Here is a 70718-nt window from a genome sequence, read left to right on the forward strand (position 1 = left end):
AAGCCTTGTTCACATGAGAATCAATCTGGTGCCAGCGTTTGATGTGAGCTGCGCATAAAAGGGACGAGACAAAGAGCGACAGCGGGAAGAAATGGAAATATGGGGAGAGATTAATGGGACGGGTAGATAAAACGCGTGGAGGTATGAGGAGGTGCCAGAGGGCCACACATGTCTCGCTCGGGCGGCACGAGGGATTGGCAGCCGATTTGGCAAAGGCAAAGCCAAGGGTGAAACACCGACACCACAAAGCACAAAACAAACAAAAACAAAAACAAAATATTACAACTGCCCGATTGGCAGAAGCGCATGAGTGGGAGGGACAGAATAAAGGACAGACGTCTGTCTGTCAGAGGGCTCATGGTGAAACCTCTGCACACGCGGTGTTTCCCTTTGAGTCAACATGAATCAGCATCTGCACGTTGCAGTGCATCACCAGAGTGGGTAAAAAAAGGACGATCTCCCAGTGTCTTAAACCCAGGTCAAAGTACAACCTGATTAAACTAAACAAGCTGGCCATGTTTGCTTCCATGAAACCCAGCTCGCAATAAAGGAATGGATGCGATTGTTTCAGATGCTCTCTAAACTCGGGGGAAAAAAGATTATTCAAAAAACAGAGAAGAAAATTATTCTGAAAAAAACAAATCACTCAGAAAATCAGAAGAAAATTATCTCGGAAAAAAAAAAACAACCATAAAAATAAATTACCCCGAAAAACAAAGCTTTTTTTTCTCCAAGTGAATGCAATAAGCTTCCGTAGAATGTAAACTCACAAAAAACAAACAATTCCGAAATTATTTTTACTCTTCACCAATGAGTCCAGCAGCTTTGGACTGTTAACTATTCCGAACCCATATTGCATTAAACATCCTATTTTGCCATCTTTTTGCAGCCTTCCACTAAAAATACCATATTTGTATAATCTTTTTTATTTCTCTTACAACTGATGGTTTCTTCCACATTTGTAAAGGAAACAATCAACGTGGACTTGCGGCTGAGCGTGCACGTGGCTCCAATTGTTCAAACTCATCTCGGAGGGATGTCGCCATGCCCTGTGTGACATCACAAAGGGCTGATTTCCAGAACTTGGGAGCGCACACACTTTCAGAGAAAGCAGGACAAGCCAAAGAAGTCGAGGGCGGATTTTTGTCAGTTGTGTGGAGTTCGCTGGCAGGCCTGAGACGTATCGTTTGGGAAAAACGTGTGTAAATGTGGATTTTGCATAACACGTGGTGTTTAATGATGTCGGCACAATGTGTCAAGGAGAAAAGTGGTCACCAATAAATCAGAGGTCCCTCTTTAAACCCCCCAATAGTCCGACAAGGTTGTGGCTGAGAACTCCCTCCTTTACGCTCCATCAGCCGGTCGTCATGCTCCTCATGGAACAGTGTCGGAATGTTGTTTTATTTGTACTGAGTTGAAGAGCGAAGCCGCAGCTCTGTTATCACGTGCGGCAGCGGGGACAATGGGAGGCGGAGACAGCAGCTTTTGGCCCTTTTCTCGTTTTTATCCCAGTCAAAACGGGCCCTGACATTGTTGTCCTTTCTGCTAATTAAGCTGTTAGGCAGAGGGGCTGGTCTGACAGGACCCCGCCTGGCGGGGGGGGGGCACCGAGTCAATGAGCCGAGGCTGAGCAGGAGACATCTATGGGCCGAACTCCAGCCATTGTTTCCCCCCACCGCCACTCTTTTCAGGCCCGGCCGCCTCTGTCTCAGTGACCTGTGCGGTGAGAAAGAATGCCACTCGGGAGAAAACGGAGGGGGCCACAAAGAGCGGCACCCCCCCGGCCCCCGCCGAACCCCCCGACCAATGAGGATTTCACGCCACTGCATGGGCCGAGTACGGACGCTGCCAAGATTCCACGGATAGCTCTGACTCCGTGTGATCGTCGCACTCCAAAAAACGTTTTAATGCTGTTTACAGGTGCGAATAAAGAGCCAAAATCAACAGCATGGACTCCTGAATTCTAACACTGGAGAACCAGAACACTCACGGAGGGCCAACAGGTGAACGAGGTGCGAAGCAGAATGTCGAGGACGACGGTTTTTTCCAGCAAAGCCCGCATCAGTTCAATATTTCGACAGTATTTTATAAAATGCTGCCGACGACGAGGCTTTAATCAACTGTGGCAGAGTTTGTCCTGCAGCAGTTGTTCCTGCCACCTGTTTGTGCCACCGAGTGCCGCAGATGGACCAGGTGAGACTGAGGCGTCATCGGGCAACATCCCCAAACAGAGGATTCAAACACGACAACCTCCCCTTGGCGGATCGTGGTCTTTTTGTTTGTCTGTTTGTTTGTTTTTCGCAGATCACAGCACCGCGCCCGTTTGATGGTCGTACAGTCGAGCTGCTCTTTGTGCTCACTGGGACTCGGAGGCAGATCCTTCATCCTCATCCTCATCCTCATCCTCATCTTCATCCTCATCTTCATCCCTGGTCTCAAGCACAAGTTTGTTACGGCTTAGTTGTCGCAAAAAAACTCTCTTTTTTTCCATCAAAATGTGTGCGTGTGTGCGTGTGTTCTGGGTGACTTTAAACGAAGCGGTTTTGTGTCACCGCCACCTGCTGGCGCCAGTCTGGGCTCCTCCAGCAAACGGCCATGTGTCGTCGTAACGTCGACTCTATTTCCCCCCCCTCAAAGCGCCGCGCGGCACTCTTGCCCCGCGCGACAAAGCGGCGCCAATTACGCAGCCGTCTGTGTGTTTGTCCGCGGCTTCAAATGGGGCCGCTGCTTTCTCGGGGCGGCCATATTGGCGAGGTCGGGCGCCGCGTCTGAAACGGCAGCTTTATGACACAGCCGCCCGTCCCTCTCTTTAGATGAACGCCCAAGGAGAGAGGGGAAGGGGGAGGGGGGGAAAGGGGGGAGGTGGGGGGGGGTGGGGAAATAAAAAATGACAACTTTGTTCTTTACAACAGTTTGGCCGAGCGGCGGCCTGGCTGTGTTTCAGGCAGCGTCCTGCAGGAGCAGCAGGGAGCAGAAGACAAACAGGCAATTCGTGACTCATTAAACGGCGGCGGTGGCGGCGGCCAGCGCGGCGGAGGGGGTGGAGGTGGGGGGTGGGGCAGGGGCGCGAGGACCCGCGGTTCCAACCGGGGCGATAAACCCCCCCCACACCCCCCCACCCCACCCCAACCCCCGCCCCGCACCAGCTGGAGCGGGCATCTGTCGGCCGCACGCCGCAGCACGCCGCGCCGCCGATTAGCAGCAACAAGCCGCGGCCTCGGCCGTCTTCACATCCCTGCACTTACATAACCAGGCCTGATTGGCTCACGGGGGACCGGGCGGGTTCCTCCCGCTGGAGCGGGGCCAGTCAGCGGGGGGGCGGGGCCCCGAGATAGACGACCCTCTCTGCAACGCCGCGTTGACATTTTTAGAGTGAGAAAAAAGACACAATAGGCCACGGTGGTCGTGGTTTTCTTGGATATTTAAAACATACAAACAGATACTGCAGCTTGGGTGACATGGTGGTGCACAGCAAGAAGGTTGCAGGTTCAATTCCCGGGGTCTCATGGGGCCGATCTGTGTGGAGTTTGCATGTTCTCCCTGTGTCTGCGTGGGTTCTCGCCGGGTTCTCCAGCTTCCTCCCACAATCCGTGGTACAGGACCGAGTCCAACCAGAGTAAAGTCAGTATTTGTGATAGGGAGTCCATGTTTTTGCAGGTACTTGTATGAATTTCTTCCTCTGCAAACCACCTTTTCCCCCAAAGCAGTAGCTGCTTGAAACCTGAAAGAAAGCACAACTGTTTTTGTTTGAAATTCAATATCCAACATGCATTGTTTTCTGATTGACCTCACTTTAAATGATCTTTTTTATTTATTTGTTGTTGATGTTGCTGTGCTTTTGCAAAGTTTTGCTAATTAACTAAGTTAACTTCTTACTGTTATCACTATTTTATTGCCTTTAGAAGAAGAAGTAAACTTTCTTTGGCGTGGAAGAAAAATCAATGATAAAGCACCCATATGGCAGCAAAGGGCCATTGACAAGCGGATAAAAAAGATATTTAAGCGTTTGCTGGCAGTTGGCAAGATGTTTGGGCCTGATTGATGGACGCAAGAATCAGATCAGATAAAGTGTGGGCCGAAAAAAAACAAAAAACTTTATTCTTCACTTCAGCTCGGCTGCAAATCAAAGTAACAGCGCTGATTGTTTCCTCAGCTCTGCGCGTTTTCACCCTTGCAATTAGAAGACAGGCACATTTAGTATGTCCATCACTTTTAATGTGATGTGACATCACACGTGAGCACTTTTGTGTGTGTGTGTGTTTTTTTTTTTTTACCCCCCTGTGTACTTGTGCAGTACAACCGCTAATGGACTCACTGTTTATTCCTCCATCTGTGGCGGCTCGTCGATAACTCATCGGCCCCCGAGCATCCGGCGCAAAAGACAATCAAAGCGCTTTGAAAAAAGCTCCACGTCAGCGCAACTTTGCAGCAAGGAGAAAAAAGTTTGCTCTCGACAGGATTTAACGAGCGGGCTAACGGCCCAATAAAAGAATGGCGTGAAGATAAAGGCATGAAATATAGATAAGCTCAGGAACGCCGCCTTTAGTGCTCGCCGGGTCTCCATCGGCACAGCAGCTTTAACTCCGCCCTCCCCGTCCACCGCCCCGTCCTCCGCCCGGTGCTGCTGGTGCTGCGTTTAACAAGGAGATGAAGCTGGTGTTTCAGTCGGAGCCAGGTATTAGGAAAAAAAAGCGGTGGGGGGAGGGGGGGGGGGGGCGTTGATGTGAAAGCTGGTGTTACTGCGGTAGTTGGAAGCACTTTGCAGGACTGAGGGACTGCAGCAGCGGGACAGAAGGGGCCTCTTGGCCTCCTCGCCGCTGAGAGCCGGCGGCCGTAATTCTGACTTTAGTCGCTTTTTACGGCTCCCCGCCGTCAATTTCCTGGAATATGAAAACATCAGCATATGGCCGCTGACAGCACGGAGGCCAGAGGAGGAGTCAATTCCCCCACAAGTAACATCGGGACAGGGGTGACATTCGGTTCCGAACGGCACCCCCGGCTCCGAGGAGGAGGAGGAGGAAGAGGAGGTGGAGGAGGAAGAGGGGGAGGAGGACGAGGTAAAGGAAGAGCAAGAGGAGATGGAGGAGGAGGAGGAGTAAGAGGGGGAGGAGGAGGAGGTGGAGGAGGAAGAGGTGGAGGAAAGGTGGGAAGAGGAGGAGGTGAAGGAAGAGCAGGAGGAGGACGAGGAGAAAGAGGAAGAGAGGGAGGATGAGGAGGAATAAGAGGAAGAGAAAGAGGGGGAGAGGATAAAGGAGGAGGAGTAAGAGGACTAGGAGGTGGAGGAGGAGGAGGAGTAGGAAGAGGCGAGGAGGAGGGGGAGGAAGGGATGAGAAGGAGAAGGTGGAGGAGGACGAGGAGGAGGAGCAGGAAGAGGCTGAAACGGAGACAAAGCTGCGAGAGGGGGACAGACAGATGGCGGCGAGGACGGATGTTCGGAGGGACTCGGAACAACCGTAGCCCCCCACCCCCATCCCTCTCATCCCCCTCCCCCCACCCCCACCTCTCTGCGACCGGCGGCCGGTTCGCGGGACTTCGTGCGGCGACCAGGAGCTGAAAATCTGTCCATCAGCTGCCAAACGCTGCAGCTCGCCTCCGTCCCTCCGAGCGCTCTTAAAAACCTGCTGTTCGGCCGCCGTGAATTACGCCATTTTATGTCCACGGTTTAAAATGGGCACTTTCTGGGCACGCCGGCGTGGCTCGAGCGCCACCCCCCACCCCCCATCAAACCGCCCCCCCCCCCCTCCCCCTGGATGCTGCGATGCGGCAGATGGGAGGCAATATGGCCCACCTCTGCCCGGACAGATGTGGCCCGCCGCAGCGTTAGCCTAGCGGCTAAAGCGCTAACCGGGCTAAGGGCGGCGGAGACGCGTCTTCATCTCATCGGCAGCTTCTTCTTCTTTTCTTTTCCCCCCTCTGACTGACAGACAAGGAATCCCACCTCCCTCGGTGACGACTGTCAATCATTTGCTCTGTGGACTGGAGCCGCTGAGGCCTGTCCCAACATGGGCCTGTCATGGCCCGCTGCACAGGGGGACATTCCCACCACTCGGGGGGCAGCAGCCAGCCTGCTCGGGGTGGGGAGGGAGGCGGGGGGGAGACTGGGGCTTGGAGAGGAAGAGTGGAGGGCGAGAAAAAAAAGGGGGGGGGGGGGAAAGGTGAACAAACAGAGAAGGATGAAAAGATGAATGTACCCGTGAAAAAAAGCTGTAGAATCCACCTTTGCCTACCTAGCAGGCCGAAACGTCTTTAATATTAAAGTGTCACAAGCAACCTTTTTTTCTTATGGGAAATAAAGAAAAACCCCACTCGCTGCAACAGATATCAAGAGTTGGATTAATTGATAAATCAAATAATCGAAAGGAAACAAATGGCCAATTATAACACCTCTTTATGTTTCAGATCATGAGCCTTATTTCAATAAGGCTGAAAGGACTCAAATTCAATTCGATTCAATTCAGAGGACTTTTGGAGTTCTAGAAATCTAGTTGAATCTAGCTCTATAATCCTTACCCCGTGATCTGTTCTAGTTACTACGGAGTTACTACTGGGCTTAGCATCACGTTATAATGTGAAAATTATTACGAAAAACGTGATAGTTTCATGTTATGACGTGATATTGAGCCATGTTTTTTTTTTCGAGGGTGGCAGCAATGCGCTTTCGTGGTAAACGGAGAGCTAAATATGTAGTTTATTTAGAGGTCTGGAAAGTTTTCTGGTCAGGTAATCGTGTGTATTGCTCACCCACAATGCCACACCATCCTGTTTTTGAAAACAGGAGCCTAGGATATCTATGAAAAAAAAAGTCCTTGATATCATGATCTGCCCTTAAATGTGCCTGACATACGTTCAGTAGCACTGCGCATTGTGAGACAAAAAGAAGTTTGATAGATTTCCCAGATCCAGACTTGTGAAAACAAGTAAGAGGTGGAGCCATTTTTGATAGAAACGCGTTTCCCTCCTGCCAGGATCGCAATGGAAGGCGGGGGGGATGGGGGGGATGGGGGGTGGAAGGTTTCAGCGCAGAACGTTCCTGCAGATAATATTTACCATTAGCTAAACAATAATAACACACTGAAGCTCAATTAAACAATCGCAGAATAATTTCACAGTAGAGCAGACAACAGTTAATTAGCTAACTTTCCAGGGTGAGAAATCAAGGAAAGGATTGGATTTTTTTTTTTCCCTGCTTTGTTTCTTCTGCTGCAGTAGCGTGAAGAAAAGTAAAGAAAGGAAAAGGATCATTCGACTTTTACTTCAGAATACATGAAAGTTTCGATCAGCATCAGCTTCAGTGTTCCGGATCTGTTCGACTTCAGAGCTATAGGGACGACATCGCACAAAAGTTGTCAGTGTGCCGTGTGTATTTGGGAAAAGAGGGATGGACAACTCTGTCGTCGTTTGCATTATCAGTCCGTATCTGCACAAAACTGCACAGTGAGAGAGAGCACGAAAACAACATGCATAGGTCTGGATGTTGCACAACTCTGCAGGTGCTCGTGCATGAAGGTAGGTGAAGACTGTCTGATAAACGATAAAGCCTTGCACAATCTCACTGCAGGTGCTTTAAGAGCCGTTGTTGTTTTAACGCTTTTGTTCATTTTCAATTGACATTGAGCCACATGTTTTCTGTAAATCCCATGAAATATTTTTTTCCTCCTATGAGGTGCATCCCCAGAACCACCAGTCGAAATGTTTGCCCACCCCTGTTGTAGAAGGTCCAAAGAAATCGCATTCTGAGTTCTAAAAGCGATGCCTGTGCGCAAACATGGAGATGCAAATGTAGTTGTGAACCAAATTCATTTCCCTGTTATAGTTTTCCATTCACAGTTCCACACCAGACTTGCATGGCATTCCTTCATAAGTGTAAACCGGCCGACAGAGTTGACCCCCCCACCCCCACCACCACCACCTTCCCCGACCCCACTCCCTCCCGGTCCTCTCCGTCTCCACTTTCTTCTTTGAATAATTAGTGATGTGTGTCAATATTGTGGCCCATAGTAACCATATGTTGGGCGCAGGGCAGACGGGCCATTGTGGCGAGCGGTGAAATATTGTGTATCCCTGCGAGGGCTGGAGCCAGCGGAGGCAGGAAGTGTTGTCGGGACTGACAGGGACATTGTGCGGCTGAATGGCCGAGTCCTCGGCGGCAGGGAGCGACTGCGGACCCAGACACAAAGTCTTGACCCTGGCGAGAAAGGCTGATTAGGCACGGTGCCGCCGGGCCTCTCCTTCATCCCACCGACACCCACCCACCAGCCCCCCCACCCCCCAACAGCCCCCCCACTGCCCATCACTGTTACCCTCCCATCCACACCCCCCACTGGAAGCCGTTAGGCTCCGTCGAGAACACAACAAGGCCACTTAACTCAGTGGCGCCTTTTCACTGAGCACATAAAAACACTCATATATTCATGTCAGCGGCTGGAGAGGAGGAGAGGAGAGAGGAGGAGAGAAGGAGAGGAGAGGAGAAGAGGAGAGGGGATAAGGTGAGGAGGAGACGCGGGGCGGAGGAGAGGAGGAGGAGGAGGAGGGGAAGAGGAGGAGAGGAGAAGAGAGGGGGGGGAAGAGATGGGTAAAGAGGGGAGGTGGAGAGGAGAGGAGGAGGTGAGTAGAGGAGAGGAGGGGAAGAGATAGGAATAGAGGGGAGGTGGAGAGGAGAGGAGAGGAGAGGAGGTGGAGGAGGAGAAGAGGAGGAGAAGAGAGGGGGGGATGGGTAAAGAGGGGAGGTGGAGAGGAGAGGAGAGGAGGAGGTGAGTAGAGGAGAGGAGGTGGAGGAGGAGAAGAGAGGAGAGGAGGGGAAGAGATGGGAATAGAGGGGAGGTGGAGAGGAGAGGAGCGGAGGTGGAGGAGGAGAAGAGAGGAGGGGGGGAAGAGATGGGAATAGAGGGGAGGTGGAGAGGAGAGGAGAGGAGGTGGAGGAGGAGAAGAGAGGAGGGGGGGAAGAGATGGGAATAGTGGGGAGGTGGAGAGGAGAGGAGGTGGAGGTCTTGGTGCTGCGCAGCCACTGTGTGAACCCACCGGAGGCCGAGTGGGAATCGGGATGGAGGGATTCTTGTGGGAACAACTGACAAAGCGTCAGTTTTGCAGGAAGGAGGTTGTAAACAGAGGGCTAAGTATGTAGTTTACCTCAAGGTCTGGAAAGCTTTCTGATCAGGTGATCACACCAGAATATGAAGCGGCACTACAACTGTGTATTGTTCCGTGTGAACCCACCGGAGGCCGAGTGGGAGCAGGAGCAGGAGCAGGAGCAGGAGCAGGAGCAGGAGCTCGAGCAGGAGTAAGAGCAGGAGCAGGAGTGGCAGCAGGGATTCTTGTGGGAATGACAGTTTGATCCGACGTCTCTCTTGAAACGCACATCGAAACCAAAGCGACGCCCATTAGCGCGCCTCGCAAATGGGGGACAGATTGGAAATGTTGTCATTTTTTTTGTTGTCATTGTTGTGTTTTTTTTACAGTCCTCGTATCACCAGACAAACACATTAATTTCGCTGTAATGGAACAGGGGGACGACATTATCCGGTGGCATTAGCAATCTGGGACTTGCGCTTAACGACACCAAACACCGGGCCGTCGCTAACGCCAACATTTCGCATCCGGCAAATCCTTCACGACGTTGTTTCACCGGGAAGGTTTTTTTGTTTTTCCCCCCCCTCACCGAATCTTAATCACAAGCCTTTCGTCCTACTAATGAGCCATTCGGCCGAACAAAGCGTTTCAAAGTTTGTCTGGCGGCGGAGGGCAGAGGTCGCTCGACAAATTCCAGAATGCTGCAACTTTTAAGAGGGGAAGTGAAACTGAGCGCCCAGTACGCTCATCAGTTTTTTTTTAACCTTTAAATAAGATGTTTTTGTTGAGCTCAAGCAGCCTGCACGCACTCGCTCCTGAGTTTTGTATTGCGATGATGAGCGGGAGTGGGGTGGGGGGGTTGGGGGGGGGGCAGGTGGGGAGTGGGTAGAGTTGGCGGGGTGGGGGTTCTTATTCTCCTTCCGGCCAAACAAGCTGCGTCGCTCCACCAGAGGAGCGACTTCATCTGCTTCCGTCCTCCGAGTCTCTTCCCTTTCCTGATCAAACGCTCCCTCCCTCTCTGCCTCCTCCCCGCTCCCTCCCTCCATCCGTCCCCATCCGTTCTTTCATCCCGTCCTCCTCTCCCCTCTCTGCCAATTATCTCTCCGTCAGTCTGTCACACTTTGTAGCGCTAATAAAGGCGTCCTAAATTGATGCCCATCCCGTCTTTATCCCCGCGATAAAGCGCAACAATTAAGGCCCATGTCTCTTTGCTCAGGGCCCTTTGATGGAGCAACAAAAGCGGCTCCTGGGGAAAGAGGGAGAGGTGGCCCGAGCGGAGCCGAGCAGAGCCGATCCGAGCGGAGCGGGTTCGTCGTTCTGTGGCACAGTGATGGGTCGTTCGCGAACGAACCGGTTCTAAGAGCCGGCTCTTTGAAGTGAACCAAGAGAGCCGACTGCTGATTGGGAGCCGAAACGGGTCGAACCACATCCACTCGCTGAGTTGGCGTCGATCTGGAATGTGTTTTAGTGGAGATTTTATTTTAGGATAGAACAATTTCTAAAAAAAAAAAAATAGAAATGGGATAAACCGAACAATAAATACCATAATATGACACACACACACACACACACACACACACACACACACACAAGAACTGAAAAATTTTAGTTCTTGTGCTGCTTTTTATCGTGTGATGTTTTGTGTGATGTTTCGTTGTACACAGGTGCTCAGGTTGAGTGGATGAAATGCACCTGTTGAAGAGGCTGCATCTACTGCCACTTACACACACGAGGAAGCTGAAGATCACATTCTACCTATTTGTAAAAAAAAAAAAAAAAACAGCAGTAAAAACCACATATAAATCTCCAACATTTCAATACAGGTGCAATAAAACAACAACTTTGACACATTGTGATGAGCACTTCGACACACACACACACACACACACACACACACACACACACACACACACACACACACTCACTTAAACTGCTAATGAAGACCCATCACACTGATATTTATTTCTGCTGTAACTCCCATCACACAGTGTGTTAACACTATGTGTGTAAATAATGTGCATTATTTATGAGACAATGATTTTTTTTTCCTTGTGAAAAAGATCACGAAAATGAGTATTGTTGACTAAGTATAAAAATGAGAATAGTGAGTCTGCACTGACTGGAACGCAGTGTCGGGTGGATCCCGGCCATCTTCAGCTGCAAACTCCAACATAACCAAACCAAACGTGTGTGTATTTTCAGGGGGAAAAGGAAAATGGTTTGGAAGAAATTGATGAGATCTTGGGGACTCAGTAAACAATCAAAGCACCTCCAGGTATTTTGGTATTTTAAATGTGGATGGAGAGAATTAAGGCATAAGTAATTACTGCCAAAGCATTTAGAACACAAAGGGAGGGGAGGGGGGCGGTAGGGGGGGCATTTAAAAAAAAACACAGCATGGTGCCTGCGTCAATGTTCAACATGTTACCTCTTTGTTTATTGGGTTGTTTTGTTTTGGGTTTTTTTGCTTTCGCTGGGGTTGGTTAAATCCAAAGCTGTGAAGGAGAGTAAATGACAAAAATCCCTTTAATTCCATCTTTGGTCTGTGGAACAGGAAGACGGTGAAATCAAACCTGCAGCCCGTCATTACACGCCGTCGCTCCACCACTACCGAGTCGTGAAATCATTCTACTGCAAGTAACGGGAGATTTAAAAAAGCAAATGTTGCATGAGAACATTTCTTTTTTTTTTTTTGCCTGGAGCTGCTCTTGTCTGCTCCATCATTTCATCTTTTTCAGTGGTCTACTATGTCGGAGTTTAACACTAACAGTGAGTCTGACTGAGACGCCTCACTGGGGGTTTTTAATTGCTGTTTGTGGTTCGGCAAGGTTCACTTTTGCCCTCGTTTGAACTCTGCACAACCCAAAATTCACCCTGTGCCCGGAGGAGTGTCGGCCTTCTGCCTGCTGTCTGTCGACACATTGCAGGATTATTTGTTGCCATTTATTTGCCCTGCTAACACTTTCAAACATGAGCTGTGGCAGTTTTTCTAAATAAAGTCTAAATGAGACGCTCAGCTCGGCTCAGTTGCAAATGTCCCTTGACCCAGGCGCAGGTGTGTGTGTCTGTGTGTCAAATGAAACTGGAAGATGTTGCAGGTGGACGAGGTTCGGCAGGTTTCGCGTGTTGCGTTCACTTGCTCCACGTTTTCTGCGGTGGTTCCCCCTCTGTGGCGGTGCTCTCCGTTACCGGGGAGGTCGGGCCTCGTGACTGAGTAATGTTGCCGCAACAAAAGCCCTGACAGCAGAAGTGTGGGGAGACTGATGAGACCTCCTGCGGACGTGTTTCGCTCCCCTGGCCCTTGGAGCCTCCTCCAACTCCTCCACCTCGGCTTTCCCTTCTCAGCACCTCCGCACCTCCGGGGCTCCGTAGCCTGGAGACATCTCGGAAGAGAACCGGCGACGTCCTCTGCTGCAAATGCTATGAACTGACTGGCTGACAGTCTGAGTCAAAATCTAAAACATCTTAAAATGAATAAAAAAAAAATAATAATTAAAAGGAGGAAATCTGTCTCGTTCTGCTTTGATAAATGTAGCCTGATGGGCAGCTGCTGACAAATGATGTCACTGTCAGTGTCTCCATCAATGGCATTTTGAATTTGACACAAAACAGTTTCATAGTGATGCGAGTAAAATACTTCGAGCCACATCAAACATATCCAGCAATGACAACGATGTGTTATTTTCTATGGTAATGCCTGTATATTTACAATGAAATAGTTCTATATAATTGTTTTGGCATTTATCTGTATGAATCAAACAGTGCGTTTTCCTTATTATCAGTATTATCAGTATTGGAACGTATCATGAAATCCATCATGAGTCTTCTATCTGTGTAAATGTCACCGGACTGTTGGGATCTTTCACCGTGTGTCGAAACCCGAGCCCAGGGTGAAAACACACTCTGCTCTGCGCGCTCCACGCTGCAGATGCTGACGTTCTTTTCCCCCCTGATGTGACTCAACAGCACCAACTTTCTCTCTGCTTCCCCGGCAGGAAGCCGTGGGCCTCTCGTGGTTGCCAAAACGACACGTCACGGGGGCCGCGGGATCGGACGCACGCAGGCGGCCCGGGAGGAGCGTCTGGCTGTGACGGGGCGTGTGACATGATACTCAATAATCCGACGCCATGACAACCCCGGCAGCAATGCTGTCGATTTGACAGTGGCGGAGAGTCCGAGGTGGTGGCGGGAGGCGGCAGCGAGTGCGTCGCTGAGTGCAGCAACCAGCTTCTTTTCTCTTTCTTTTCTTTTCTTTTTTCTTTTTTTTTTTTTTTGACGTTTCGTTCCAGCATCAAAGGCCTCCGTGTGAAGTCGACCATTTCACACAGGCAGTGGAGTAGAAGCTTCGTCTGAGTACACTAAAGCAAAACAGGTGATACATTCCGACTCTGCAGCAGTGGTTTGACACAGAGACAGTGTGAGGACAGGAAATTGGCAAGATAAGAGCATTCTTTTAAAGAATATAGCATTCTGGAAGTGATGAGTTCACTGTCTTTTTTCATCTTTTTTTTTTTTTTTTTTTTTGCAAAGTTCTGTACACAAAATATCAACATCCTATCACCATCATAGAATAAATGTAAGAAGAAAAAAAAGAGTAGATGAAATTGTTCCTTTAATGGACTGGTGGCCTCTAAATATGATTTTGACCAAGTTCAGTTCATCCTTGTGCCGACTACATGAAGTTATTTTGGCAGGCGGAAGCCAAAAAAATTGAGCATTTTAAATAAACATGTTTTAAACAGAAGTGATTCCAATCAGAAGCAGTTCATCCATATTTATAATTAAAAAGCGTGAGAAGGCAACATAGAGATAAATGTAATTTTAACGATTTTCCTTGTTATGGAAAAACTATGATATTTTATTATGGTAGTGCAGAATTTTTGAAAGCGGATAAACGTATTTAAATATAAAGTATATTTACATCCAGTCGTGGTGGTGTTGAAATTATTCATCCGTGAGCAAAGAACTGGCGTCAAATTTGTCATGTGAAATTAAAAGTCATTATTTTGAGGGAAATAAATGAAAGTTGTCCTGCTGCCACTGTACAAACACATTTGAGGATGAAATGCTAATGTTTGTTCATTTATCAATCTGATTGATGTCGCATGCAGTTTTGTAAATGATATTTATTGATTCATATTGTTCGGGGCAAAGCAACGTCGTTATTTAAAGTAACTCATAAATATCAACATGCAGATTAGGAACATGTGTGAAAGTAACATTTAAGAGTGAGTTAAAGGCAAATATATACTTGAGATTATACTTTTAAAAGGATGTTTCTATTTGTTTAACAATCTGCGATGCTGTTAAGGCACACAAACCGAACGCAGCTTTCAATGCGTTTTATTGCCACTTAAAGTAAACACACAGCAGGAGAAACAAAGAATATTGACACGAGCCTGGGGACGCTGGAGAGGCGGTGAGAAAACCTTCTACTTGGTTAAGACTACCACCGTGTGGCAGCGGGGAGAAGACACCAACAACCTGTTGCTCCGCAAGAGCAGAGCGTTTTTTCGTAAATAACACACATAGCGACCAGTACGTTTGAAAAACTAAAAAGGCTGAAAATATCTCTGTATCTCTGGGACTGTAATTATTTACCATGTTGGTCTGTTTTAAAGTTTTCATTTTAGGAAATCATCTTTCACGAAAATAGAAAAAGTGATAAAATAATAAAGATAGAATAAAAAGTGAAATTTTTAAATTGTCTTGCAAAGCCCAGAATAACTTAAATACAACAAATGCATTCAACAGCAAATTGGATATTCTCAAAATTTTATTTTTTATTTTTATTTTTTAACTCAAAATTCAAACCTTATTTCATTTTTCAATTTAATCTGTAGTTTTATTTTTATTTTATACATTTCCACAGGTCGACCTGTAGATTTCCTTTGACAATTGATGTGCTTATCATTCTGGACAGTAGAGGGAGCAATAATCTAACGATTATTTTAGACTTGGCCTGCCTAAATATATATGCGCAGTAGGTTTGGAGGCTCCTTTAATGGCCTGAACATGCGGTCAAACATGACTAAAACTCAAACATCCTCTTGAATTGTGTAAACATGAAGCTAAAGCAAACAAGATGTGACTGATGACTGACAATAAAGAGCTGTCACTCAGGGAGCTACCTCCCTCTGTCTCGCTCACACACACACACGTCTAGAGAGCTTGAACTTGGGTGGGTGTGTGTGTGTATGCATGTGTGTGTGTGTGTGTGTGTGTGTGTGTGTGTGTGTGGCGGGGTATGCCACTGTTCTGCGACCCACTCTCTAAATTTATCGGGCCTTGTCGTCGTGTGTGTCTCTCATATTTCTGCCGGGCAAGGGGGGCAGCTAAGAATAGCAGAGCCCTGACACGGATTAACTCTGCTGCTCGCACTCTCCCCTCACCCTGTTGAGAAACCAATTATTTTTCACCATCGCGGCCACGGGCCTCATTCTCCTTTCCCCTGCCTCTGCCCGGAGGTGTGTTTGGACTCCACCTGGGCTGTAACAGAGTGTGGATGAAGGCAGCAGAAAGAGAGGTGAGGCCTCTGAGGAGACTGCACATGCAGCGATCCATCGACCTGGTCTTTCCTGACTTTTCAGTGCTGTCATTCATACCAGTGACATTCAGCAAGACCTTGATGTGAGCGGAAAACTGCAAAAATAATTAGAGCACATTGACAAGGAGCTCCGTGAGCGAGTCTGAACGCTCAAGAGAAGAGCGCGACTCTTAAATGTCACATCTAATCCCAGAGTGAGGCGGGATCTTCCCGCTCACGGTCGGCCCTCGCGTGGCGAGAGTGTGTTGATCCGTGGCGCTCGACCACGCAGCCAATCACAGCCAGCCAGCTGCAACCAGGCTGGACTAGTGAGCAAGGTCGCTCAGGGTGAGACTCTAAATGCATCCTTCGCTTCTCCCCTCTGCTGTGTGCAATCCCCTGTTGATGCGTGCGCTGCTTCAAAGTCACAGCAGACTGAAGTCGGAGATATTTACTCACCCCAAACAGCAGCTCGGCAAGGTACCACAACCGGAATGAGCGCCGTGCAAACACAGCTCGCGAGCTAATGCAAATAGACAAAAACACACCTGCTGTGGATGAATGGTTTAAGGAGTCGCAGTCAAAGTGGTTTCGCTTTAAGGTCAAATTACAGAGACTTCCTTTTCAAAACATGATCCTCCCAGACAGGATGAATACATCTCCCAGCTGTCCTTTCATTTAAAGTTTAGTTTTGGAAATATCCTGACAGTGAGGTGTGAGAAATTGTCATTGAGGATTAAAAAAAAAAAAAAAAAATCTTTGTCTGACATGTCTATAGTGAGTTCACTGCAGGCATGTTTTTTTGTGACTTGTACATCCAGAGTTTATGCAGCCTTATGCCATGTGCATGTGACTTTCAGTCTCTTCACATCGATTAGTTGATAAGTGGTTCAGGTTATTGCTCAGTACAATAATTTATAAAATAATAATACAATCACATTTTAAATGATTGGATTTTACTCTGTACTGTTATTTTTTATTTTTTGCACCCTGAATTTTGTTATTCTGAAAGTACAATGACATAAAGGATTTCAATTCAATTCATTTCAGTGGACAGCATCATCATGTCAGCACAGTAAAGTTCAGTGATTATCCTTGGCACAGAACAGAACTGCTTTGTCAATGCACATGTGCAAGCATGTTACTGTTATCATCTAGCTTCTCACCTTGTTTGCACCTCGCTGAAGCTATGAGTATGGAAAAGGACTTGTGTTGTTATCTACCTGTCGATTCAAAATCACTTTACGACCACAGCTATCAACACACATCTGCGGCATCAATCAGCTCATGTCTCCACAGTGAGTGGACCAAAAGGCTCGAGCCAAGTTTGACCTTTGAGCTGTGTGTCTCAGTCAGCGGAGACTTTCCACAATGTCAAAACCATATCATCGGATGTGAACAGCTGTTTAAATAGACGTCGAAAAGTGGTCCATCAAGGTGAAGAGGTTTACTGCTTCCTGTTTAGCGGCCGTCCTCTCCGAGAGCTGTGAAATGTGATTTAGGCAGAGAACACCCTGTTTGCACAGCATGGACGGTTAGTTATCTGGTCAAACACCACAGGCAGGTCCACTTATCTTTACTGTCCCAATGTAAACAAAGAAAACCATTGACCATAATCTCTTCCCCTGAGGGGGAAAGTGTGCTACCATGCCTATTTCAGGCCACAAGAGGGACAGAAGAGCTGCAAGTGCATGAGCAAAATAAAACAAGCAAGTCACTTTTCAAACTATCCATAGTACAACAGCAGTACTACAGAAGTTTTCTTTTCTGCCTATAAGGGTATAAATGTTCCAACGGGCTAGTCCAATAAATTCATAATAAAACCATTTTTGCTGCCATTACCTCAATGACTGTCCTGTGGCCGTTGTCATTAAGCCTTTGGGGGATATAAATTGTGGCTTTGCCCCAAATGAAGGTCCCAGGCTCCAGACAGATCAGAATTGAGGAAACGTTGACAATTTCCTGGTAGATTTTCGTCTCATATCCTAGGAGCTGAAACAGACATTCTTGACATTAACAAGTCGATGACGGGGTGCTCACAGGTCAAGACGACACCAGCCTGCCAGTGAATTCAAAAGTCCATTATTTACTTCTGTTGCTTGCCCCAATTTACAGAATTCTCAGAAAGACAACTGTGTGAGAGGTGAAGCAATTATCAGTTTTTAGCACGAAGATGAAGCAGAGGGCATTAAGTAGTGGGCTTGAATTGGGGTTTATTTTAATGTACAGTTTATTGGATAATTGAAAATCACAGGAGACCGGGATGAAGAGCACAAAGCCTCACATACTTTCAAAAACCCATTTAGCTTAAACCGAGTTTAAGCTGTGGGGCCTCTGACATTGAATTTGCTCGAGTAAGCAAATTAGCCTAGACTGTCCCTAATGTGATGATAGAGAGCGATACAGTCAGACAGCTGCTGTAATGAATTTCCAACTTTACAGCGGAACTACAAAAAGTCCCCGGACAACTTCAGCCGAACCTACAACGTGAGAATCAAGAAGAGAGAGAGAGAGAGAGAGAGAGAGAGAGAGAGAGAGAGAGAGAGAGAGAGAGAGAGAGACGGGAGTAAGCAAGTAAGAGAGACGGGAGAGAGGAAAACAGCTCCTGTGACGTCAGACGCGTAAAGCGAGTCCAGTCGATCCAAGATGGCGGAGGTGAGCGGGCTGAGGAGCAGAAATCACTTCGACTCCAGCCGGAGCAGCCGAGTCGCCCACGAAGGTACAAGTCGACTTAAATAGTGTCGTGCCGCCGGGGTACATGTGGATATAGGCCGGGCGACGGCAGCCGGCCGGATTGAACAACTTTTTTGAGTTGTTTTTCTCGCCGAAGTGGCGGAAACTCGTTCCCGTTAGCCAGCCATCTGTTGTCAGTCGAGAGCGCCACTGCCTGGCTGGCGGTCACTTCTCAACTAGTTTTTATAAATATATATATTGCTATTAAACTCGGCTCCGAAGCGATTTTCTCATCCATAAAAGACACTCTCAACTTTATTTGTATGCTTCACAATCGGTTCAACTGCTCTAATTTCAAATAATCGGTGTGGCTGAGTGGGTCCGCAAGGCACCGGTGTGCCCCCAGCAGCTCCCGGGGGGGTCGACACTTTCACCTGGCAGCCGGACCCGCTGGAGACTCGGCCACCGGTCACCAGCGGGTCGCTCGATGCTCTCTGCCCGTTCGCCCCGCACGCTCATGGAACGGCCACCGTCTGCCGCCCGCTTGAACTTTGAAACAGTCCGCCTTTCACGCTCGTTTCCTGTCGCGGCGCCAGCGCTCAGCCGTGCTGTACACAAGAACCACGTTTTAATCTCCTGAAGCCGATTCTCCTGAATCGGATGTTTTATTTTCGTGCCCAGTTTGTCCGTAGACGTAACATTGGCGCAGCGTTTGTTATCTAGTTGCAACAAAGCCGATTGTGTTTTCCTATGATAACGTTCAATGTAATCTTTTTTTTTTTTTTAATCAGTAGTTGTTGGATTTTGTTGTTGTGTACATAGCACTTGTAATTGTAATAAATTATCATTGATCGATAATTAGGGTCTGACTTTTGCATGATGGAGAAAGGTGTTTCCGGTGTACTCTGGACCTCTCAGTTTACTAAAGGTAATTTAATTTTAACCTTGTTCCTCCCGCATACTCTACGTTTGTTGTTACTCTACAAAAAAAACAAAAAAACAACAACCTTCAAAAGCTTGCGAGGCTCATTGGCTGGAACAACATGGCCAGGTTGTCCTTATCTCTATAACCCTGTGTTTACACTACCATCCAAGCTGGCCCTACACTGGACAGACTTTCATAATCTGCTGCTTTTCTCAGGCTGCACTTTGTCCTTGCAGATATTCCCCATTGGCCGTTGAGTCGCTCTTGAACGTTTGAGACCCTCCTCCCATCCCATCCCCTCCCCTCCCCTTCACCATTGACTCTTGTCCAGCTGGGCCATGTCTGTTGGCACCAGCAGCATCCAGGCCAGTCAGTGCACCTGCATCTTAATGGGCGGCAGGAGCCTTTCTGCCTTCTGGGAACTGTTGCTGGGTTTCCATCACCCCTAGAATTGCACAAAACCTAAATATCGCGATAAAAAAAAAAAAAAAAAACTGGTCATGGAGATGCCTAAATTTCGGGAAAGAAATCTCTCAATTATGGCTAAAAGGGTTTGACGCTCTCGTGAGGTGTTTTTTATTTTATTTTTTTAGACGTATCGATTTAGAGGTATATCGCAAAAGTGTCATGGAAACGCTTTTGTCGCATTTACACGTCAGCAGACGTGACGTACGGGGGTCATGTGACCAGTTTGCCTCAAGTGAAAATGGTGCGTTAGGTGCGTTTCTCCAGCAGCAGTAAACATCTTGGTCAAACCCTGTTGGAGAACAATTGGATCTGACTAATTGTACAGTTGGCACGCGCGTCCGTCTTGCGTGACTCATCTCGGCAATGTGAAAGGTGCTCGTTCCCACGCTGGATCTCCTCCAGAAGCCAGGGAGATGAAGTCTCTATTCTTTCAGTGTGGGCCAGCCTGCCAGGTTCATGTGGACCATTTTTCAGATTTAGTGCAGGAGTCCAGGGAGTAGAGCGCTGATCTGGGACACAGTGCTGATGAGATGTAGGCTAGACACACTTTTAGCCAGTGAGATTTGAGGATAAGCTCTCATTTAAAATAAATTCATAATGTTTTTGTTTTTTTAATTTTATTTTCATACTTTATACTTGATATGAACTTGCCTCCCTGTAACTCCTGTGTTGTTGCACAGGCAGCAGGAGACACAGGGTGTTAAACAACTGCCCAGTGCCATAAGATAAGCATCAATGCTGCTAATTTTAGTTCTGCCCTCATTTTCTACACGCTGAGGAGTTGAACATTGCATTAGCCGGTTTGTCACCAGCGCTGAAGGTGCCTGTCAGCATGTTTTTCCCTGTTCCCCTATTTCGCATTTTTATCCCTGCTCATTTTGTCCCCGTCACACACACACATTCTCCCCGAGACGGCCGTACGGATTCCTGGCGGTCCAGGCAGAATGGCGTCTTTGTCCGGGTCCCCTGCACGCTGTGGTGTCCGGGCCACCACATCCAGGCCGAGTGCTGCATGGGAAATTGTGCGGAACCTGCGCTGCCGCAGATTAAAGAAATGTGCGGGGCTAATTTGGGTGCAGAGCAAATTTGCTGAGTTCAGCTGCAGCACAAACACATATATGACAGAACAGTCATATACACGCATATACAACTGGTATCGCCACGTATTCTACAAGTACAAGTAGAGTAGTCAACTCCGGAATCGATATCTGATACTGGTATCGTAGGTGCATCCCTACTAAAAACTACACTTCTTCTGAAGGAGGACAGCATATGTAGCCTTCTGTTTACTGCCTGGGACTTCTTTAGTAGATTACAATGAAATAGAAAAGGCTGTAAAACAGTCATTACGCAGTACTGTGAAAGCGCTTTGTGCAAATGAGGGCATGCCAGTCAGGCTGTAATCAGAGTGATTTGTTGGGTCTTGTCCATTTGCCTAAATTTGTCTGTGGTGAGAGGCGGCGGCGGCGGCAGGGCAGTGGTTGAATGTCTCATCACTCGAGTATTTGAATGAGAAATGCTCCACGCCTGCAGTTTTACCTGTTCAGCGCTGGTGCACTGCCAAGGCATCGGAGATTTTCACAGATACTTCAGCCTGACTGCCTGTACAAATGCACCGTAGACGTCAGCAACATTCTTGCTGTAATTGTCGCGTGTGCCGAGTTGGTGTTGATGGTTAAATGTGTTTAGTGGACAATGAGGCTCTTTGCGCCGTTTCTTCCCGAGAGCCAGTGTAAAAAATGTTAAATTAATTGTGACTAATTTAATTGAATCTACAGTATTAAATTCTTAATTGACGATTAATCGGTAATCCATTAGTATCCCTAATACAGAGTTTTTGCACTTTTTTAAACGGTCCTTTTCTCTTTAAAATTGTCTGAGCTTTTCAATTTCGTTATACATTGTATGACGACAATGAAGGCCATTCTGGTTCTGATTCTGACACATCCTCACTGTAACCCAGCCTGGCCAGATCTGGGACACTGACCCACTTCTTGTTACATTACCGTTGTCTGCACATTGTTTTTTCTCTCTGCACTCACCTTTATTGTCCCATGTCATCCATCTGGGATGCCGTCACCTAACAGTGTAATATTACACGCATGACTTTTTTTTGTTTTAGGGTCAAGTGGAGTGGAAGATGTGCCGATTTCTCTCAAGAAGACCACGCCTCCTTTAGCCCCGCCAGAGGACTTTGGGGACGACTTGCTGCTGGGAAACCCGGACAACGATGCCAGCCTCACCTCCACACCGGAGGAGGAGACTGAGGAAGAAACGGTAAAGCTTTCCTCTCTTTTCCTGTTGCGTGTTTTGTGTATTTGACCACTATTTCATCCAGCTCTAACAGGTTTTTGTTTTTGTTTTTTGTTTTTTTTAACTGATGCGTTCAGGCCCCGGTAGAGGAAGAGAAGGCCCGGCCCGTCCAGATCGTCCTGGCCAACGAGGACGAGCACAGTTTTGAGCTGGACGCTGCGGCGCTGGAGAGGATCCTGCTGCAGGAGCACGTCAAGGACCTGAACGTGGTGGTGGTGTCCGTGGCCGGGGCCTTCCGCAAGGGCAAGTCCTTCCTGCTGGACTTCATGCTGCGCTACATGCACAGTCAGGTGAGGCCAACCAGGGTTGACTTTCATATCCCATAATAATTGAACACCCATCTTCGGTCTCACAAGTCTTCAGTTAAGTCCGTAATTGCACATAAGGTTAACAGTTGCCAAGTTATTGGTGGTTTTGATAGATCTATTTTTGACATGCAGTACTTACATTTTCTTGTCTATACTTTACGTTTTACAGATTTATCATTATTTTTTTTATTATTATTATTATTATTATTATTATTATTATGATGCATTTTATTAATAGAGTGTTTTTCAAAGTCCTCAAAGACACTTTACAAAAAGGAAAAGGTTAAAACACACCAGAATAAAATTTGTAGTTGAAATACTTAAAAATATACCAACTAATCAATCAAGAATGTGGAGTAAAATAAGAGAAAATGGGGAAGTGAGTATCAGTTCTAGTTAATAAGTAACATAAAAAGAGTAATTAAACATGAAAAGCAGACTAACTTGCCACTTTTTTTGCCTGGTTTGTGTTTAACTAATAGGTCATATTTCTCGCACCTGCGCCCACAAAGCACATGCGCACATTCCTGAGCAACAGCTGTGCGTCTCGCTGCGACTTGAGACTCAACATGTGGTCCTGAAGACCCTCCAGTGGCAGCTGGGCACATGCAAGTGTCCCGGGTCACTTTCCACACGCACATTTCCTCCTTTGTGCCGACACACACTCGATTGCACGCACGCACGCACGCAACAGGGAAGACGGCGAGGAAGGCCGGAATTCAACTCGCAGCTGTCCATCGCCATGGACTGGTGTGTTGCAGCAGGTCCAATCAGATATGTTCAGAAATATGACCGGGTTGTCGCGACGCTTTGTCTCGCAAATGAAACAATTTGTTTTTTGCGGTTTTTCCTGTCTGTGGTAAAGATTAGAGATGCAACGATACCGGGGTTGAGTCCTCTACTGGTACTCGTAAAAAAAAAAAACATGCCGATACAACAACACCGATACCAGTTGTATGCATGTGTATGTATATGACAATTTTGTGAAATGTGTGTTTGTACTGCAGTGAAACTTGTTCTGGAAAAACAAATTTTTCATTGTGAAATTTAGGTTCTCAGAAAAAATCGCCACTGATCAATTAATTGTTAGTCGATCAATAATCGATAACTTGCATCCCTATATCAAAGTAATTCTATAATGTGTAATGGCCTTGTCAACTACTCAGTATCGGCGAGTACCATAATGCTAAGTACTTGTTCTGTAAAAAAAGTGTATTGGTGCCATCGGTGCATCCCCAGTAACAATGGTCTCTTCCCTTTGAAGAGCGGAATGACGATGACGGTGAAATTAAACGTGGTTGATGACCTGTTTTGCGGCAGGGCGAGACTTGGATGGGCGGAGACGACGAGCCGCTGACGGGCTTCACCTGGAGGGGCGGCTGCGAGCGGGAGACCACGGGGATCCAGATCTGGAGCGAAGTCTTTGTGGTGGACAAGCCCGACGGCAGCAAGGTGGGCGCTCGGTCCACCAATCGCCTCTCATTGTTTCTTTCACGGCTGCGTTTCCTCGCTGCTGCAGGCAGTTGATGAGCGAGGTGCGTCTTCCTCCCTGCCCACAGGTCGCTGTGCTGCTGGTGGACACCCAGGGGGCCTTCGACAGCCAGTCCACCATCAAGGACTGTGCCACCGTGTTCGCCCTCAGCACCATGACCAGCTCTGTGCAGGTTATTATGAACATTATTTATCTTCCTTGTATTTCATCTTGTTTTTGCTCCTTCTCTTCTCTTGTTAATGACAGAAGGCAAGGATAAATAATAATACAGTTTTGCTGCTGTTGTCCTTCACTTTCAGGTGTACAATCTCTCCCAGAACATCCAAGAGGACGACCTGCAGCATCTGCAGGTTGGTTGACTTTATTTTCTGTTATTTTTTGCTTTGTTTGTTTTTTTTAGTTGCAGGAAACGTCAGCACAAAAAAACCCCACCAGTAACTCCTCAACTGATCTGACTGTGATTTCTCTCATGCAAAGCTTTTCACAGAATACGGCCGACTGGCGATGGAGGAAATCTACCTGAAGCCTTTCCAGGTAGAGTTTGGCTGTTGACGGCTGTGTGAACTTGTCTGACGGCTGTGTGAACTTGTCTGAATCTGTCATTTCTCATTGTTTTCATTGAGTTAACGGCAACTGACAATAGGTTATGAGACAAATACAAATTCAGTGACAACAACAGTGATTATCCAGCGGGGATAATCCAGCCACATTTTCAGAATCTCGGCTTTAAAGGTCCAGCGTGTAAAATGTGGCTTGACTTATGATTTTTATATTGGCTGCTGAACATACAGCCCATAAATACATCTGACAGTGAATTAAATATGAAATGTGCTGTCAGGCAGGCTTCCTTAAATACTCCTTAAAAATTTTACACACTGTACCTTTAATTGTTCAGTCCTTGTGTTTCAGTCGCTGATGTTCCTGATCCGCGACTGGAGTTACCCCTACGAACACAACTACGGCCTGCAAGGAGGCAACAACTTCCTGGACAAACGACTGCAGGTGGAAATTCTGCTTTTCTTCCCCGCGATTCTTCACACGCCGCTGCCGCAGCTCACCGTCGCTCTCACTTCACTCTTTTTTTTCACTCCTAAAGCGCAGACGTGCTCAACGTCGCCGTCTGTCAAAAAGTCGACGTGTGCAAATTTGCTCGGCGATTGGTTGCGTTTACCGCGTTCCCGTGTTAATCAAGTGACGCTCGTCCGCCCGGCGACAGGTGAAGCAGAACCAGCACGAGGAGCTGCAGAACGTGAGGAAGCACATCCACTCCTGCTTCTCCAACATCGGCTGCTTCCTGCTGCCACACCCGGGCCTCAAGGTGTCCACCAACCCCTATTTTGACGGCAGGCTGAAAGGTGAGAACGTTCAAAGATTCAAGCTTTATATTTTAGATGATCCAGAATAGCCACCCTTCATAGAATGTATGTATATATACATATATATATGTATATATATATGTGTATATATATATATTCTATGAAGGGTGGCTATACATATATATATATATATATATATATATATATATATATATATATATATATATATATATATATATATATATATATATATATATATATATATATATATGTATGTATATATATATGTATGTATATATATATGTATGTATATATATATGTATGTATATATATATGTATGTATATATATATGTATATATATATATGTATATATATATGTATATATATATATGTATATATATATGTATATATATATATGTATATATATATGTATATATATATGTATATATATATATATATATATATATGTATATATATATATATATATATACATACATATACACACATATTTTGGTTGTCTATTTGATGTCTTCAGTGTGTATCTACAGTGTAGAAAGTAGTGAAGATAAAGAAGAAACAGGTGCGTCCAAACTGGACTGGCAGTGTGTGTATGAACGGAAAAATATACACAGAGCAGGACGCTCACGGCAGGTTGTGTTGGTTTGTGTGTCCCACTCAGACATCGACGGCGACTTCAAGAGGGAGCTGGCCGCGCTGGTGCCCCTCCTCCTGGCCCCCCACCGCCTGGTGGAGAAGGAGATCGGCGGCAGCAAAGTCACCTGCAGAGACCTGCTGGAGTACTTCAAGGTACTGAGTTCCCATCTGTTTTGACCTTGTTTCTGTAAAGTGTCTTTGAGAACTTCAAGAAGCGCTCCATAGATGAAATGTATCCTGATCATCATCATCATCATCATCATCATCATCATCATTATCATTATCATTATTCTCCATCCCTGCAGGCCTACATCAAGATCTACCAAGGTGAGGAGCTGCCTCACCCAAAGTCCATGCTGCAGGTGAGCCACAGTGTCAACACCAGGACCAGGTCACACTGGGACTGGGACTGTTTCCTCCTCCCATCCTTCCAGGATCGGCCTTTGCTTTGCTGAGTCTCTCTTTCTCTCTCTCTCTCCTCTTGTTTGGCCAGGCGACAGCAGAAGCCAACAACCTGACTGCTGTGGCAGGAGCCAAAGACTTGTACGGCAAGAACATGGAGACGGTAAAATTCCATTTTTGTGTCAGCCAAGTTAATCTGTGGTGTTCAGCCTTAAATATGCACCGGAACGACTCCTTTTTTTCCTCTTTTAAAGGAAATTTCAGGTTGTAAACCTTCAAATAGAAACAAAAATATACAGTCAACATTTAAAGAACAAGATATCCTTTCAATTATCACTTTAAATATTTAAGGTAATCAAACTGCTTTTATAGCACAATTTTAACTCGAATAGTATGAACCTAAATCAGTTGCTTCAAAATGACAGAAATGTTTTAGCAGCAGGAAACAAGACTCACAAATATATACACACACACATATACATACATATATACACATACATACGTATATATATATATGTATACCTGTGTGTACCTATACCAGCTGTGCGGCGGCGACAAGCCCTACATCGCCCCGGCCGACCTGGAGCGCTGCCACGAGGAGTTCCGCGAGCACTCGGTGCGCCACTTCCGCTCGGTGAAGAAGATGGGCGGCGAGGAGTTCTGCCAGCGCTACCAGAGCCAGCTGGAGGCGGAGCTGGACGAGGCCTACGGCAGCTTCTCCCGCCACAACGACAGCAAGAACATCTTCTACGCCGCCCGCACGCCCGCCACGCTCTTCGCCGTCATGTTCGTCACCTACGTGGTGTCCGGCGTGACGGGCTTCGTGGGCCTCAGCGCGCTGGCGGCGCTCGCCAACCTGCTGATGGGCGCCACGCTGCTGTCGCTCTGCGCCTGGGCCTACGTCAAATACTCCGGGGAGTTCCGGGAGGTGGGGATGTTGATAGACCAGGTGGCCGAGACCCTGTGGGAACAGGTAGGTGGATGGAAGGTCCAGTGTGTCGAATTTGGCTTGATTTATGATTTTTGTTATCGGCAAAAGCTTGATGTACAGCTAGGGTTGTCAACAATTCATCAGTTGATTAATTGTCCTTTAAGAATTTAATCGGTTAAATTAGTCGCAATTAATTGAACATTTTTCACACGGGTAGTTAATATGATTATAACAGTGTGGCGGCAGGAAAGAGCAATTCACCTGTAGATGCCGTGATGGTCATAATATACCTAGAACAAGTTGTTTACCAGGGATGATGTGATTATAGCATGTTTTGCATTACAAATAAAATACAAATGTAAAAATATATTAATATTTGAAATGCAAAATCATGTTTTCAAACATAGTTTCTTCTTTCTTTTGTAGTTGTAATTTGATATGACAAAGAAAACAAGTCATATTATTAATACTAATCATTGTATTGCCATGCGGTGTCTGCTGGTTCACTCTTACTTTGCACAAATTGTCCACTAGAGGGGGCTCTCTGACTGTCTTGACGCCATGTGGCGTCGAGTCGCTCTGAAATTTCTTTGACGCGTTTTTTTTTTTTTTTCCTTCCTGCAGGTTTTGAAGCCGCTGAGCGAAAACTACATGGAAGACAACGTGAGGCAGACGGTGGTCAACTCCATCAAGGCCAGTCTAACGGAACAGGTGTCACAGCGCGCCAAGTTAAAGACTCACTGAAGCTCCTCCTCCTCTTCCTCCCCCTCCCCTCGTCATCGTCTTCATCAGCGTCCTGCCCACTCGCTTCGAGTATGAGCTCCTTCAACCGCAGAACTAGTTCCACACCAAAGCTGCTCCACCCCTGCCCCTCCCCTTCCCCCCTCCCGAACAACTGCCACACCACCAGGATCGGCTGGATCTGCGCTCTACACCGCCCCCCAGTGCCTGACAGGTGGATCGTGCCAATGCTGCAATCAATGCATTTTTACAATCTAGAGCCCAGTGTAGGGCCGGTAGGACTGTCCTCACTTCAGGAAGGAGCCGTCATTCAGGGAAAACTGACACCGCCGCCACGGGCAGCTGTTACCATCCATGGATGCAATCTCAAGAAAAAAAACGTTAAAGCGGCCGGACACTTCCGAGCTTTGAGGTTCTCTGAGAGCACAAGCGCACCTAATTAACTCGGAGAGAAAACACAAAGGACCGGGAGGAGATCATGGTGCTCGTCTTCTTTCATCGAAATCAGGAAGCTTCCTGTTCTGCTCCTTTTCTTCCTCCTCCTCCTCCTCCACCACCTACTCCTTCTTCTTCTTCTTCTTCTTTTCTTCCTCCTCCTCCTCCTCCTGTGTTGTTCCTTTGACATCACGTGGCTGGAACATCAAGTACAATACCACTCGGCTGACGTTTGACCTGCGCCAACAGGTTCTGTATGTTGCTGCGCTGTAGTGTTTAGCAGAGAGCTTTTTGCCGAGCCCCGCCCTCTGTCGCCATGGAGCCAATCACGCCTCTCGCTTTTGAACCCTTTTTCTCAATCGCTGCCTTTTCGTCAGAGCTGCATTATTCTCCTTGTTGTAAACTTGTACAGAGCTGCAGGTCCATCGGTGTAGTTTTCTACGTCTGGACCGCAGTTTCAGCACTAATTCAAATACTGACATGTCGGATAAGAAATATTTAAATTTTCTTCCCAGGAATCAGATATTGATTGGTACCTGACATAGCTGTCGTAGCTGTTTAAATCATACACTGTATTCTGTAATATTCAAAACCGACTCCATGAGTGCTTCCAGAGCCAAATTGGCATGTTGGTACAAATCTGACAGGTTAAATAAGTGGAATCTTCTCATCCAACTGTGAAAATTATATCTCCCAGTCTTGTCACCTTTGAGTCTTTGAGCATCTCTCTCAGCACGAGCCTCAGTCAGTGACTCTACTATCAGAGTGACTTCATTGAATTCACTCAACCTGCCCTGAGAATATTTCTCACTATTTTGTTGCTGTTGGAGTTCCCTCTTCTTCTTCTTTTTTTTTTTTTTTAACGATTCCATCCATGATTTCACACCTCAAGCGCCAGTCTTTTTACTTTGTGTGTGTTCTCAAGAATGATAAAAAAAAAAAAAAACATGTGTCTCAAATAAAAGTATTTAAATAAGCGCGTTTGCATTTGATAGTGTGGAGTCGTAGTGGCTCTTGTGTTGATTTGCTTCAGGATAAGTCGCTGCTGTAGGATTCACATCTAGTTTTCTGATGTTAAGAGAAACGTGGGAGGATCTGACCGTGACGAGTGGGTTGGAGACGATGTCGGCCTTTTAAAGATATCTGGTAATTTATTTTTGAATAAAACGTTTACCTTATGATTAAATCAAGTCATTGGCTCTGGTTTCGTCTCTTCTTTTGTCCGTCGGTCTCACTGAATCTTTGCCTTCTCAATGCTCAGTTTCCATCGTTTACAAAATGGTAAAATCAATTTTAAAATTTTGCTGTTCACATTAAATGTGTTACGCAATACTCTTCAAAATGTGACGCACAGAAGAGATGGAATGGAAAGTCACTGCTTGCAATTTCGGTCCACTAGATGGCAACAAATCACAACGTCAATGTGTCGTTGATGAGACCAATATTTTCCCAAGCATCAGCATCGGGGATCAAAATCTGCTGCCAGCTATCTAATTAGGATCACCAGCTTTTCATAATTTTCAACAGGGACGGTCAGAGGCCCTTAAAAGAAAATAAGATGAAGAGCTGCGAGACTAAATTGCAGCGACGCAGCAGCAGGTTCGAAATCCTCCCCACAAGCAAGTGAAGCCAGGTTTTTAAAAATAGTTTTATTTTCACGATGCTGCATTTGCTTGAATACACCTTGTTTCAACCAAAACCTACACCGAGGAGCGGACCTACGTCGTGCTTCTACGCTAACAGGCTGGAGGACGCACGCGGTTGGTCTGTGAGTGTCAATACTGCTGTGTCAGAGTGGCCGTTTACTTTTGTTTATTTTAATCTCTCCAGACTTTTTTTTTCTTCATGACAACAAGAGCATTTAAGAGCAACAGACTATATAAAACTACCTAGAAAACGATAATCGAGAAAACGGCAAAATGTCGACGCGTCACAGTGAATGTCAATAAAAGTTGCGTTGTACCTTTTAGTGGCATTAAAAAATACATCATGGCAATAAAATGTGTTTCACGTCAAGACTCAACAGCACAAACAGAAAATGTAAAAAAAACCCAACAACAACAAAGCAACAAACATCAAACAAAAGGCTAAAAAAAAATAAATGAACAAAGCTGTTTTTCTGTGTAAAACAACTGGAGAGATGAACACTAATGAGCTCCTCAGTAGTAGCTGAGGGGCTCAGAACCTCGTCTTACGCAATTTTGTGTCTACATTCTTTCAGAAGGTGCCGCACGGCTTTCCCACGTCACTTTTGTGTGTATTTGGCATAAAAAGAATCAAAAGTATCAACGGTGCAGAGGCACGCCACGTTCTCATGTTTGAGCATCGAATAAAAATAATACGCGTCAGTCTTGCAGTCTCGTCGTTTCTTGCCTTGTTTAGAAAAATTAACTGATATTCTATTTACACGCTATTGTCACTGTGATGGTTTCGCAGAGTAGTAATGATGGAGGCTGTAACACATTTTATCTTTTTGATCGTTTCAGAGAGTTTGGTGCAGAAGAACACTGTGAATGAGAATCTTGTCTTTTTTTTTTTTAAGCGTCACGAGTCCAGTGTGTGGGATTGAAGAATCACTAGCCTCGCAGAACTGGTGCCGATTGATCTTTGTCTCGTCACATTCCTGGTTATGTTAAGTTTGCAAAGTACTTTGCGTACTTTTAAATAGTTTGACAACAAAAACAGACAAACAGAAAAAAAGAAAGTCCGGGAAACTTCTGCGTTTCCAGTCAGTTTCCGTGGTGAAGGGTGGAGAAGACCGAGGTGCTCTGGTGTTCTGGCCTGCTGCGGGGTCTCCAGGAGGAGGAGGAAGAGGAGGAGGAGGAGGAGGAGGTGGGCGGAGCTGCATTGGTCCAATGGTCTGCATCTGCTGCTCGTTGTTTCTTATTTGTGTTGTTTTTTCAGACCAGGGCCCTGAAGGCAAAGGACAAGGCGGCGCCCAGCGCCAAGCCCAGCGACAGGAAGAAGGCCATGATGGCGCCCGCCGTCTCCGCCTCGTGCGGCGCCACCTTCCTGCACACAGACACACATACACACACCGGCTTCAGTGGGGGAAGGGAAAGAACTCACTACAGGTGCGTTACAACGCTCAATTATAATCACTTTAGACTTAATGTAAAATGTTTATTTTATTTATTTCTTGATTTTTTTTTAATTTCATATAATTTTTTCCTCTTCTCTTTGCGCTGTATATGCTGCTGTAATGACGCAAATCTCCCCAGTGAAGGATAAATAAAGGCATTCTATTCTAATCTATTCTAGAGTAGTTGTTACCTGTGTGTAGTGATCGCTAAACAAGGTCTAATTATATAGTTAGCGCCGGCAATGACAACCTTAAGCCTACTTAGCCCAGGGGTGGGAAAACTACGGCCCGGGGGCCATGTGAGGCCCGTTAAGCTTTTTAATCCGGCCCGCTGATACTTGAAGAAATTATGTTAATAGTCAGCAAGTCATAAAATAGCTGAATTTCATCACTTTTTTCAGTGTTTTAAGAGTCATTTCAATAAAGACCTAAATACAGTGGGGCTTCAAAGACACTGATTTTGATGTAACTTTGCTTCTGTTCATTTTCAATTGACATTAAAGCAACGTGTTTTCCACATATCCCAGGATACATTTTGAGGCGGGTCACCAAAACACTCCATCCATCTGCTGCTTTTCACTAAACGAGGTCTAATTAACTGGTTTACTACAGGGAGATAAGAGTTGTTGCCTCATGCTGTGTTGTGTGTGTGTGTGTGTGTGTGTGTGTGTGTGTGTGTTGCACGCGTGACGACACTCACTTGGGCCCGAAGCACATGCAGAGGCTGGCCAGGTAGCCGTTGGAGAAGGCGAAGAGGATCATGAAGATGATGTACCAGGCGTCGTGGGAGAAGACCACCGGCATGTAGTAGCGCGGAAGCACGTTGCACAGCATGAAGAGCGGCACGAAGACGATCCGCAGCGCCACCAGCAGGGGGAGCCACACGCTGTCCTTACCCGGCTGCAGAGGATACGGGACGGGCAGATCAAGAAGGGACAGATTAAAAAAAAAAAAAAAAAGTGTTTCCACCCGACAGCAATAACCAGAGAAAAACCCATCCCTGACACAACACAAGGAGACAGTAACAGGATTGTGCAATTGTGTGTGCGGGGATGAGGTTTAAAGAGGACGTGCGGATCAAACGGTGGACAGAAAGAATGTCGGACGTTTTGCCTTCAAACTTCAACACAAAACCGTGGTGGGTTTTTCAAAAAAAAAAAAAGGTTTAAAACAGAAATCGAGAAAAAGGCCAGCAGAGTTGAGGGCGACCTCATGACCCTCCGAGCGGCTCACATGACCGCGGAGCAGCTGACTGCTCGCGTCTGCTCTGGCGTTGCGCTCAAGAGCGCGTGAAGGCGGAAATCATGCGCGATCATTTTTTCTTTTTTTTTCTTTTCCTTGTGCGAAACCAAATCCATTCACTTCATTCGCATTCCTCCGCTTTGGCTTTGTTCTTCTTGTACGAACAGAAGCGAGGCACGCTGGACTGCATGCAGCTGGTGAGCAGCAGCAGCAGCAGCAGCGGCACGAGAGACACAAGGGCTCCGTTGTGTCAGAGGGCCTGTTTGTTTCCCAGAGGTGACGCACAACCGTCTCAGTGGGCCAACACAACACAACAGCACGCCACCGATTCCTCTCTCACAGCCAATGAAGGTGTGTCTGTCCTGCAGGTCTGAGTTGGCGGGAAAACTGAGAAATTCACCGTTGCTTGACGTCTCTTCCGTGCTTTGCCAGAACAAACGGGCCAAAACATTCACTACTGTTTCTTTGAAAGCAAGTTTTTCCATTCCTGTCTTTCACCCTGAGAGAATCACAGCCAGTCAGTCACAGAGGATTCCAAGGAATGACTTTAGTTTCGGACCATATTGTTCTCGATAAAACCACGAGACAAAAGGGTTTTTACGCAGCGGAGCTTCCTCTGTTTGTGACTCACCCACATACAGACGGCGGTGAGACTCCTGCCGGCCCAGTCCATCAGGTTGAAGAGCAGGAAGCAGGCCACCGGGATGAAGTAGTTTTCTGCAGGTGGACAGAAGAGTCATCGCATGAAAAGAAAGGAAGAAAACAACGCAACTCAACACTCTGGAGTCTAATGTGTTCCACGTCATGGTGCTGCCGCAGTGTGACGCAACCAGACCCAACGTTTGAGCGACAACAACTGCAGCTCATTTTCCAGCGGGTTTACAAACCCCTGCCGAGGCCTTTCAGGGATTTCATCTTCCACCGCTGTAAACCCGCTTGTATTTCTTTTTGGTAAACACTTAAATTGTGTATCCGAGGTCAAGCAACTCGGGGGTGGTTCCGCCAAGTCACTTCAACCCAGTATGCAGAGGGCGTTCAGACAGTTGAGTCATCTTCCTCTGGAAGCGAGAGAGACTTGGAAACAAATATTCCAGAAAGCGCATTTCGTTCAGTTCCAGTTTAATATACTTCCCATAAATACATTAATAAAAGCGTATACTCGCAGTACAATAAAAGTCATCTGGCTTTCCTTCACCTTAGAATGGGTAAGAGAACCCATTCTATGGGATGGAATCCTGCCATCTTGCCATATTTCTAAGGAAGCCTGGTGTGGACAATCCAGCTGCCTGACAGTGTGTTTTGTATTTAGGGTGAACGCTGGCGTCCTCAAATGAACCAACGAAGAAGAAGGTGGGCGAGGTATCCCGGGTTGCGTGCGCGGGCCACCGTAGTTCACTGGCAAACTCAGGAGAGGGAGGGTGAGCGAATGAGCACTGCAATCTAAAAAGTAACCACTTGATGTCGCTGTTTCTTCTTAAAAATCTTCAAATATTACTGACTGGATGTTAAACCCTTTAGCGCACATCCTGTGCCAAGACTTATTATTGGTGTTTGGCGCTGCAGGCATGCTGATGCAACCGGTGATGCCTTCAGGCGCACAGAGCTGCTCCAGTAACACGCTTGCAACACAAACCGAATCTTTCATCATGTCAAAACTGTGTGGTGTAATTTTGGTTGTTGGCAGACAGGTGTGTGTGTGTGTGTGTGTGTGTGTGTGTGTGTGTGTGTGTGTGTGTGTGCTCACTCACCCCAGGCTCCTCCGTCGGCCACCGTGCTCTTGACATCGACGGTGATGGCGGGGAAGGTCCCGATGGTGATGGTGAAGATGAAGCACACCGACAGAGCCATGACCCAGATCTGAGGAGGGAGCAGCGGAGCGGCTGGTTACCACCTCATCGCTATCGCCTGGCTGCCTGCGTCACCTCGCTGGCCCGGGCCCGGGTCCAGCCGCCACCGCCGCCGCCACCGCCACCACTGGTGGTCTCACCTGTTTGAAGATGGCGAACACGGACACTTCGGCTTTGGCCTCGTCCTCCGTCAGGCTCGCCGCCGGCCGCTTCTCCGCTGACTCCTCTGGCGGGAACAAGGAGGGGGGGGGAATTTCAACATCGTCATCAAGACAGTGTGGTTTTGATGCTCGACGGGCATCCTTGAGGCTTCCTGCACCGCGCCAGTTACACAGCAGTGTAGAACTAAAAGATCAAAACGAGATGATTTGCCTCTCAGGACGATGCTTTAATCAGTTCTAGCACGGTGCTAAGTCGGAGAGGCTGCGAGGGACGTTATGTGTACAGTTGTTCATCATTGTTGCAACCACTAAAGGGAAGTGACAGAGTCATTAGACCAGGGGTGGGCCAACGGCTTCACTGGTGGAGCCACAACACAATGGGTTCTAAAATGTGACAGAGGCGGCCGGAACAGCAGCAGATTTTTGGTGACTCACCTCATAGGAAGAAAAAATACACCATGGGATAAGCAGAAAACATGCTGCTTTAATTTCAATGGAAAATATGTGTTTTTGAAGCCCAACTGTATTTGGCTCTTTATTGAAATGACTCAGAAGAGTGATGAAATACAGCTATTTTATGACCGACTGACTATTAACATCGCCTCCAGCGAGTCGGACGGCAAAAAATAATTTTTGGCCCCCGGGCCGTACTTTGCCCACCCCTGGGTTAGATGCTGCTGCTGGAGGGTAAGCTGCTAGTGTTGGCTCCTCCTCCGCCGGCCCCGTTAGACTGGACGCACCTTTTCTGAGCAGATCCATCTTGTTCTCCTCGTCAGCGGAGGGCCTGCAGCGATTCGTCTCCATGTAGAACTGGAAGAACTCCTGTTGGCCGCGACATGTTGCCGCATTAACAAACACTGGAACGTTCCTCAATATTTGTCTTCCAAGCACAACACAGACTGAAGAGTTTGGCGCCAGCCGGCGGGAGAAGCGAAAGGTTGTGTGAGTGTGTGGAGGAGCAGCGGCAGCAGGAGGGCCTCACCATCCTGGGGAGAAGCACGTAGCACATGACGGCCAGCACGATGACCACGCAGGCTGTGATGAAGTAGCCGAACACGCTGTCCTGCAGCGCCGAGCCAGCTGGGGGAAGAGACACAGCAGCACAGGAGACGGCGTCAGCCACTGTGTTTGGTCACAAGTCTCTTGGCCCTGTCACACGAGCTGCATTCCCATGACCCCTAGAATTGCGAAAACCTAAACACTGCAATAAAAACCTGGTAATGGAAACGCCTAAACTGCGGAAACCTGTGATTGAAACGCAGCTGCTGTTGGTTGGAAGTTTCCAGTGTGAAGAAAACATGATGTCTGTCTTGATGTACAGCTGCACCAAAACCAGGACAAACTCCCCACCGCCCCAAAATCCATCATGATTCTGAATTTGCACATCGACTTCACAGTCCGACCCCTAGACGACCTCTGACCCACCTCAGCATCTTCACTGGTCGCAATACTCTGCATTACGTATCCTTTTTAATCTTATGTTGTTATCTTTCTGAGTACAGGTTTGCACTGACAGAGATGTCCTCATCTCATTGTACATGTCTACAGTGCCAAAAAATCAATTCTATTCTATTCTATTCTATTCTATTCTATAGTCTTGTAGCGTCGCTCTGTGGGCTACTGCAGGTATGCGGCAGAAACCTCTCTTTGCATTGGTTATGTAATGAGAACCTATATCTTACATACGTCTACTACAGTCATCCAATAGGAGTGGCCCTTTGTGAGCTCCGGTGTGCGTCTGTGTGTGTTGCGTTGTGTTGTTTGCGTGTCCCATACGTACAGGCCAGGGCGCAGATCATAGAGAAGGCAGCGAAGGTTCCGGCCAGTCCCTGTCCGCTCATGATGGGAGTGGTGTAGGAAGCGGGCAAGATCCCCGCCAGCCCAAACAGACTGCCCTGGAAAACGGCCCCGAAAGCTGCAGGGATGAACATTTTGAGAATGAAGTCAAAATTTTGTGATTAAAATGGAAATTTTGAGAATAAAGTCGAAATTTCAAGAATAAAGTAGACATTTCGAGAATTAAGATGAAATTTCGTGAATAAAATTTTAAATCTCGAGATTGAGGTTGAAATTTTGAGATTAAAGTGGAAATTTCAGGAATAATGTCAACATTTCAAGATTAAAGTCAAGAGAAGAAAATTTCAACTTAAAACTCAAAATGGAAAAATCTCCTTCCTGTAATATTTCTTTCTTCTTCTGGCCCTAATCCTCTTGTAGAGAAACCTCAGTGTCCCACATCAAGTAATAATAATAACTAATAGACCAAACCAGCACAGATGACCACAGTATAAACAGTGAGTTGGATGGGGGATGGGCAGGGGGTCTAGTGGGGAAATGCTCCACTGATTTCAAACCAACGGGAGGCGCTGACAGTGAACATTCTACTTCCTCCTGACAACAACAGGGATTATCGCTCGCTGGTTCCCTTCGTTCGTTCGCCGGCTCAATTTTTACGTAAAAAAAACCCGACATCAACGGCGGGTTAAGATCAACCTGATGCAGATCAGTGAGGGAGAGGAAGCCGCAGCCACGGTCCCTGTGTGCCCACTGAGGATACTGCTGATGCTTGCTGCTGATTGGCTGAATCTCAATCTCAAAAAATAAACACGTAAAGCAGAGGAAGGACACTTTCCCACGGCTCAGAGCTCTTCCTCTCCGCAGAGCTGGTTGGATGAAGGACTCTTGTGACTGAGCCACCCCCCCCCGCCCCTCAACCACCACATCATCCGCACTTTGATGGAGTAATTGAATTATGTCCGGAGTCTTAAGAGCATCCGGTTGGGGGTCGGAAAGGCGGTTGTTAATCACCGCCGTTAAGTTCGCATTGAAGTTGAGCAACTCACAGTTGATGATGATGATTTTTATCATGGTGACGGAGAAGAAGGGCAGCGGCGCCATGTCCACCTTGACAAAGATGGCCGTCACCAGGAAGGCCACCAGGATGACCACCATGCTTCCGAGGATTCTTAACTTCTGAGGAATCCTGAGAGCGAGGAGAAGAAAGACAGGATACACCTCTATTAGGACGTCAAGTCGACAGCCTTTCAACAAATAGTCCCGTAATTCAATTCCCAGCATTGTCACGACAGCCTCATCCCGCAGAAAACAAACCCCAAAAAACAATAAAACATTTACAGGAATAACTGTGGGAGGGAAGAGGGAGGGCGTCTGTAAATAAATTCTCCGTATGTGAGGGTGAACGGCGAGGAGGAGCAGGTTGAGAGGAGCCCCTGAGAGGGCAGAGCAGAGGAAGAGAAGGGGAAGAAAAGCACACGAATAGCATTCTAGGGTGTGTTTGTGAAAGACGAGTGAGCGCCACGGTCGAGGGGCGACCCTGATCTCCCTTCAAATCCACGTCTGATTAAAGCAAACAGACCGGAGGCCAGAGGACGCAGGTTCACGTAACAGGATCTCACCCAGGGGTGAGAGGGTGAGAGGGTGAGAGGGAGGGAGCAGGGAGGGACGTCAGGGCAGCACAAGTAATCGCAGTTCAGCATCACATTATACGACTGTAGGCTTCGCTTGCCCGTAAAAAAACAAATGTAATCGAAATCGTGTGATTGTCATGCTGCACTGCGTGCTGGCATGCGTGTGACCTGTTTAAAATTGCAATTACATATCTTACGCCGCAATTGTCCAAAGTAGGGATGCAAATCATCGATTAATTCATTAATCGTTAGTTGAAACATTTATCCTGACTTTAAGTTGACAACTTATGGGTCACATTTCAACAATTTTTTTTTATTTTTTTATTTTTTTTTATAAAGTTGTTGTTCAAAATTTTCAATTAATTGCGATTAATTTAATTTAATCGATCAAATTCTTAATCAAAAATGAGTCAATCATCGATTAACGGTTAACATTCCTACCTCTGGTGTATGAAGGAGTTGAGGCAGGTGAAGATGAGCAGCGGCACCATGGCGCACAACGTCATCACGTTGTTGAACTTGGACTCCAGGACGTTCCTGCCGTCGCCGCCCTCCACCGTCCGATTGGCCGACGGGTCCTTCAGCCTGCTGGTGAAGTACTGCGGCACAGAGGAGGCAGAGGAGACGGTGTTTAGTTTGCCTGTCTGTTCAGGGAATACCCCTGATCGTCTGCTGAGAAAAACATGTAAACCTGTCGCAAACAGAGGGCTAATAATGTCCGGGGAATGTTGGAGCGCCACACTTCTGAAAATTCTCCAACTTATTCCGGCCCCCGAAACAAGCTCTCCAAACCATTCTGGATTGAACCACAACAGAAACGCCCCCCTACAGGTTGGTCCTAATGAACTGCGGCGGGTTAATGAAATTCCAAGAAATTAACCCCTCCAGTCCCCTAAAGAATGGCCTGGGATTAGAGAGGCTCCTCGGCGGCCAGGGAAATCCACCTGGCTGAGGTCGGCTCAGTCGTCCTGAGTGAAACCAGGTGGCTTTGGGGCCAAACACAAACAAATAGTCTTTGTTTTCCCAAAGTGGAGCTCAGACCTTTCAATCAAGTCTTCAGCCAGCCAGCAGGCCACCAACCAGGCTGCTCTGTGCACGTCCATCTGCCCGCTACCCCCTGGGCTTTAGCCCACTTTAGCTGCAAAGACTCTCACACTAGGAAACTTACCATGGTCGCCGTCATGAAGAAGTTCCATGGAAGGAGGGTCGCCAGGCCCATGATGAAGAAAATGATCCATACTGCATTGTACCTGGTGGAGCGTGAGGAGATAGAGGAAGTTCACAAAACAGATTTCTTTTTTTTTCTCCCTCCACTAGGAGCTCATTGAAATGAAACGCAGCTCGTCACTCACTTGTCCCGAGGAGCGTTGATGGCCGTCATGGTTCCTGTTACTGTTGGAGGCACGCGCTTGGCGGGTTAATCAGGGAGGCACCGAGTCTGAAATACACAGATAACAAACCAGCCACAGCACTTAAGAGAGAGTCGTCTGCCGTGTATTGTCACCAACAGACAACATGTCAAACAGACAATAGTTTGACTTAAAAACACTAAACATTTGCAACGTCAACATGAAAAGACTGACAAACACGGTGAAGGGCAAACTTGTCCTTTTTTTGTGGTCAGAACCGAGTTGAATGAAGCAGAAGAACACAAGTGATGACAAAAGCTAATCTGTTCAATTCTGACCGTAAATGGAGAAAACGAGAACGGCACATGTCCCTTTCTGGTGAAGTTGCAGAGGAAAAATTACAATCAGATCTTGCACGAGATCTTCAATTGAAAGAGGCAAAAGCTTACGGAAAAGGGAAGAAGATAAACGCAGAAAGCCATCAATCACGTTCTCCATTAACCCTCGACCTCTCTTTGCAAACATACCTAGCGATTATTGAGCAGCTCGGCAGCCAGCAGTCTTCTCTCTGGTCAGATGCAGCGGCCCAAAGGGCAAAGCAGCTGTGCACGCTTCAATTTATACCACGCAGAGGTTTGTGTAGGTCGACACCCTCCAGGCCCGCTGGCCCCGCCCACCTTGCCTCGCCCTCTTCTTTTTCCCTTTCGGACCCTCCCCATCACATTTTCACATTCCACGCGTGTGTGTTTCTGCCGTGTGTACGTCCAACTCCGGGACACTGCCAGCTTTATGTCAAATTTCAAGAATCCATTCCCAGCGCAATTGGATGCAAGTGTTCGGAACGTCGGACCGCCGACAGACAGAAATGCACTTTCTACCGAGACAAAGCACAACGTGTAGGGGAGGAAATATCTAGAGACAAATAGTAATATCTCCCCAATACGTATTCCGTCGTTCCGGAGTTAAGATGAGGATTTCAAAGTAAAGTACACAATAATTAATTTAATCTGACTCCATTTGATAATAATGACTTTACTTTTATATATCTTGATTGAGAGAAAGACTTGATTAACAATTAAGAATATAGACTCAATAATAATAGAATTCTCGTGATCTGACATTAGTCTTCAGTTTGTTCATTAAACATGGAAGAATAGCCTGATGTCTGGGTTGGAGTATTCAGAGGTTATTGAACATGATACCCAATCTTATCTGACCAACTCAGAGGTTAAGGGTTTGAATAATGTCCAGTGAAACTTACCATATAACTAAGGTCTTTGGGATTCTGATTAATCCCTATTTTAGTTCAGTGATGGCAGATATAGACAAAGCATTCAGTGACCTTCTTAACATAGAAGAACAGCCCAGACATCTAGGTTGAGATATTATACTCAATCTTTTCTATTCAACTCAGAGGTAAAGAGTACTAGCATTACTCAGATAAATCTACCATATAACTGAAGACTTAATCAACATATAATGTCAGATTATTCTCCACATAGAACAAAAGCCTCAACAAGTTGGTATTGAAGGGAAATGGATAACATACAAGTTTATTGCGATGTCCAGAGTAAAAATGCAGCAAAAATGTAACTGACCAGTTGTGTAAAAATAATGATAAACAAATCAAGAAGAAGAAGAAGAAGAAGAAGAAGAAGAAGAAGAGGGAGATAGAGGGAGTGGGTCCCAGAAAAGGAGAGAAAAAAGAGAGAGCTTCAGATTCTTGTTCCTTCCCTTAAATATCCTCCCAGAACAGAGACACTGCTAAAATGCATATTAAAAAGATTCAAATCAGATCTACTCTTCCTACTCGGGAACCTTTTGGTCATCAGGGGTAATTTTCCACAGCAACAATAGATCACCAAGACCTTCATACCTCTCGCACTGAGGAAAGTTCTATACAAAAGGCAGAGACAGTCCCTGAATGCAAATCCAACAAACACAAGGAGATACCTTTTGGCCCTCGGGGGTTCCTTTCCCGCGACATATAAATCATGTTAGTTAATTACAATAGGTGAGGTTAATACAGTTGTAACCCCCGTCTTTGAAGAACTTCCATTGTTAGAGAAAACACTTCAGGATGTGGATTTGACTGTCTTACAAACGCAACCGCCGGAGTCAGCAAGACCAGACAGTCTTCCAAATAAATACCAGGATTAATACCAAGCCATCACCAGAGCTGTGAGCTCACTAGTCAGAGATCCAGTGAGTCAGAGTGAAAACCTATTAGCAACATTTGAGAGGTCTTTCACAGTTCAGGGGTTGACTTGGGATTTTGCTGATTTCTTTGACCGAGCAGACTGGGGATGATGATGATGATGATGACGATGATGATGATGATACCGCTGACACAAGCCACTTGATTTCCAGACGAAGGCTCTAAATAAAGACAAGAGTCGTCCACTGATACAGAGTCTTAGGCATCTGGAATCCATATCATCCTGGACTGAGCAAGCAGAGACAGAGTAACTGGAGTCACTGGGACACAGATCTGTAGGTCATGTGTCCACATGTCATGAGAGACACACACACACACAAACAGGCGCACACACGGGGCTGCATTTGTCAGACAACAGGTCTATATGTCTATGTGAGATTATACCAATGTTTACCACGAGACCAGCCCTCTGCTGAGCCTCAGATGGGAAACATCAGCGTCCACTCCGACTTACCGCCAACAGCGTTCTGCAAATATTGCAACGCTGCGGCAGAAATGAAAAGGGACGCACTTATTTTGAAATTTGGGGAATTACTGGGGTTCATTTTTCTCAGGTTTAATTTTTACATCGAGGTTAAGCGAGAATGGTTGCTGTATGTTCACATGATGGAGAGATAGAGGAACCACGATTCTCAAGACAACATTCTACTGATGTAGGAAAAACAAACGCCTACATCTTATGTTAACAAAAGACTCTTGAAAAAATTACAAACCGGGACCTCAAACTGCACCTTTTGGAAGTTTGGAAGCATTTTTCTCAACTTTTGTCCTCTAGACTCCATACATGCGAGTGCTTAGGATGTGAAAACCTGCTGGTTTTCATTCTGCTAATCTAATTATAGACCATTTACACAAATGGGAAACAACCTGATTGCAGTTAACAGCAATTTAGCGGCAAAGGGACCATGAACTCCAGAGGTTTGCTGTGTGTACGTGGTGAAAACAGGAGCCGAGACAGCCGGCTTGGTTCTGGCAGCTAATTGGAGAACTCTGCAAGATCAAAGGTCGCTCTTTCCGACTTCCAACTGGAACCCAGATAGCAACAACTCTTCGGGGAGAAATTCTACATACTTGGCATGAAGGAGACTCTTCACCGGATGCGACTGGCTGCTTAACTCAGACTTGGGGTGAATTCCAATTCCTCCCTTAACCCTCAATCTCAACCCTCAATCTCAAAAATGCGCGCTCCCGCGAGGTGCAAGTGCTGTCCCAATTCTAAGAACGTCAAGTTGAGGGAAGAGTTTAAGGGCTGTATCGCCCTCAATATTGAGATTCTCCGGCACCACCCTTGGCAGTAAGGGCTACCCAGAAGGCATTGCGTATTTTTTTTTTTTTTACTTTATGAGGTTTGTCAACCGGACCGGCGGTCCCAGCTTCACATTACTTGTATACCTCGTTGTGTAGCGAAGGAGGACTTCTTCCTTTTTCGCCGTCTTTTTCTTTTTCACCTTCTTCTTCGTCGTTGTCGTCTTCTTGACAGACTGGACGTAGCTTTGGCGTAAGGCCGCCCCCCACAGTCTGAAGACGTAACCGCACTTAAGGGGTGTCCCATTTCTAAGCCCTTACACTTATTTTTGAGGGCCAAGATTGAGGGCCAAAGATTGAGGGTTAAGGGCGAGGGTTGAGATTGAGGAGTTAAGGAAGGAATTGGAATTGGCCCTTGCTCTCTGCAGGAGAGACGGAGCTGAGAAATATATACAATATACATTGTCATCCCAGTCCTGACATGCCATCATAGCGCTCAAGAAGGCCAGCGTGCAGACTTAGAAGTTGGCAGAGGCGGAAGGAAATATGAAAGATGGTATTGGGGAGGAAGTTAAGATGTTTTCTGAGCAACAAGTGGCCGTCAATGTATCTGCATAAGCAAAAGTCGCTTTACCTCAATTCCAAAATCAATTCCAAAGGAGGAACTTTGCAGGTGCAACAGCCTGACTTAACAGACAGACAATGGCAGGCGGGTAGCTTTCTCCTTGGCTGACTGGGTGGATGAGCATGAATCAATCAAGCTGACCTGTGGTACTGGTTCGCCCACTGACGGCAACATTTTCACTGGCTGCCAAGTGTAGTGGAACACATTTCCAAAGAAGGGCGTTGGCACCGGGAGCAGGTACGAGCTTGAACGTTACTGGGGGCACAATGTGGATTTCCTGGAGTGCAAGGTCAGAAGTACAAAATAAAGACGACGTTTTTTTTCTTTAAGAAACCACGATTAATCTCCAACGAGCTGTTCAAATTTCTGTCTACGTGATTTCCTTGTAATATCAACAGTCCAGAAATGGAGAAGCAGGCTTGTTCTGGGAGAACAACCATTTGAGAGCATCCACGCACACAACATGTGTTCTATTCCTGTTCTGCTTCCATGCTCTCACTGCACCACTCTGGAGAGACCACATGTACCCCCTCACCTCCTGTTTGTTAGATAAATAATAATAAAAAACTAAAAACTAATAAAAAAAAAACGAACTGGTCCTTTTCTGTGTAAAAATCCGTTCCCCCAAAGATGTGACTTGATTTTTTTTCCTCCAGAGAGTTTGGCAACAGATTCCATGTTTTGATAAATATTTAGCAATTTATAATCACATGCAGATCGTGCTCTCTTTGGTAGGAGGCCAACTCACAGTGAGCAGATCACGCACGCACACACACAGATGTATGAACAGAGGTCTGTTTTAATACTACTGATGGAAAAGTAGTAAGTGGCTCAATTTTTAACACATTTATAAGAGTTTATTTCAGGGCTGCATCCTTTGGAACTGGAACTGTCCATGTTGTCAACAACAGTCGAATAAAAATAATCATAAAAATGTGGATTTGGATTCACTTTGACTTGAGCTTTGTGCTCAAACTTTTCATCCCTTAATAAAACAAACATGACCTCATTATTGACACGTCTACGTTTCCTGCTTCATCTGCTTCATACGAAGTGAACAACAAGCTGCCTTCCAAAACTCTTTTTTTTCTCCCTCAACCTCTCAGCATCGAGGGGACGAACCCCAACAGGGAGGCGAGCTTTGGTAAAAGATCGGGACGTAATCAGGAAGAAGCAAAGTGGTGCCACGAGACAGAAAAAAGACTCTGGATAAACGCAATCAAGGGCTGTTTCAGAAATTGGACACTCATCCGTCACTCCCTTTCGCTCTTTCCAGCTAACTATGTACCGCACTCATCAGCCAAATTAAAACACACTTTCAGGCACTCCTCTCTGCTGCTGCGGCGTTAGGAACGTCAACATGCTCTTAAAATGTCGGGTGGGAATAAATCTAATTCAAATATGTAGATTTCTTTCATAATAACAATAAAACTCTTGATTTGTTTTATTTTTTTTTGCCAAATGCATTATTTTTCTATATTATATCCTATCATGTTATATCTATTGAGCGTCCCCAATTCGGGAAAATAAAGACCAACCAACCCCTCTCATATTTCTGCCACGCTTGTTGTTGTTTGATGGGATATGTTGCTGCTGGGTTAGTGACAATTGGTTGATCACTACTTTTTCAGCAATGCATCGCGGGACATTTCAGAAATAACCAAGATAGTAACCTAGTCAGACGGAAACCATCATCAGACACTACAGCCTCAGCCCGCCACAAACATGTCATTTCCCGCTCAGTGGTGGGTGGCAGCGCCACTCATCACACCGATTAAAGCCGCCAGCCAATCACTGATGGGTTTAAAACTAGTGAGGCATGACTGACATGAGGAGGAGGGGGGGGGGGGGTTCCCTCGACTTCCTCTGATGAACAGTCTAGTCCAAGCATGGGCAAACTACGGCCCAGGGGCCATATGCGGCCTATTAAAGCTTTTTAATGTGTCCCACCAAAATTGGAGAAATGATATTAATAGTAAATAATAGCAAGTCATAAAATTGTATTTTTTTTCAGTGTTTTAAGAGTCATTTCAAATATTGTTCATCTTCCAATTGACATTAAAGCATGTTTTCTACATATTCCATGACATAGTTTTTCCTCCTTTGAGGTGGGTCACCAAAACACTCCATCCATCTGCTCCTGCTCCTGCTCCTGCTCCGGCCCCCTCCTCTGTCAAATTTTAGAACTCATTCTGGCCCACCACTCAAAAAGTTTGTCCACCCTTTGCCTCACTAGTGACGGTTGCCGACAAGCCACAACCCTCAAGTGGCTTTAGAGGAGGCTTCCACCAACAGCTGTGTGGGGAAAACAAGATGCAGCCGGTGGGTCAGCTCTCTCTCCAGGAGGAGGACAAAAGACTCCTTCTCCTGGGCTGCCTTCAGGGTCCCGAATAGGACGACACATGTGCCACTATGTCAAGAAGTGTCTCTCTCTCACACTCTCACACTCTCTCTCTCACACTCTCACACTCTCTCTCTCACACACACACACACACACACACACACACACACACACACACACACACACACACACACACACAGTTGCAAAGTGATAGTTTTAGTTCACGCCACCTCAATTACTATTTAGTATCTACAAATAATGAACCGATTCAAAAAGGGTGTGTTAAATGTTCAAACGTAATTTCCGATTACTCACGATGAGGATATCCTTTATCCTCCACGTGTTATCACGCACGTTGCTTCTATAAAAAAAAAAAAAATAAATAAATAAATAAATAAAGTGACTTAAATAAATAAATAACTTTGGATAGAGGCTGGATAAACGTGTTTCGACGTACTGGGTTATATTTGATCGACACAATTTGAGCGCGTCATTTCCATTAAGAAAGAAAGAAAGAAGACAGGAAGTGATTATTTCGCGGTAAAGCGAAACGAGTAACCACAGCGATTCTTGTTTTGAGAGGATTTGAAAGCGATTTAAATGTATATATGTATATGTACATACATACATACATACATACATACATAAACAGAGTTTCTCCACCGCTATGTGAACACTGAAGAGTGTTCTATATTATAATATATACATAATACATGTGGAGGCGGGCATACACGCCGACGCGGTAAATTTCGAAAACGCCGCCCGCGAAACTGAAAGCCGTTGGGAGATCTGCTGGAGACTCGTGGAATTAGAAATATAGAAAAACATTTAGAATTACGAGTGTAAAAAAACAAAAAACAAAAACAAAGCGCGAAGAAAGAGAATTATTCAGCCGGCCGATCCGACCTATCTCCGTCACCGCTCGGTTTAGAAGTGAAGTGAGTCCTTCGCGACACACAACACACACAAAGGTTGTGTGCTACTTGACTTTAAATCAACACAAACGGAGGTCTTACCTTACCGCCTCTCTGGCGCGTAAAAGCGAAGGACCATGCAGGGACTGCGACTTTGCCCGCCTTCACGGCACCACGGAAAATAGAGGCGGGACAAGGAGAGACTGCTCTTGCAGACTGGCTCAGTCGGAGCAGAGCCCGCCCCCCCCAAAAAAACAAAAAAAAAACCCGAACAAAGTCAACAACAATGACGAGCTTTGATCAATCGCACGTGCGCTTTCACGGGCGTCGGTAGCAAAGTCGGTATTAAAGGAGAAGAGAAGGAAACGGAACCGCCGTTCCAACGAAGCTGCGTTCGAACGAGCCTCAACGCAAGACGAGCGGTGTTGAGAGACCTTGATGCAGCATCTCTCTCCACACACACACACACACACACACACACACACACACACACACACACACTATGGTTGTCAAAAACATCTATGTCCTACATTTTGCAGCACTCACATACCTTTACACGTACATACATGGCAATTTAATATCGAATGCAATGTATTAAAAAAAAAAAAAAAAAAGCAAGACATTGATTGACACAAAAGCCAGTGTCAAGCACTATCATACCCAACACAGCACAGCAGAGAGAGTACACTGCACACGACACTCCAGAGAGGCTGGAGTCAGATGGAATCATTCGTGTAGGTGAACGGCCGAGACGAAACGTCAATACAAGCCCTGAACGCGTTGGAGGGAGCGATGAGTAAACAGGCGAGACTCGTGAATCATCCGTCCTTGTCACCATTTAAAGCAGGACCACAGCATTTTTTTAATTTATTTTTTTTGCCAAAAGAAAAATAGAACGGTGAATGTATTTGTGGACCAAAACAAGTTGTGGAGCAGAGAGGCAGCTGGTGAACCAAAAAACCTTCTAGCTTTCACAAGGATGTGGTAAAACTCTTCATGTGAGAGTTTTTTCCAGTGTGGGCAAAACTTTTGCTGTATGTGTCATTTATGAAAAGTGGCTTTTTCAAAGAGAAATGTGCAGACGCCATGGCCCTGATGTAATCCTGCCTGAAAATGTCGCAATCCTCTCCTCCATTTTCTGACACGAGAAGATGTTTTCCCGTGTGCCTGAGACATCTGGCACCAACGTATAATTTCGTTAGAACACATGCGCGCTGTCTGTGCCGCTGCCATGCCAAAGGGCTTGTTTACAGTCTCTCTCTCCTTTCTTTTTTTGCTCCATGTGGTCTCTGCCGATTGCTTGTTCGGTCGTTCGTAGGTTACCCACACCCCGTCTCGTTCCGCTCTAAAAAAAGCCCCGCCGTGGTTTAATGGACGTAGACCATGTGGAGGAGCATGTCTGGCTGCCTTCACTTCCAAACACAAAACCAAGCCAGGAGTGTCGTTGAACTGAGGGACGACTGAATCTCATCACACACAGGCCACAGATGCATCTTCACTTTCTGTTCTTAATAAGAACATCCTGTCTTTTCTCTTATAAGTGAAGGATTCTAATCCTTTACTGATTAGGGTAATGCCAAAGCAAACCCAGCGCTGCTGTCATGCATCGACTGGAAATAGTGACTTTTTTTTAAAGGCACATTTTCTCCTACTCCAAACTGCAAACAGTGGGACAGTTGAGACACCAGTGGTAACAGTACAGACAGTACAAAAACAAAAACACACAAAAAGGGGGATTTTACCTTTAGTCCCACAACAGCAAAGAAGGTTGTGGGTTCCATTCCAACCCAGGGTGTGGGGTCTGGGTCGTGATTCTCTCCAGTATCTCTGGCTTCCTTTCACAGTGCATACATTAGGACACATTGTCTGTTTGAATTGGCTTTCTTGGCCAGGAGCATTTTATGTAAGGAGTAAAGTTAGCTTGCACGCTACCTCACTAATATGGGGTTGTTGAAGGTAGGACGTGGCCATCATTGCTTGTTCTCAGTGCACAAATTGCAAACTGCGTTTTTCAATATACTTTTGCAAGAACTTATTTCTTGGTAACAACTATAAAGGCAACTTGAAAAGAATAAGGGAAGAGAGAATATGGTTTTAAGAAGCCACTTCTGTCTTCTAAAAAATATTCGCAGAAACAGTCTCGTGGGCGTCATGAGACCACAAAAATGATGATACTGCAAAGTTACAAGGCAAAGTCAAACTGTTAACTGCCAGCTGCCTTAACCGTCGCGATTATAGCTCACCAGGTGCATTTGCGTGCCCGAGTGTTGGTATAACATCTAAGGGGCCATTTTACTTTGGCTCACAAAAGCTGCAGAGCACACCCAACAAGCCTGATAAGAAACCAGTTCACCCCAAAAGAACCTGGATGAACTGTTGTTGGCCTCTCTGTACGACAACATGTTATGTCACCAGCTTCTGTTGTTCTTGCCAAGCCCTGACAATTCACTCATGCCATTTTTAGAACACAAAAGTTTACAACAACAACAGTTTATGAGCAAATAAACACCAGACATATGTCTAATTTGAGAATATCCTGTGGGGTTCGTGGCATACGAGGGGGGACTCGGGGAGAGGAGCAGGGTATGCCATGAAAGGGCTGGAAGTGGCTCTCTGACCCCATACTGAGATTTAAGAGGACAAAGGTAGGAAATGGAATTCCAGTGGATGGCCTCTACAACCCCTGGAGGACTCCAGGAGATGCAGAGAGAGCAAAGTAAATCCCTCTTGGGATTAAGAATGTCAAATCCTGGCTCCATTTTTTGGGGGATTACGGTTTGGGTCCAAGCGACAAAGACAGACAGACAAAGGAAAAACTCCTCGGGGGAGGTCCAAGAGGGCCAAGCCCCTCATCTGCACCTCAGTAGCCACTTTCAAATTCCCAACAGTGTGTGAGTGGCCTGCGAGGGTCAGCGCGAAATCCCTGTCACAATGGCTGAGCCGCAAACTGACCGCTGCAAAGGCAACACATTCCTCTCAATCCAGGGGTGCATTCATGGCCAAGAGTTAAACCCAAGAGCACAAAAAGATACGTCCAACTTAAGGGAGTTTGTTTATCGAGTTCACTTAGTTCTCCTCCTCGGCCTTTACAACACCAATTTATCAACAGATTGGACAAGAGCAGCAGGGTTTAGATTTTGGCCCCATCTCGTCCAAAAAAATGCAAACATTCCCTGCAAACACAGTTCGGATTTATAAGCCTATAATTCACAGGTGATACGGTTATCATATCATAAACATCAGGAGCATCTTCTCTGTATCAAACTGCATCAAACTCTGTATCATGTTCTATATTTCCTCATCTTTGAGATACCTTGTTATGCATTTGCGCTGGGATTTGAAGCAATACAGGAGGCAAGTCACTAGCAATTGCAAATTACATTAAGGTGTGAAGGTACCAGCCCGGAACATCACAGGTTCTGTTCAGCAGGAGGGTGCGAGCGAGCATTCCTTGAGCTGCGTCCTAGTTTCTGCAAACCCGTTGCACCAGGCTTGGATTCAGTCACCTCGCTGACTGTTGTTCTTGGGAAGGGTTGGTGTTAAAGGTTAAGTAAACACTAGGAAACACTGTCGCCAAACATTTGACTTAAATGGTGTTGTTCTGAGAGGCTCTGAGACTCATAAGTTGTTTAATTTTGATGATGATGAATACAATAAGATAATACATTTTTTTTATCTTTTATTTAATTTAATCATTTGTCTACAGAAAATGTTGTCTTGTTGATATTGACTGTACAAATGTCGATGATTGTATTGAATGGATATGTATTTCATGGAACAAACAGCAATAAAAAAAAAGTTGATCACAAAAATAAGTTAAATTTGGTTGATTTGTTTTCTTTTATTTGTCATTTTGTGAGTCTTGTGCTGTTTGAGTGTGTCGATCAGGAGTTTCATTGCCACGCCATAAAACTAGATGTTTGACCGATTTTCTGCGCACCACTTGATACAGTTCGTTTTACCGTTTTAGTTTTGGATGTGCAATCAGTGAACCAATCAGAATGGCTCTGGGTGTTAGCAATTTCAAAACCTACGTCAACTGCGAAATCAACTCAGGGCATCTGAATTCGCCCGCTGACAGACTCGGCTCTGGAAAAGTGGAGTTCGTCAAACTTGTGCTGACGTACTAACGATTATTTTTCTCAGTCACCCCTATAACATAATCTCCATCTGTCCACACCCTGGCTGCTGGCTGGCTCTCGGATCTTTATCAGAGGCCATCAGCCATCCCGGAGTTCACCTGCAGAGAAAAATAATCAGAAGTAGCTCGGCCCAAGTGTTTCTCTTTCACCAGGGCACACAGCAATTACCGCGTTTTCTCTTGCGTGAATACGTCCCTTCAACATCCCGTCTGCTCGTTTAAAACGCGTTATTCTCGGGGTCGTGTCAGAGAGTGGCGACTGTAATCTGTGGGGCCGAACATTAAACCTTGACTTCTCGCAAACCAGCTCCTCCTGTTTTTCAGACTTGCTGGACGATGGAAACCGTGATCTGTTCGGATCATCACACCACAATGAGCTAATTAGTCTTGTTATTTTTAGAGGCTCATCAGAACGAAACAGACCCAAGTCCTGAGGACACATTTATATGCTGATCTAGTTCCTCAGAGGCACTGACATTTTAAGAAGCTGCTACCACATCCCTCAGCAGCATAAACCACGGGGCAACGTGACACTGGCGTGATTGAACTCCACGCATCTGCCCACAACCGTCCTGACAACTGCGTTGCTGTCACCAACACAGCATGAAGCTGCGTGTGAGAGAAGCTCACATTCTTCCAACCTCTCTTAAAGTGAGTGCCCATACCAGTCAGACATTTTACTGAAATGTCCCTGGAAATTCTCAAGTGCACAGTCACAAACTGAATCACTTCTTACTGACTTAGACCTTTGTATTCCTTTTGGAGCATAGTGCCATAGATGAAATATTTCCAACCATGTCTTTCTTCAGCCATTTTCTCCAGCTGGGTCAACATCAGTTACTTCTTCATTTCTTGCTCTTCATTTCTACTCCAGGTGTTTTTGGGCCTTCCAATGCCTCTTTTGCCCTGTGGGTTCCATGTAAAAGCCTGTTTGGTTATTGCTTCTTTGTTTCTTCTGAGTGTGTGACCAGTTCAGGTCCATTTCCTCCTCCTCAGCTGGATCTCCATGATTTTTTTGGTTGGGTGCGTTCCCACAGGTCAAAGTTTTTAATTTCATTTGGCTAGAAGATCCCGAGGATGCGTCTCTGGCACCGGTTGGTGAAGGTTTGCAGTTTGTTTTGGTGATATGTCATTGGTGGTCCTCCGGGTTTCTGATCCATATAACAATATGGTCTTAACATTGAAGCTGAAGACCCCCAACTTGGTACTGAGTGAGATATGTTTTGTTTTCCAGATAGTATTCAACATGTTGAAATTTGCCCTTGTTTTTCCAATTCTGGCCCTTGTGTCCATCCATTCTGCGGTCGTTGATATGACTTGCTGAATAAACTGCCATCAGTTTATAAAATAGGCTGCGGTCTAAAGACTTTCCCTTCCCTTCCCTTAAAGTTAAGTAAAGTTTCTGTTCGTGACATCAATTTAACTTCAACACATTTATTCATTATATCAATAAATAAGATATGACTACCGATTTCACAGTGTGGAGTGTCGACTTGCACCACAACCCTCCCAGATACACTTTCATGTCTGGGCTGTTTTGGCTTGTCTCGCCAATTAAGGGGGCCGTGCCACAGCTGCTGTTGTTGTTGCCAGGATCAACAAATCCTCAAAAAGAAGAGGTTTTTTCATACATTTACCCCAAAACGAGCCTTAGGAAACAACGAGAATTAACTGTCTGGAAACTGTCAGCCAGCAGACAATGTGTCACTGTGGACTGCAGCAGCAGTGTCTGTCAGGCAGAGTTGGTTTCTGCAGACTCGACTCCTCATTCCAACAGTGACTGAAGTGCTTCAGAGTCCATCTGTCATCACCCATCAATTGTCTTGAAAAAGTCTTCTTTGTGGAGGGGAACAGACAGCAGTCGGCATGTCTTTTCCACGGTGCCAACAACAACAACACAACATCAGAAGGAGAAAAAAAAACACTCAGCGGGGAGGAGACTTTTTTCCGTTCACTCTTACGTCTCAAAGTGAAAAAAGATCTCTGCAGAACCAGTGTCACCACAAAGTACAAAAACAAGAGTTTTTTTTACAAGGAGCTCGAGCTGCCGCTGCAGACTTCAACTAGCCTTCTCAACTGCAGACTTGGCTATTTTCACTGGTTTAAGCAGCTCTTTACTCAACAATGCATTGACCGTTCCCTCTTGGATGCTTTGGGGAAGAATAACAAATGTGCAAATCTGATTCATTCACAACATTCTGACTCGAGTTGAGTGTTGTAAATGGCAAAGACATGTTTGAGAGTGTTCATCTTTGGCCAACAAAATAAGACTCTGACAGTGTTCATGCAGAGCCAGTGAGACACAGTAACTCAGTCTTCAATGTGCTATTCTAAGTCCATCACAAAATGTGTTGAAAAGCATTAGTTGTGTTTACTTACAGATGGCTGCAGAGCGACGGGGAGAGCAAAATCCAGCTGCTTCAAACTAAACTGAGCTATGGCAGGAATTATTTTGTGAGCAAACAAACTTGGGGATTTTCTTAATTTTGGAACGCCTCAAAATTTCAGCAGCGCTCTCTGTGTTTCATCTCCCTCCTCCTGCTGACTGGTCATGTTGTGACAAAACAAGAGAATGCTAACAAGGTGAGGGACCACACATTCACACACAGGGGGAAAAAAAATGATTAAACTGCTCAAATAAAAGATTAACAAGCATTTTTCCGGTGAATACACTGGTGTCTAATGTTACTGTGGCTCTTTCAGACTGCTGAACAATGCAAAGCCCTGAGGCTCCAGTCAACTGTGAAGGGCATGCTGATTATTCTGACGTAACAGGCTAAAGACCTTGGTGCAATATACGATAAAATAACATTGGTACGATTGCTCGTCTGTTTGGCTGCACTGATGGATCAGTATCTGTAACCTTGAGGGCATCGGCTTGTTACAAAAGAAAAGAAAAGACAAAGACAATGGCACTTTCGAAGATCCAATCTCGTCCTCATGGCTTCACCTGACTGCATCATGTTACCCTCCCCACATGCTTAAATGTTTATATCCCTGTGCAAAGCGTTCTAATCATAGTCACTTTGGTTTAGTCACAAGACACAAGGTCGGTGGGAGATCAGGTGATGGGGCGGAGAAATAAAAGGGAAAGCACACCACGGTTAATAATAAAACAGAGTTAAACGCTGGTAACAAGGCCGGTCTTACTTCAAAGTACAACAGCTGGATGTCAAAATGGAAATGCTGGCAATTTTGTTGGAATTAGAGGAAATGAGGGTACTACTACTACTACTCAAACCCAGACTGTGACACAAATCTGTGACAGAAACACGTAATTGGGTTCTTTTGCAAGAAGAAACAAATTGACCTGAAAGAAAAAGCAGGATCGTACCACAGCCGTATTTTGATGCTTTTCAGGATGTGTTTGGGCAGTTTTAGTGTTTGGTGCTGAGGTTGTAATCTATACTGGGCAACTGTTGAGTGAGAAAGTTCTGGGAAAAAAAAAACAAAACAATCTGCCCTTGACTCAAAAATAAAGCTGGCTTTATTGGAGCTTGCTTGATGGAGTTTGTGGGAAAAGAGACACAACACAGAACTCACAGACAAAAAAAAACAGCGTTCTCAACAGGTCTTAAAATGTCATAGTATAATGCCACAGGCAATAGCATCGTTTTCCCTGGATGAATGGGTGGAAGGGAAGGGAGGAAGAAGGCAGTGCACATCTACTCTGGAAACTGCTGAAGAAGATCACAAGGAAGGAGCTACTGAGTTCTTAACAACAGCAGCTGCTGATGAAGATTGACAGGATACCAGCACTTTTACATGTAGAGAACAACACGGAACCGCAACAAATGCTTTGATTATTGGCTTTTAATTGCGTTCACGATTGGCTTTGGCAAGTTTTCCACTAAACCCAACACTGTATTGCCATTAAGCATGGGGCAGTGATGTCTGCTCGTCGCTGCTTATTAGCTGCAACAAATAAGCAACTTGTCAGGACAGCATCATGAACAGTTTCCTCGCTGTTTGCCAGATGGGTCTGCAAGCTAAACGTAAAACACTTGGGGAGAGCCTCCAGAGTGTTTGGCACGTACACTCGGGGAGAGAAAATCCACTCCCCAATATTTCCCAACATCAACTCATAAGTTGATGCTATACACTTATAAATTATAATTAAGCCATCCATCATGAAAACAAAAATGCATGAAAATATCAAGGAATGCCATATCTCCCTGGCCTGTCCGAGCTTGTGGACGTGCTGTGTCAGTTTCACCTCTGCTAAGCAAAAAAATCCACCCACTTAAATCAATGCGTTACATTTACAAAAGCCAAGTCTTAATCCTCCTGTAGATATCAGCCATGAATTAATGCTGCAGCGCTGCCAAGAACATCTTGGCCTCCTGAACTTTCTCCTCTTTTCTCACCACACGCCGCTCACTGTATGTAAAAACCAACAGCAACACAAAGACCCCCCACTGTGAGAGCAGCGGCGTTCCCAAAGCCCTGGGACTCCTGACTAGCAAGGGGCTTCCAGTGTTATTCCGTGCACTACGGCAACATTGCAACAAGCACACTCGGGGGTTTTTTGCATGCGCACACCGTGTATTTACATGATGCCGGGCCCCCGAGGTTTACTCAGCCTGACGGGGTCTAGTCTAAGAGCTCTTTCATGTTGCCCCCAGCTGAGTGTGTGAGTGAGTGTGCGCGTGAGCGTGAGTGCGTTTGTGTGTGTGTGTGTGTGTGTGAAAACCATCTTCTCACACTGTCACCTGCTGTGATTCCTCAACTCTGACGGAGCAAACGTCTCAACCTCTGGCCCGCAGCGGTCCGAAGCCAGGGGCTACTTTTGAACTCCAGCTACAACAACACAATATTCTCAGTGCGGGTCAAAGGCAGCTATCAGTCATCGCACAGTGACGGCAAGCACGTCGCAGGATGCAGTATCACATTTAAAGGTCCAATGTCATGCAGAAATTCCATTGACCGGTGTCCTCTGATAATATGACGCTACTAAATCCTGCCAGTAAGTCCATCCATCACTTTGCTGCCTTCGTGCACCAAAACAAGCAGCGCTGTAAATCAGCACTTTGTGATGTCACAAAGGGCATTGAAAGCTCTCCTCCAAGTAGCGCGAGCTCCCCAAGAAAGGTTTTGGTTCCACCGTCTGAGATCTCCTGTTTATTTCTTTTCGTTCTTCCGTACATGTGGAGGGTCCGACCAAGCAATGCTTTTAGCAGGAAGCTAACTGTTGGGTTTTTTTTTGCAGGAGGTTGTCAACAAAGGGCTGAATGAAATCTTCCACAGAGATCTAGTCTGTATCAGTACGGCACAATTTTTACATTGAAAAAATCTCATGGCACACCACCAACCAAAAATATTACTTTAAAAAAAATACACGTTTTTTTTAGCTTAATAATGACAATATAGTCTATTAATTTATTAATAGTCCATCAGTGTGAAACATGGGAAACATGTTTAGAGCAGAATAAGAATCCCACATTGGGGAAATTTGCATAGTCATAGCAGCACGTACCGTGCAAAAGGGGAATTAAAAAGAAATGAGCGAATGCAATACAAACACAAATGATTTACATACCTACAGATGACGACAGATGACAAAGCTGATACCCTGGGAGGAAAAGAGGCTTAAATTCCTTTGAAATCACAGTCACTCTACAATGGACTGTTACTCTTTTTAGACCCATGAAGTGAAATTGGATCATTTTTCACGGCACACCTGTCATTATCTCACGGCGCACTAGAGTGCCGCGGCACACTGGTTGAAAAACACTGCTCTGTACTGCCATATTAATCATGCCAGGCTGCTCTGTTATTGGAGATCCGGCAGCGGGACAACACTGGTGTCCTCTGCCACTTTGTGACCTTGTCGAGCTGCAGCTGCACCGCCAGCTCCGCACAACAAACAGGCACATAAACCGGCCCACCTGGCGGAAAATAACAACATCATGCACCAGCCGTCGGCCGTCCTTTCCCTCCTCCGCCTGTTGGGCTCGAGCCTAAGTATTTTTTCGAGGCCGGTCGCCGTCGTTTTTTAAACGACCCCAGCTCTGATGCACGCAGACTTACCCGTCCGCAGCCCCGCCGCCTGCTGTGCAGGATGCCCTCACGTGTGAGCAGCGTGTCGCTCCGCAGGCAACGGCGCTCATGCGCTCGCTCCGCCGTTTTTTTTTTTTTTTGTCCCTCGCTCAATCCGCAGCAGCAGGATCCGGTTCAGTGCGACACGCTCGTGCAGCTGGCACAGGGAGAGAGAAAATGAGAGGGGCTGCAGGGGTGGGGGTGGTTGGATGACAGAGGACAGATCAGGGGGTGCCTTTGATTGGTCCAAATTCCAACAAATAGCAGGTCGGCCGGCTAATTTGAGATTTTACAAATGCACGGCCGGGTTATAATCCCTTTAAAGCGTGTGGCTTGGGCCACAGACTGGGTCAGGAGGGGGAGAAGGTGGCATGTGCAACAAGCTGGGTCTCCTCCAGCAAAGCTGGAACGCTGACGCAATAGAGGGCGACTGTGACCTCCAGGCACCGCCGGCAGCTTTTCATTCAGAGCAAAATGGAAAAAATGTCAATGCAACTTTAAAAAGTCACATCTTGAGGCAAACGCCAGGCGAAACACATTTTCCATCGTTTACTAAGCACATGCAAGTGTGGTGCTTTAAATGTGGCTGGGTATTTGGAGGTCCACCCTGATTTTTTTCCCCCTCGGTTTGTTTTGGAGGATCGCATGTGACGCAAAAAAACTGAAAATAGGATTAGCATTTTAGGGTGCATGCAACTAACCATGGGGGGTGGGGGGGGTGGGGGGGGGGTGTTTGGTGGTTAGTGGCTGCAAAGAGTCGAGCAGTGAAGACATCCTGAGCCCCGAGTGAATCAGCACTGCGTGTCTAAATATAACACCCAAAGGTTGAATCACATATCAGTTGTGGTTAGATGACACTAAGAGGGAACAAATGAAGCAAAACAAAAGTCATTTTTTAACTTTTGTAACGTAAAAATTGGATGTCTTTTGTAATTTTTGAGAATGAAAATGCTAAGAATTCTGCTGCTGAATGAAATCAATTAATCCATATATCTTCCATACCCACTTCCACCTCCATTCAGGGCTGGGAGGGCCTGCTGGAGTCAGGGTGACACCCTGGACAAGTCGTCAGGTCATCACAGGGCAACATAGAAAGACAGACAACCCTTCACACTCACACAAACCAACTACGGTCAATTCAGAGTTCCGAGGTCGCCTCGTATGCATGTTTTTGGGCTGTTGGAGGAAGCCCGGAGAACCCACGCAGACACAGGGACAACATGCAAACTGTACACACAGAAAGACCCCACGCCTTGGCCTTTCTGAATGAAATCATGTGAGGATAATCTGATGATCAGTGTGGCAATGAGCGGCTAATTATTTTGCGGAGAACGAGTTCCAGCGAAGAGGCGTGTTCTCTTTAAAAGAACATCAAACGCACTGAGAGAAAATGAAAGAAACGTGATATTTTCCCAGCCGTGCATCTTATTTTCATCAACGCTCCCAGCTGAGCAGCGCTGTTCAAATAACCAATGTGTGCAGAACTGTGAGACTGTTTTGGAAACCTTTACACAGCAACAAGTGCAGCAGCAGCAGCGGCAGTGGCAGCAGCAGCAGCAGCAGCGGCGGCAGCAGCAGCAGCAGTGGCGGCAGCAGCAGCAGCAGCAGCAGCAGCAGCGGCGTCTCTCATTCTCACAGCTTTTAATAGCAGCGCCACGAAAGGTCTTGCCTCCAATTTATACATAGAGGGATTAGCAACAGCCAGTAAGCAAAACGGCAAGTGTATCATCTGGACTTTCTCAAAGATTGTGTTTGTTTTCCATTCTCAATTAAACAGACTGCCACCGACATTTTCACCGAGGCAACTAAAACACAGTGCTGCAAGGAATAAAAGAATTCAAAAGACGAGTGTTAAATACAGTATTTTTGGTAATAGGGTGAAGCGATCTGAGCTCCAGTTGCTGAACTTTGCGTGTGTCTCCTCAGGACCACTCCTACACTAAACAGATGTGCAAAAGTATGAAGAGAGGAAAAAAAAAAAAAAAAAAAAAAACACAAACTGCGGCCTGTTTGGCGAATGTTTGCAAGTCCCCATCTTCCCTCCTCAACAAGCCGTCTCTGGGACGACCCCTTCAGACCCCTCCTTCCTGACCTCCTTCAGTCGTCTCCTTTGCACCGGAGAGTCCCCTCCACTCTCCCTGTCCACACCAGGCGCCAGGGGTCCATTCCCCCCCCCTTGCTCGCATACATTCCCTGTGCCGTGCCGCGTCGGTACTGAGGAGTAACTCGGTGACCCGGTTACACAACTGGGTGCCGGTGAAATTCCTTGCAACGGATTGTGGGTGCGAAATGTCACCTTTCATAAGTCCTTTTTCTCACACACACACCTATACTTCCTATACCATAAACTGGACAGTGTGCAGTGAACTACTTGACATTTTTCTTTCATGGTTTATGACTGCTGAGGGTGCAGATTGGACTGATTGATTCTCCAATAAGGCTAAATGTGTGGGGTGCAGTTCCCAGGGATCTGGTGGTGGTGACTGGTGAAGCGCTTTTGGAGGAGGGGGTGAGGTAGGGGTGGGAGGTGTTGCGTAACCAGATTAGAGTAGAGTGGTTTTAGTCATGAGGGTCACTGGGGCCCGATTAGCTCCTTGGCGCTCCAAATTCAAAATCCTTGGTCGACTGAAGCAGCTCCCAAAACGCTGAGATTTGTGCATTAGTTCCCCATTGTAATGGCTTTTTTTTTTTTTTACTTTAAGCTTTGGCAGTCTTTTGTGATTAAAGCCAAAAATAAAGTGAAACTGTGAAATAATAACAAGGAATTATCAGTGACAAACTAATTTCGCAAAAAGAACATTTACAGCAAATAATAAGGCTAAATCAAAGTAACAAACATAAAAAGTAAAGCAATGCAAGAAAAATAACCTTTTTAATTTAACCTCCAGGGTACTGCAGTACTGTAGTGCCACCTACTGGTGGACCTGCTTACTTTCAAGTCAAACAGCACTCTACATCCATAAAACATCCATACTTCATTTAGGTCTTCTCACCAGTGTTGTGCATAAATACTGACTTCTGTCAGCAGGCCACCTCCTCGTTTCAGGACTGGAACCAATAAAGCACTTCTAAGTGTCTATGCAACAAACAATTAGAGGCACACATAGCTCTGATACTCATCAGCCTAATGAAGGGTTCAATAAAGGGTTATTGCATATGCCAATTTGTTCTTTGGAATAGCCTTGTTCTCTTCTGACTGTATTTCTTGTGACATACAATATTTTAACAATTAAATTTAACTCTTTGCTGTCAGCACTGGTATGATTCTGAGAAAGACTCTGTTTAGAATACTGAATAATTTGCAGCACTTGTCCCAGGATACAGAGACTCCACACGGCTGAAAACTGAATATCACTGCCGGTGAGTATAAAGGTGGTCTTTCAGGTGCGTGCTCTGCATAAAGTCCTTGCCGCAGACGTGGCACCGATAGGGCCTCTCTCCTGTGTGGCTTCTCAGGTGCTTCCTCAGGTGTCCACTATGGGTGAAAGTCCTGCGACAGTAGGAGCAGCAGAAAGGCTTCTCGCCCGTGTGGATCCTCAAGTGAATCTTCAGATCCCCTTTGCGGCTGCACTCTTTTCCGCAGACGTGACAGCGATGCTTCACCCCGGTGTGGATGGCCATGTGTTTGGTCAGAGAGGCCGCGCTGCTGTAGTGTTTACCACACACTTGACAACACTTGCTTTCACTGTTTGTGGACAAAGGTTGTGAACTTGGTTTTGGGTCATCCTCTTCAATCATTTGCTGGCAGGCAAAAAAAATGGTCTCTGATGGTTCTAGGACGTGTTCATTTTCTCCATCTTCTTGATGCTGGGGCCAGTTGTCACGGCTCTCCTCCTCTTTAATATCCAGAGGCTCTGGGTCTGTGTGGCAGATGCTTGGTTCAAGCTCACAGTGGATGGGCTCAGAAAGAGTTTCCTCTTTGCAGACGGAGGGCTGACACAAGTCTGGAAAATAATACATGATTCAAAGATTTTCTGTTTTGCATATTAGTCTTTTAGTTGTTGTTGTTGTTGTTTTTGTTTTTAAATCCAAGCAATGACTGCAAACAGGTCAACGTTCTGGACAACTATAGCAACGTGCTGGTGCAGTACAACCACTTCTTTACACGTAGACCAGATGATTTTGCGAATGCAACCTTATAAAGGCCCATTCATTGAATTCGTCTAAAGGGTTCTACTGGGATGAAACACAAAAGCGACGACAATGCTGATGGAGCATAGATTTTTGACATGAATAATATTGTCACTCTCACGGCTCAACAAGAACAGTACACAGTAAATAGAGGTGTAAAAAAAAAAAAAAAAAGCTACAGTGAGAAGTATGGTGAGATGTACTCTATAATATCATTCACGCTAATTTAAAATGAGCTCACTGGCAACTTATTTTCGTCTAGTTTGAAGCTTCCGAGAATTCGACACACATACCCGTCTTGTGGCTTGACACATGCAGCAGTCCTTTCAGCCGCTCGATCTCCTGCTGGAAACTCGACGCCTCTTCTTCGTATTTGACGATTGCGCTCTCAAAAACGTCAAGGATTTCTTCCACAGCGGCCGTTAGTTTCTCACTGACAGCAGCCCTCAACAACAGCCTGCTGCACATTATGACTATGGCGTGAACGTAAATACTAGCGAGCGGCCGGGACGTTAGGAGCGGCGCTTGTGTTTTGACAGTGAAAGCAAGTCAAACAAACAGCGAAGAAGAAGTGGTGGCGGTGGCTGTTGACTCTCTGCCGCCGCCTGTTGGACAGCAAATGGTGTGGCACCTTCACGTACGGATGAACTCCACAGTATTCAAAATGCTTGAATGCATAATTACGATTTGAATGCTGTGGAAACTACGTTTTGCCCAACTAGGTCACCTATATGAAGGTGATGTAATGAGTAAGTGTGATTATCTATGGATTCTCAAGCCGTTGTGTTTATATTGAGGGTAATATGAGGCGTTTTAAAATTGGGTGGACTAAATATGACGTCAGTGATGGCCTCGGTGCAAAATGCACGGCCCGCCACTGCTCAGTATCCACATTTTTTTTTTTTTTTTACCCTGAATGAAGTTGTGACCCAAGTTTATTCCATAGCACTCAAATGAATTCCACACAAATAAAAACGCTATCCCACTTTCTTTTACGTCGAGAGAATACATTAATGAAATTATTGAAATGAGCTGTGTCCAGCAAAATAAAAGCCCAATATTTTTTTCTAGAAATATATTTTAAAATCCCCTTTTTAAAAGGGGGTGGGGAGACTGCCGACAGAGCCACGACCCAATCGAAACAACCCTGTGACCCTTTGGGTCGCAACCCACCAGTAGAGAAACAATGATCTTTATCTACACGGCATTTTGCTGTAGGGAGCCAAACCGAAAGAGATATCCACTGAAATAACTGTCAGCAGGTACCCTCTGTGTGACTTGTTGTCAAGTCTGTGACCAAACTCATTCGTTGTTTCATTTTCCTCCCTATTTTGTCTACCTTTGTGCAGGAGCAAACCGAAACATTCCAACATTAAACATTTCAACTTTAATCTCTCTATCTCTCCACACACACAGTGTACCTAACACACATACTGTATCTGTTTGCAAAATGAGAAATGCAATTTATTAAAATAAAGTCAAATATGGAAGTGGAAGTTACACCTCATAACCAAATATTGAAATGGGTGGATATCACAGAGTTCTATGTGGTTATTAATATTAGACCACTGTAAATATTTACTTCTCAAATTTAATTAGTGGGCAGCAACCGAATACTCCTGATTTTTCTTTTTTTTTTTCTTTTTTTCTTTTTTTTTTTCTTTAAATACTTTTACGCCGAGATCATTAGGCATCCTCATTTTAAGTCGATGGGTACTTAGTTACTGTAGCTTGGTGTTTAGTTAAATGAATAAAATATCAGTTAATGATGTCAAAAATGAATCATGCTGTGTTGATTAAAGTTTTTTTTTTTTAATTTATTTATTTTTACGATAATTACGTCGCATGAGGGGAAATTGAAAAGCTACGTGGCAGACAAGTTAAATACAACCGCATATGCCCATGTGACAGCAAACGATTTATGATACGGTACATTAAAAAACCGCATTACATAATGCAAATTACTTAAGAAACCAAACATTCATACAAGAGATTATGGGGCCGTTATGCTGCCTTTGCTAACTTTTCTGGAGACATCAAAGTCAAAGGAACGCTCCAAAGCAGTCCCCACCCTCTCTGATTCTTTATTAAACATCTTGAAGTCAAACACGGTCCAAACAAGGTTCCCTCCTTCACTGCGTTTCCTTGCACCTAAACACGCCTTCAGAATGATGGGTGTGTCTTCGGAGATGGAAATAACAAACTAAGATGACTCACTTCCCGCTCAATTTTAAACAACAACACTGTATTGACAAGCGAATCACCCCCCCCCCCACCCCCCCCCCCACCCCCCCAAATCAATTACCTTATTTTATTTATTTTTTTATTTACTCACATGACTGACACATTAGGTCACGTCTTTGCGGTCTGTCATGTTTTCTCGGACAACACGTGTGTTTGGCGTTCACACCTCCGCTGGCTCTGCGCATGAGCGGGGCGTGTTACTTCCTGGATTTTAAAGGTTCTGCCGTGAAGCGGAGGGAGAGAGACAGCCTGCTCGTCCCTCGGCGATCTTTGGTGCAGCAACAGCAACAGCAACAGCAGCCAGCCAGCCGGCCAGCAGCAGCAGCAGCAGCATCACGGTGTGCGGGGGGTAAAGAAAAAGAAGGCGCTCCAGCGTTGTCAGCTCAGCCACCGTACCCGAGCAGACATGTCAGAAAGTGGGTGTCAGGAAGCGAACGACAACAGGGGCAACCCGGAGCAGCGGCCGCCCAGACCGGCGGTCGGCAACAAAGTGACCGTGGTGCTGGGCGCTCAGTGGGGCGACGAAGGCAAAGGGAAAGTTGTGGACCTGCTGGCACAAGACGCGGATATTGTTTGCAGATGTCAGGTTGGTTGTTGCGGCGTCACTGCGCGCGCTTGTGAACGCGTCCCGGAAATGGAGCGCGCCGTTTGAACTGTGTGTGTGTGTGTGTGTGTGTGTGTGTGTGTGTGTGTGTGTGTGTGCGCGCGCGCACTAGCTAACCGACATACCAGCCGACGTGCCGTTCTCTTCACTATTATCGCTAATGTCACCTTGACTTCCTGCTAGCCAGCCAGTCACAACCCGCCACAGGGCCACCGTTAACCGCCGTCAAATGTTTGTTGGATGGATGGATGGATGGATGGAAGTGTCTCCTGTCGCGTGCACATGACCCGCGAGGATGTGAAGGTGCTTCGCGCCGTGGCGCGTGAACGCCAAAGTGGTCGTTTACACGTTTAATACGGTGCCTTAACCACATTGCTGTTCTACTGCATTATGTCTTGTTGTTTATATAAAAACGAAGGAGAATTTGTCTGGAGATGAGTGAGCTTTAATAACGTTAGCTCTGCTTGGCAAAAACAGACTAGCTACGGTTTTAGGGGGGACAAGAAGAGAGAATAAACTAGTGTTTAATAACACTAGTGCATATATGGAATACGTATAGCAGTCGTATAAAGGAGAACAGCGCAAGGTGTATTAGAAGTTTAAAGGTTCTCACGAGTCAACTTGGTGCCGTTGACGTCGTTATCAGCACGCTAAATACGCTGCCTGGTTAAAGAGTTGGATGAAAATGTGCTTGCATTCTTTTCATTACAATCCTCTACGTTTTCAATCACGCTGACATTGATTTTTTTTTCTTTTTTCTTTTAAGTGTCAACACGGTAACCCCCTTCGTCAATGTTGAATGTATGTTAAAATGTCTCATTTCTTGGTTGACTTCTGCGGAGCAATAAGAAGCAACGTTTACACGTTTAACACAGCACTTTAATCCTATTGCTGTTCTACCGTGTCGTTGTTGTCGTTACAGTTTGAGGGGAGACTTAAAAGAGAGAAGAAACTAGTGTTTAATTAATAACACTAGTGACAGTGTGGATTAACGGTTCTCACGAATCAACTTGTTGCCCTTGACGTCTTAAACTGTGCCAATTGTTCAAAATACAAACAAGCAGCTCACTAAATACGCTGCCCGGTTAAAGACTCAGGGTGAAAATGTACTTTCATTCTTTTCATGACAATCCTCGTAAGTTTTCAATCATACTAACATTGATTTTTTTTCAACATGGAAACCCCCTTCGTCAATATTGAATCTATGTTAAATGTTCCATTGAAAGATTGCCCGTTGTGCACCCTATCTATCGCCTTTGATCAGCCGTTTCCCACGTCAGTGTCCTGTATGTTAAAGATAAGCATACTAAGCTGTCCCATGTATATTAACTCTGTGGAGTTCGGCAGATTTACACTTACTACTCGGTACTCAAAAAGCGCAAGTTACTATTTTCAGAACCTGGAATAACTCTTAAAAATAAACCACTTTACGGCAGCGGGCCCGGGGCCCCTGTCCTGAACGCACATTATTATGCATGTGCGTCTCTTGGGAGGCTTTGCGCGTGTGCACGTGTGTGTGTGTGTGTGTGTGGGGTGAAGTGCCGTCGCACTGATCTTTTTATAAAATGAGCTTTGCCAGCAGACCTGCTCGGTGTTCCTTACAGGCCGCTCCAGACCTCTAACGATCCTCGAAATCTCACTCGGGGGTTACGAGTATGAAGAAATGGGTGTGTTGTTGACTGCGAAATATCATATGTATTGTGTTTGGTCCAATAAATGCCGCCACATTTCCTCATTAGCCTTGTATGACGATCCACTTCCCTGATTTGTGTAGCGTAAGCTTAAGGGATAATTATGGGAGAGGAGATTATGATCCAGCATGACTAATGCTATTTAATCAACAGAAGGAGAAGGGATTTTATTTTTTCTTCCGCCCAAATGTAATCAAGAAGACTGTCTGTAGGCCAGGTCATTTTTTTTTTAATAGTCAGAAATGTTTGTAGAATGATAGAAAAAAATTTAATTTTGACCCTTGACCCTTTGTTACCAAATTAATCTGTATTACAAATGCACTTCAAAATAGAAACCCGAAAATGTAAGTGGACAGTGGCCTTTTATGGCCTTGCAAAGCTTTTGTTTTAGGAACCACCTGTTTGAAATTATTTTGGGAAGCCCACTGCCTTGAAAGGTTCTCATTAAAACCAGAAACCTTCCTCTCCGAAATACAGTTGTCTATCCTATGTACCAATTTTAGTGTCTTGGGACATTGTTTTTTTTCCCCCGTTTTTGAATATATATATATGAAGAATTTCATGATCAATTGTACACCGTAGGCATGACTGCAGAAAGAAGCGGGTATTGAAATGGATGGATGGATGACTAATTGCTGTCGAGGCCGTCGGATCAGTGCACTATTTCAGCCAAACATCATAGATTCATCAGTTAAAGCCCCACCTTGAGCCATTTCATAATAAGGGTGTGAATCCCCACCCCGCTGGGCTGCTGTGCTGAGTCAGCCGGAGCCGGCGGAGGCCTTGTGTACAGAGAGAACAGCTGTATAGGAAACCAGAGTTATGCTTGTCGACGGGTAGGATGGATTGTAAACGTATCTAAAAACACAGCCACCACCCTCCCGCGACCCCCTCCCGCCCCCCGAGTTCCCTTTCCACCTTCAGGGAACTGCCGTGGCCAGGAATAACATCATGTGGTCGAAGCACATGCTGTGCTTGATTTATACCCACAAGGCTGTTGCGCTATGAACACATCCTGGTCACAGGATACTGAGTGAAATTGGCATGCGGAGACATGCAGTGAGGATCCGTCTGTATGCATTTTGCCTTATCGAATGTTTGAAGCAAAAAAAAAAAAAAAAAATACCTTTCAGTCCCCACCCCCCGAGAAATTTCTCATCTGCTTTGGCTCTTGACGTCTGGTTATCATCTTATTTTGGTGTCTGTTTGTTCGCGTATGGGCTGCACAGGATAATGTGTTACTAGGTTACATAAAAAAAGAGGCAAAAGGCCATAGTGTTTAGTTGCTTTCAAAGGCTTCACTTTTTGTGTTATGTTATGTAAAACACATATTATGTATTATTTGAAGAACTTTTTACGGCACTCTTTGCTGTACTATAGCATGGTGACAGCAACAGTGTGTGTGTGTGTGTGTGTGTGTGTGTGTGTGTGTGTGTGTGTGTGTGTGTGTGTGTGTGTGTGTGTGTGTGTGTGTGTGTGTGTGTGTGTGTGTGTGTGTGTGTGTGTGTGTGTGTGCCTCCTTATAGAAGGCTAACTAGGAAGTGTAGCATTATATTTTGGATCAAACACAGTAAATATGATGCTTCACAGTCATTTCTATCCTGCCATTACTCTGGTATGTGTTTTACCCGACACGCCCCTTCCTTCATATATAGTATACGTATATATGTCACTCTAAAATGAAAACAAAAAAAAAAGTTAGGGAAACGTTTTGAAACCTTTTCTCTAATTTCCTGCAGCCTCTGACCGCTGCCACGCAACCAAATACCAACAGGCCTTTTGTGGTGTGCAATGCTTGTTGCTACTTGCACAGATATTTGGCCTCGCTCACGGCGACGCTAAACAAACCTGACGAGCCTTCCATTAATCTCGCGCTCCTCCACGTGCCGTTTGTGTGTTTGCCTGCAGGGCGGCAACAACGCGGGCCACACAGTGGTGGTGGACTCGGTGGAGTACGACTTCCACCTGCTGCCCAGCGGGATCATCAACCCCACGGCCACCGCCTTCATCGGTGGGTACCGCACACGCAACGCCAAGTCTGATCCGTCCTGCCTTTGCACATTGATCGGGACCCCTTTTGACATCAGCGCCTTCATTTTGACAACTGCGCCTGCGATCGTTGCCAGACTTGCGCACCGCACCGCGTCCATTCGTCTGCAGTGACTTCATTAGCTAATGGCGTCTTACTCTTGTCTGACTTCCAGTCCAGTCTGGCCCTCCAGCAGCACCTCTGCGTCGAAGAATGTATGAACTGACAGGACGTCAATGCAACGCACTAAATAGCATTTATGTTTTTAAAGGTCCAGTGTGTAATATTTGGCTTGAGTTATGATTTTCATATTGGTAAAAGCTTAGCGTGCTGCCCATAAATGCATATATAAAAGTGTATACCGGCTTCCCTTAGAGCGGTTCTCATATATAAGAATATACGTAGTCCTCGTGATCTTGCGCTGCCATTTTTTAAGGAAGCCCATCTGACCGTGAACTGAATACCCAACGCGCTGTCAGGTGGGCTTCCTAAATACTTAATTTTTTTTTTATAATTAAAATCTTTAATATGTAAATGGTTCTTTTTTTGTATGAATAAAATATATCTGGCCCACATTTCGGAAATTATGCGCAGCACACAGTTCCAGAAATCAACTCTTATACTTCTCTCACCTCACTGCCCCTGGAACTAAATGGTTGAACATTACCGCAGACCTGTTTAAACACTGTTTCCTTCGAAAACACTTTGAAATGTCCTTCTATTTCAAACAAGCGTCTTTCTTTTATTTTATTTTCCAGGTAACGGCGTCGTGATCCACCTTCCAGGACTGTTCGAAGAGGCCGAAAAGAATGACCGCAAAGGAAACGGTGAGTGCCGCGCTGCTGCTCTGAGCACGTGCATAATCAATAATGGGCGGCAGCGGACTGTTGAGCTTTCAACGTGCGCACACTCACGACTGGCCTGGATGTGTTCAGGTCTGAAGGGCTGGGACAAGAGGCTGATCATCTCCGACAGAGCACATATCGGTAAGTCCTCTCCAACCGCCCCTGGAGGTTGTTTGTGTCGGGGTATCGGGGGGAATGGGGGGGGGGTCGATTGTGTGTCTCTCTGAGGTGTGTGAGAGTGTGTGTCCCCTCTCTCCCTCCTCCGCAGTGTTTGACTTCCACCAAGCGGTTGATGGGGTTCAGGAACAGCAGAGGCAGGAGCAAGCAGGCAAGAAGTAAGAATACTGTCGCTTTGACAACGGCTGCCCCCCACACCCACACCCACACACACACACACTCACACACACACACACACTCACAGCACACGCACTGATCTCGGAGCTTTTAAAAATCAAGTGTGCCAAATCAAGTGGAACTCGAAAATCAACCCGCCTGCCACGTCACAAAGTGTACCAATGGTTCTTCTAGATGTGCTCTCCTGCCGCCTGGATCCTCCTCACTGCTGCCTCACTGTTTTAATTCCCAATCCCAGAAGGTTCAACAAATCAACAGTTTTCGCCAAACTAGGCATAAACGCACCATTTTCTGATGGTCTGTCACCACCACCATCGTTTCTCAGCTTAGCCCGGGGGGGAGGCAAATGTTTTGACTGGTGGGGCCACAGTGGGTTCTATCTACTATGGGATATGTAGAAAACATGTGGTTCAAAATATGTGTTTGAAGTCCCGCAGTATTTAGCTTTGTATTGAGAAGACTCTTAAAACACTGAAAAAGTAATAAAATACGTCTATTTTATGACTTGCTGGCTATTAATATCATTTCTTCAAGATTGGCGGGCTGTAAATTGCACAAGCCTGGCTTAGTCTGTTATGCCAAGTTGGGCAAGCAACGAACACATGACTGAAATGTCAAGCAGACTAGTCAGTCATTTTAATGTGCTCAGAAACACACAAGTTTTCTACGCTGGCAAATCAACTCCTGAGCTCTGAATACCAAACAGCTGCTGTGTGCGCGTGTGGCTGTGAGTGAGTATGTGAAGATGAGTCTTCACCAGGGTCCCTTAAAGGCACAGTCATTAAAGACTCAGCAGATTGCGTGACAGTCTGCTGGATTTCCGGCCTTTCTCGGCGTCCTGTGAGCTCCTCTGCCTGGTGGTCGCAGCCGCACGGCAGCCGCACCGTCGGATTAGAGGAGTTTTGTCTGGTTAGACTGAAACCCAAACTTTGAATTCTTTAAGCACACAGAGGAGAGACCTCGAGCTCTGTGAATGTCATGTCAAAGTGACGACAACCACAACAACCGGGCCATATTGGGAGTTGCATTACTTGGTGCTGCAAAAGTAGCCGTGGAAACTTGTGGACCACCTGATTTGGAAGACTACGGAAACGATCACGTTTTTTACGTGATAATCGTCACGTTATTCTGTGAAAGTCTTGCGTTACAATGTGAAAATTATCACGTGAAACTATTCTATCGGTGAGCTCTATTTTTATCCAGTGTGGCAGCACATGGCGGAAGTGCATCAACTCGAGTGGATTGAAAAGGAACCCACGATAGGACAGAATTTCAAAGGATTTTTGGGGGGGGGTTTCCAGAAATCTAAAATGAAAAACCTTTGGAAGTTTCATTTTTTCAGCTTCACAGACTGATCTCCTTGTAATTTAGCCTCAAGCCCTCTTGTCCTTTCATGACCTGGCGTTCAGATTACTGTTTGCTCGCCCTATGGAGGACGTGATTCTACTTCAGGGCTCGCAAAATTTACTTTGGCGAGCGATGCTTTTTTTTTTTTTTTTTTTTTTTTAAAGCCTGATTTCCAGGAGGCCCGTGTTGAGTACTTCATGTACTGTAAATGGTTAACTGGTTTAACGTGTCAGCTGAGCAGCGAACGCTGACACTCTCTCTGTCTTAAGGGTGAAGGCAGTAAAAACGTTTCAACAAAACCGAAGTTGCTTTTGTGCATTTGGCCCTCAAGGCACTAAAACTTGTTTGCTGCTTCCTGATGAACAAGCCCTGGATTAGTTCAACTGTGGAACCTGTGTGACGATCATGATTTCTACTTTCCTGCTTTAGTATTTTCAGTTGAATATTGAATAAAAAATGGAATGGTGACTGAACAGATAGCTTTCCTCATATTGTCACCACTCTCAATGTTTGTAATGAGAAAAAGCGTACTAGAATAAAAATAATGCAATAATTAATTTTCAGTCATTCCTGTTTTTAATAATTTGCAAA

General features: G+C 45.8%; 3 protein-coding genes and 2 long non-coding RNA genes across 5 annotated transcripts in view; 4 read left to right on the plus strand and 1 right to left on the minus strand.

Moving 5' to 3' along the window:
* Positions 1-18165: 18165 nt before the first annotated feature.
* atl2 (atlastin GTPase 2) lies at positions 18166-29440 on the plus strand. Its single transcript, XM_076050848.1, has 14 exons — positions 18166-18311; positions 21781-21935; positions 22049-22261; positions 23600-23731; positions 23839-23943; positions 24071-24121; positions 24249-24305; positions 24681-24773; positions 24988-25126; positions 25767-25894; positions 26047-26103; positions 26235-26306; positions 26685-27116; positions 27699-29440. Exons 1-14 carry the CDS (start codon positions 18239-18241, stop codon positions 27816-27818), a joined length of 1827 nt encoding a protein of 608 aa, XP_075906963.1. The 5' UTR covers positions 18166-18238; the 3' UTR covers positions 27819-29440.
* Positions 29441-31062: 1622 nt separating this feature from the next.
* Positions 31063-46873, minus strand: LOC142904597 (equilibrative nucleoside transporter 1-like). Its single transcript, XM_076050793.1, has 13 exons — positions 46805-46873; positions 39363-39448; positions 39179-39260; positions 38452-38609; positions 37426-37565; positions 36363-36497; positions 35565-35662; positions 35323-35404; positions 34562-34647; positions 34323-34431; positions 33206-33291; positions 32033-32232; positions 31063-31262 (listed from the first exon to the last, which is right to left on the minus strand). Exons 2-13 carry the CDS (start codon positions 39389-39391, stop codon positions 31151-31153), a joined length of 1317 nt encoding a protein of 438 aa, XP_075906908.1. The 5' UTR covers positions 39392-39448; positions 46805-46873; the 3' UTR covers positions 31063-31150.
* LOC142904598 (uncharacterized) lies at positions 36900-37173 on the plus strand. The gene is made up of 2 exons (XR_012929430.1): positions 36900-37036; positions 37070-37173. It is a non-coding gene; the product is annotated as an uncharacterized LOC142904598 (long non-coding RNA).
* Positions 46874-63462: 16589 nt separating the features above from the next.
* adss2 (adenylosuccinate synthase 2) overlaps positions 63463-70718 on the plus strand; it is a 12611-nt gene continuing 5355 nt past the window's right edge. The window contains exons 1-5 of the mRNA XM_076050888.1: positions 63463-63843; positions 67461-67563; positions 68340-68408; positions 68517-68567; positions 68695-68761. Coding sequence (XP_075907003.1) covers positions 63664-63843; positions 67461-67563; positions 68340-68408; positions 68517-68567; positions 68695-68761 — 470 coding nt within the window. The 5' untranslated portion in view covers positions 63463-63663. The remainder of the gene's footprint in view (positions 63844-67460; positions 67564-68339; positions 68409-68516; positions 68568-68694; positions 68762-70718) is intronic.
* LOC142904653 (uncharacterized) lies at positions 68823-69826 on the plus strand. The gene is made up of 2 exons (XR_012929438.1): positions 68823-69362; positions 69412-69826. It is a non-coding gene; the product is annotated as an uncharacterized LOC142904653 (long non-coding RNA).

The sequence above is a fragment of the Nelusetta ayraudi genome, unplaced genomic scaffold, assembly GCF_046127955.1.
Source record: "Nelusetta ayraudi isolate G7.1 ecotype Tasmania unplaced genomic scaffold, CSIRO-AGI_Nayr_v1 ptg000130l, whole genome shotgun sequence".
NCBI lineage: Eukaryota > Metazoa > Chordata > Actinopteri > Tetraodontiformes > Monacanthidae > Nelusetta > Nelusetta ayraudi.

Coding starts and splice junctions, on each gene's coding strand:
- atl2 (XM_076050848.1), top strand. CDS start 18,239: ATGGCGGAGGTGAGCGGGCTGAGGAGCAGAAATCACTTCGACTCCAGC. Junction 18,312..21,780: donor CAGCCGAGTCGCCCACGAAG/GTACAAGTCGAC, acceptor TTTTTGTTTTAG/GGTCAAGTGGAGTGGAAGAT. Junction 21,936..22,048: donor AGGAGACTGAGGAAGAAACG/GTAAAGCTTTCC, acceptor TGATGCGTTCAG/GCCCCGGTAGAGGAAGAGAA.
- LOC142904597 (XM_076050793.1), bottom strand. CDS start 39,391: ATGACGGCCATCAACGCTCCTCGGGACAA. Junction 39,261..39,362: donor ATCAACGCTCCTCGGGACAA/GTGAGTGACGAG, acceptor ACGCTCCACCAG/GTACAATGCAGTATGGATCA. Junction 38,610..39,178: donor TCTTCATGACGGCGACCATG/GTAAGTTTCCTA, acceptor TCTGTGCCGCAG/TACTTCACCAGCAGGCTGAA.